The following is a 72,089-nucleotide window of genomic DNA, read 5'->3' on the forward strand; positions in this document are numbered from 1 at the left end:
AAGCAAAATGTTCCCAAAGGGCTCATCAAAATATAGGGAGAAAATAATGTGTTTGCAAAACTACACATTGATGCAGAATATTGCTTTGACTGAGACTTCTTTGAGGGCAACAATATCACAAGAATGTGCTGCAGTGGAACTTTTGGAATATGTTAGTTACTTATTTTACTGAAAGGCCAAAAAGCCCACCTCAATAGAACTGCACAGGCTTGCTGCATTTCAATAACTGTTACCCAAGATAGAAATCTGCTCTGAAAAATCCTAGATCCAAACCAGCAAAAGCAGAGTGAGCGGAGATTGTGAATTCCTTAATACTTAATTGAATTTAAAATACTAATGTAGAAGATACATAATGAATGTTGAAGTATAAAACCAACATAGACTTTACAACATAATTTAAAAGTCCTGTCAATTGCCACAGCACTAAAGCAAGGTAAATGTCAGATAATTCATCTGTATATTTTTTTATGTAACAATACTGTCATTGAAAAAAAGTACTAAAAAAAGCTTCTATCCATCTATAGTATGCACTAGATTAAAAGGTCTCTGCCTCATACCCTGCATTACAATAACAACTTAATTATAAAATCACCTGTATTTTTATCTTTTGATATTACAGGATCAATTCCAGAGCTCTTCTCACAAATTGAATTCTTGTGTTGAAACACAAGCATGACAGTACCAATAGGGCCCAATTGGCATGTGATGTTTTGTATCCAACCTAAGGAGAAGTCTTACATCTTTGAGATTTTGCCACCACTGTTCATGTCTTTATGGATATTTTGGTACAGGTTTCTTTTTTTCTAATTTTTTTTTTCTTAGTTTAGTGAAGGTAAGAAAATAGAGATCCTTATGTAATAACAGAAGTCCCAGTTGATTTGAGAAGACTCAAAATATTATGGAAGAGACTGTAGAATTGAAAGATCTAGCAACAATGTTGGGGTAGTTCCTCCTGCAATGTGTGAAATGTGGTCACCGAGTGGTCTTTGGAAAATTTTACAGCTTCAGCTTCAATTCAGTTCCATTTTTCTCATCAGTCCTGAGCCTGCTCAGCTTCCTGTCAAAACCAGCACTCCAGACTGTTGTCAATTTAGATTTTCAACTCACTGTTTAATATAGGTGTGATTCTGAGTAGCTATTTTTGTCCAAAATATGGTGTCATAAATGGAAGACTTGTAAATATAAGTCTTCCCTACAGTGGTGACAAGCCTTGTTTTCTTGCTAGCAGGATATTTAAATTGTGCTGCTTGGCTGCAGAATCTCACGCTGTGCTGTTGCATTCAGAAACCATTATCACTGTAGGAAATAATAGCAAGTAGATATATTAATTAGGAGTTTTGAAAAGTAATGATGAAGATAAGATCTATCCACATCTCTGTGATTCACAGCTATGTGAAACAGAATAGCTAAGAAATGACATAGTAATTCAAGCCATTGCATTTTATTGTAAATAAATTCATCTAGTAATAATATGGGCTAGGAAGAAATACCTAGAAAGATAAACAAGGTTATTTGACAATGAAGTTCATATTAGAGGCTTACCATAGGCCTTGGATAAATCACTGGACTTTGTTTCTGCATCTCCAAAGCAATATTGGGGTCAACAGTTAATAACTTCTCAGAGGATAATGATTAGGGAAGGCAAAGCTGTTGTGATGTCTAACCATCAGCATTGTTACCACTAAAGTTTGAAGAATTAATTAAAACCATAAAGAGTTTAGATTGCATATTAGCAAAAATTTCTTCAACCAAGAGATTGTCAAACACTTCAACAGGCTTCCCAGGGAAGGGGTAGAGTTATGACCCCTATAGGTATTTAAAAGATGCATAAATGTGTGTGCCACTTAGTGACATGGTTTAGTGATGGACTTGGCAGTGTTAGGCTTACACTTGGACTTGATGATTTTAAAGGTCTTTTTCAACCTAAATTATTTTAAGATTCCACTTAAAACATAATGATCTAAGGCTATTAAACATTAACAGTTGAAAGAAATCTTTACTATTTCTATCAATTTTTAAAATCTATTGCTAAAGAAATGCAAAGATAGAAGAAAAGGAGAGTTAAGTAAATTTTCAGCATTGCTAAACTAAGGTGGATATAATTCAGAAAGCCTTTTTTATTTCCCAACCCTCAAAGTTCCATGCAGCTTCCTGAAATACCTACCTCATCCTTGTTATTGGATGACTTGTACAATGGAGACAACAAACAACACAATTAGCAAGATAAATCCTTCCACCTTTGGTAATAAGTATTGTTGCAATGGGAATTGAAAACCAAAATCTTTCCTCATATGTAAAGTGTAAATAAAGTCAATATAACTGTGCTTATAGTGCATTTGAATTATTATTGAAAATACAAAAGAAAAGGTCTCTTTAAGGGACTAGTTATTGAAACATTGCTTCAAATTGAAAGAGACTAGGTTTAGATTAGCTATTAGAAAAAACTTCTTTACTGTGAGGGTGGTGGGGCCCTGGCACAGGTTACCTGGAGAAGTTGTGGAAGTGTTAAAGGCCAGTTTGGATGGGGACCTGAACAACCTGATCCAATGTAAATGTCCCTGCTCATGGCAAGGGGTTGGAAAGAGATGATCTTTAAATCCAATCTTTCAAATCCAAAGCATTTTAAGATTATGTTATTGTTGGATATAAATTCAATTTGAAATGCTGCCATAGTTTCATTGTCCTTTCTAAATACATACACACGTAAATACACACAAACATAAATACACCTCTGTGGGTTTTGGTTTGGTTTGGTTTTTGTTTTTTTTCTTTTTTTGTTTTTTTTTTTGGGGAGGGTTTTGTTTTTGTTTTGTTTGTTTTTTTTTGTTTTTTTTTTGTTTTTTTTTTTTTTTTTTTTTTTTTTTTTTTTTTTTTTTTTGTTTTTGTTTTGGTTTTGGTTTTTTTGTGTGTATGTGTGTAGGAATTTTCCTCAGTTATGTCACCTCTGTATATGTGGCAAAATCCAGGCATAGCTTTCCCTCCTGGCTCACCCTATGTTTAGTATAGGAAATAAGGTGTGATTACTGTGAGAGACAGACAATGCCTGGCATATTGACACTGGATAGTCAAGAGATTAGCATGACTGGAGCTCTGCTGTTCCTCAGCAGCTTTTGTAAAAGTCTGGTGATGAACAAGGAAGGAAATTGTAGATGGCTGTGATTGACTGTGATTGGAACAAGTATTGCAGAAGAAAGGCAAGAAAGTCTAAAGATGAGCTCAAACACAAGGCTGGAGCACAAGAGTGGAGTGAGATACTCAACAGAAATGGCCTTTGTGAATACCACTTCTTAACAGCACACATACAGCTCCTAGTGCCTATCCCTGAATTTAGGAACACCTGATTTATCTGATTCCTTTCCTTTAAGAAATGTTATAAAATAAAAGAATTGACATGCTTTTCCTATACCTGTAATGAAAAATATTTTTTCCTAGGAATACTAGGCTTTAGGACATAAAATTAATTCTTATTTGGTGATTATGCTGAGTCAATATTTATGCTCCACAAAGTATAGTATGTAATTCTGTGAGTTCTAAGTAAATAGCATAATGAGTTTAAATGTCAATTGTCTCTTTCAGACCTCACCTATTATCCTGACAAATATATCCTGATAAATTAGACAACAAACTTTGCTCAGAAAAACAATTGATTTTTTTAAAATGCTAAAGAAAATTATGAAACTTAAATTACTTTCCTTTAGAAGAGTTTCTGAACCAATCTCCATAATTTGCACTTAACAATGTTTTTATACTGAGTCTCAATCTTACAAACTCTTATGCAGGTGCTTAACTTCATTCATTAGAGTCAAACTGTTGATTTCACTTCAAGGTGGGCTATGTTGCTACTCCTTGCAGTTTAATTTATTGCTACTCCTTGCCAGACATTCAGTTCAGCTTATACAAATATCCATATGAACAAAAATGCAATGTGTTTGCAACATTATCTAACACAAGGAATAAAAGAGGGTGAAGTCATCTCAGAGGTTGCTTGCTTCCTGATTTACATAAACATTGCAATGTATAAATGTTGGCTCAAGAGAATTGAAAAGTCTCTGAAAATATTTTGAATCCTTCTGTGAATGCAAAAAAAAAAAAAATAAAAGACCAATGAAAATCCAAAGCGTTGGTGCTAGCTAAGGTATTTTAGACAATGCATTGGATAGGAAGAATATTATACAGAAAATCCAAGAGCACATCTATAATTTCCTGTCCTTTACTATGAGGCCAGTAATTCTCTGCTGTTGCCTCTACTGTACATTTCCCAGTAATTCCACAGTGAAAAATTTATCATAGAGTTCTTCATGAAGACACTTCCAGGCTGGTGCTTGACATTATATAGTTATGAAAATCTGAGATGTTTAAAATGTGCAGGAGAGGCAGTTAGGAATGCACTGTAGGAACATTTAATTAAGGGTCTATACAGAAAGGTTTATCCTGCTGCTCTGATGTTTTCCCCTTTTTGTTAATCCTTCAGTGTAGTAGAGGCTGAACTAAAGTGTCTTCTGTCCTAGCAGATAATCTGGATGCATTTCATCTGGCCAGATGTTCAAACGATCTTCCCCTGTCTTTTTATTATTCCAGGCAAATTGTTCCATTTCTGCTTTATCATTCCTGGAACTCACCATCAATTGATCTTTACAGCTTGCTCCTACACGAAATGGAGGTCAAATCCCCACAATCATTTGTGTAAATGGGGATAAACTTCAAGCCATTCATGACAGTCTGAATCCTCCCCAGCTCTGACGGAGATTAAAAGACAGTAAGAATTATAGAGGCAAGAGCAAAAGCAGAACTTTGGGTGCCAGTTTCAGCATCAATAAAGTATCATTAGTCTCTGAATTTAGAGTTCAGCACAGATTGACTTGTGTGCAGATATAATTCTAATAGTATTGAACTTTGTGATATTATTGAAATCTGATGGGAGAAATGAAAAGGTGACTTTTTCTCATATGTGATATTCTTTCTGTCTTATATTAAGTTAGGCTTCACACATTCAGCAAAGAGAAGTTTTCTTGTGTATTCAGATGTTCATGCTGAAGCCCATATTTACACCATCAGTCAGGAAATTAGAATTTCAGGAGGATATAAATATAAAATAGAGTTTCAAACATCCAGCTTCTACTGCAGCTCTTTCATTGTGTCACTGATAAATCTGTTTAATTGTAAGCTCCTGACTTCATTTTAACAATGAAAAGAATTATTATTCAGGACTGCCACTGTCAAGTTATATGTATAATTGAATCTCTGTATGGTTTTGTGCAAAAAAATTTATTGTCACTCTGTTTTCTTTGTTTTGTTGGGGTTTTATATTTGTTTGTTTTGTTTTGTTTAATGAAATAAAAACAGTTCTATAGTAACTTAGCTACTTATAGTAATTTAAATTTTATTCTAATTATTTTTGTGCTACATTAATTTTGCAATTAAGAGTGAGAATGGAGATCATGGCTGACAACATTCACAAGCCAGGCTTCTAATTTCTTGATTAGCTCCTGGCAGCAGAATTGAAACAGACAATTTGATTTGTTTTCCCTGTGGGAATGAAACAAGCATTAAGAGAAGTTAGCAGAAAAAAATGAAAAACTAAATCCTAAATGTCCATCTGTGGCCCAAAATATTAAAGAAGTTAAATCTAGTTTCTAATATAATAGACCTTGATGTGAATTCTTGAGTATTATTTACTAAATATTGCAAGAAAAATGCAAGATTTCTTCATGCATTACATTATTTTATGGGAAAAATTGTATTGGAAAAAAGAATTATGCATATTCTGAATATTTTCAGTAATATTTTCTAGGTAAGGACAATATACCTGCACCAGTTTCCACAGAAATCAGTGCTCATCTCTTTTGAATTTATGGGACTCAACTTCAGATGCAGTACAAGATTTAATTTTGTTATGTCACTCCAGAGTTAAATAGATTCTTCACAGTGAAAAGGCTCATTTAGCCTTAGATGATATGAGAGGAGGGACATTGAAATGGAAAAAAAAAATTAAAATTATATTATTTCTTTTAGCTCATAAAATTTTTTGTTTGGAAAATAAATAGATCTCTGTGGTTCATGGGATCCACACTAAATAGCAAGACAGAGAGTTGCTTTCTCAGATTTTGAAGATATGACCTTTATAGTTTTTCCACAAAAGTCCTCAATAGAATTTCTTCCTGATTTTATTGAATCAGGTTTCTGTCTGTGCTCAAATGAGATTTCTTGAACCTTGCAACTCCAGGAGTCAGAACTGAGCATTTCACACATTAATAAATGATAGTTTGTCTTCTTTAATATGGAGAAAAGTCAGGTAGTCATAAATTCCCAAACTAAGTATGGTATGTATTCTACCACATTAAAGTCTAGGATAACATGAAATTCAATATTCATTCAGAAAAGACAGCAGTGTTCATAAAATATTGAGTTATGTAGTTTTAAATGTTTTCATTTCTGTGAGCCAGAAAGAGAAATTATTCATTTTTCTGTGCATACATTTGAAAACTTCATTATTCTTTGTAAACAGAAAGGGAGAAAGGTATATGACTGTTTGGAGGTATAAATTTTACAATCATGTTGCACAAATTGTAAATTGCTCACACTGGTGGTTGCTGCAGGTCTGCACTTACATTACTTAGAATGATGACAATTCAGTCAGTGCTTTGGCACTTCTGTAGTAAATATGGTTTAATTATAGTAACAGGAGTGTATAGAGATAGAGACATAAAAATATGCTCTGACTGCTCACAAAAAAATCCCTTGGACAAGGATTTTGCAAAGCAGCCCTTGGGTAAAATCAGCATTATGGCTGAGAGGCAAAGGATACCATCAGGTACCTGCTTCCAGATGTTAATCTTCATCTGCAGGGACAGCAGACTCAAAAACTACCTGAGTAATTTCTTCAGTGTCCCATTTCTCCATCCTGTGAGGAAAGGCAACACATGGCTTTTATCCTGCCTAATGACACTCAAGGGAGGTGCTGATTTTCCTCACACTGTGATTATTTGCATGTCACTTACAGAATCACAAAATGGTTGAAGTGTACAGAAAGCTCTGGAGATCATCTGGTCCAACCCTCTTGCTTTACAAGTTTCACCCAGAGCAGGTTGTCCAGAACTACATCCAAATACCTTTTGAATATCTCCAATACTCATCAGTCTCCCTGAGAAATCATCTCCAATGCTCAATCTCACAGTAAAAAAAAATTACTATTTCTACAGTTCCTGTGTTTCAGTTTCTGTTAATTGCCTTTTATCCTTTCACTAGACACTACTGTAAAGAGTCTTGGTGCATCTAGACCCACTTTTCATATATTTAAATTAATTGATAAGATCTACTCTGAGATTGTCCAGTTCTCAGACTTTATGCATAGGAGAGATGCTTCAGTTTCTTAGTTATTTTACTGGCCCTTCACTGAGATCTGTGCAGAAGCTCCATGGATTTCTTGTGGTGGGGAACCCAGAACTCACTAGCACAGCAACATTTGGAATACACACAGTACTTTAAATATGAACTGAGGACATCAGTCCTGAGTACAGGAGAAGGATCGCCTCCCTCCACCTGCACTGTTCCTACTATTCCAAATGCAGCCCAGGATACCTTCTGCCTTCTTTGTCTTGGGGGAAGGTTCATGGCTCATGTCCATCCTGGTGTCCATCAGCCCCCATGGGCCTTTTCTGTAGATCTGTTTCCTGCCTGGTTGGCCCCCACCATATATTACTGCAAAGGGTTTGTAATGTCCCTGCTTGAGTTTCATGAGGTTCCTCTCCCAATTTCTCCAGTTTCTCAAGGTCCCTCTCAGTGGCAGCATGAGTTTCTGGTGTATCAGCCACTCCTCTCAGCTTTGCCTTATCAGCAAAGTTGTTGAGGGTAAATGCTGCCACATCATCCAGATCATTACAGAAAATGTTAAACAGGATCTGACCTAGCATGGACAGCTGGGACACACCTCTGTTTAGTGCCTTCTGACTGGACTTCATGTCACTGACCACCACCCTCTGGATCTGACCATTCAGACATTTTCAATGGACCTCCACTATCTGCTCATCCTGCTTATACTTGTCTAACTTCTCTGTGAGGATCTTAATGGGGAAAATATAAAACTCTTGCCAAAGCCATCCACAGCCCTCTCTTCATCTAATGACACAGTTAATTTATTGTTGAAGGTTGTAAGATTGGTAAAGAATGACTTCTGGGTGAATTTCATTTGACTACTCCTGTTGGACTTGTATTTCACATGTCTAGAAATGGTTCTCAGGATTAGTGGGTCCATTACCTTCCCAGGCTTTGAGGTTAGGCTGAATTCTCAACAGTTCCAAGTTCTCCTTTCTGCCTTTTCAGAAGTTAGGAATAACACTTCCTTTCCTCTGTTCTTCAGGCACCTCTCTCAATTGCCATGATCATTCCAAGATTTCCAAAAATTGCCTCTCAAGGACATTAACCAGCTCCCTCAGGACTCATCCCATCAGGTCCCCATCAGGATCAATATATGGATAATTTGATTAAGCACTTGTAACCTGATCCTCTTTCCCCAAGGGCATGCCTTTCTTGCTCCAGACTTTCTCTGTGGTTTCTGAGCTCTGGATCCCTGAAGACTGGTCTTGCTGATGTGAAGGAGATATTCAATACCTCAGCCTTTACCATGTTACCATGTGTAACCAAGTCACCTGCCTCATTCAGCTGTGCACTGACATGTTCTCTGGTCTTCTTTTTATCACCTGGTGACTTATAAAACCTATTCTTCTTGTCTTAGGCATCCTTTGCCAGATTCAATTCCATCTGGGTTTTGTCCTTCCTAATTCCCTGCCTGCATGCTCAGTCTCAGCATTCCTCCAGGGTTACCTGTCCATACTTCCACCTTTAATATACTTTCATCCTGATTCCACCTTCTGTTTGTATCAAAAGATTAATTTCAACCCATTTTTCTGTGTATCACTTCTGCTTTGAGCTTGGAGCTGTACAGAAACTTAGAAAGTTAAGCTAAGTCAGGAAGATTAATTTTAAAGGAAGAGCATTACTCTAAAATCAATGAGAAGAGGAGGAGAATATCAGTTTCATCACTTTTTTCTCAAAAAGAATTAAAAAGTCTTAAATAATTTTTCTAGCTCCATCCAAACATCTTATAAATCCAAATTGGGCAAATGACACAAAAATTTTACAAAATGTTTATTCATCAGTACCAGTGATCTAAGTTTTTTTTAGAAGAAAAACATATCAATTATTTTTTATGGTTATCATTTTCTTTTTATATAATCAACATCTCTTAATTGATAACTAGGTGTTCTAGTTATTTGATTGCACAAAAAAAAACTACTCAGAGACATTTCTAGTCCTCAAGGTTAGAGAGAAAAATACTTTAAAAATTAATTTTGACTCTTCCAATGAATATGAAAAGCAGAAAAAATTCAAGGCTTTGTTCTGTTTTGCTTTGTTTTATTAATTGCTCTAAGCTAATGCTATTTTTTAAATTAATATTAGTTTTATTCAAGGGCCCTGATTTGTATTACTGGAATGCTTTGTGTTTACAACAGTGTCTATGTCTGTTGGGTCTTTATGTTTTATTGGCTGAATATTATGCCTAAAAATAGCCAGCATCAGACTGGAAAGATAGAAGATTGATTTCATTGGCATTTACCTGACACTAAAATGTCATGTATCCATGTCTAAAAGTTCTAAAGATGACATCAGATTGGATTTTAAAAGAAGAGAATGTAATCAACGAGAATTGAATTTTAAAAACTTTATTAATAGCTTAGATGAAAATAAAATTTGAGTATTTATACTGCAATTATATTGTTCTCACATTCTAGCCACTGTTAGCTTAAAGTTGACCTTTTAAAATTATATAACTGATTCTTCCAGAACTAATTGCCCTTAATCAATACCAACTGCTTGATTTTGTCACATTGCTTCCCAAATGTACAATAAGCAAAAATACACTGTGTAATCTGTTTTTAAAAAAAAACCCTGTAGTCATATAGTGCATTCTGATAAAAAAAAAACCTCTCCTTTTATTTGTATGTGCTGTTGGAGGAAAGTGTAGGTTGTTAATGGCAAAGTCACTGTGAAAAACAAAATTCTGTGTTATAAGCTTTTGTTAAATGTTAACAGGCTTTTCATGCCTCGACTTCTTCTCAGAAGATCATCAGCTGGGAACATCTGTTGTAACTCCACTGAAGCACTTTGCTACATTAAGTAGCCTCAAAAATGACAGAGAAAAAAGGCTACTAAACACTGCAGGGCAGCCAATGTCTTCCAATACTGCAAACATTTTAATAATGATGATTGAAATATGTTTTCATATTTAGCCCACAGTTTGTCAAAATTATCTCAAAGGTGGCTTGATAATGTGATTTGAAATTTGTCTTACCTTCCTAGCTTTTTGTCAATTGCTTGGTCATTCTTGAAGAGCTGAATTGCTCAAATCACTTCTGGTAGAAAAAAAAACAAAACAGAGATTAAAGCATAGGGAGACTGAAATGATTAACACTAGGATGTTATCTGAACATTAAGAGTTTATCTGCAAAAGGAGTATCAAGGGCTAGGTGAGCACCAGTCACACTTCCTGATGAACTAAGATGCAAGCTGTAAAAAATATGGTTTACTACAATTTATTGTAATTCCAGCACCCCAGATTTGCAATTCTATCAGTGACTAGAAATCCTGGAAGAGAACTTTCCTGCAGGCAGCCTTCAGACAGGGAGATAAATCTGTGAGTCCAAAATCCATCTTAGGCACTATTAACAAGTGAGATGATATCATGTGAAAAAGTGGGGTTACAAAGTAGTTGTAAAACTGATCAATGGAATTAATACTGCTCATGTAAGGGTAAGGGCAAAAATTATATATAAGGCCAGGGTTGTTCCTTTGCCTTCATCAGAACTTCTCTAAGTGACTATGAATCAAGGGCCATGCTTTGTGATAACTTTGGGCAGAGAGAAGGGTAAACCTTTGAGTGATAAATAATTTGAAGTTAAAGGAGTTTTTGGGGAAGTGTCACCACATGCTTGTTTTTCCACTCTTCCCTAGGCCTCTAATCTTGACCACTATCAGTAGGAGAACATAAAATCAGAAGAATTTTTGGGCTATTATTATGTTCCCATCACATAGTCAAGGGCAGCATGAACAAAGTGACATGTAAAAAATAAGTCACTTGCCAAATCTTAGACAATCAATAGGCACAGTAAGAACAGGGGTGACTGACTTGATGAACTGGTTCACACTCCATAGCAGAGTCCACCTGACTGCTTCATCTAAACACACTCACAGATGGCCAAGGCTTCTCTTTAAGGACAATCTTCTCACATTCCTGGAATACACAGGTAAAATTTCAGTAAATAGTAAATACTCAGGTAAATTTGCTGTAAAACTAGAAAATTACTGCCACAGATGTTTAACAAAGGACAAGAGAAATGCCCCATAGCACATAATTTCATTTTATGGTAGTTTATTTCAGAATGGCTTGCTGCAAACTGTAACTAAAATTAATCTCAGACACCTTGTTCTCAGGGCTTTTCTTCCCTCTGATTATTGAATACTATGGATTTATTTTTCCATGAGACATTGAGTTTGCCCAGGGTGAGTTGTATCATTACAGAGTGTGTGGTACACTGACCTTCCCCTAAGCAGAAGGCTATAATAACATGTGGATATTCAGTGTAGCATGAACAAAAAGAAAAACACATTTTACTTTCTTTCCATAAATAAAGATTAGTCATCTTTATTTTATAAATAAAGACCATTTATCAATGAAATGGTCATGTTTTTCAGCAGCATTTTCAAAAAAGTATCTCAAAAGTAGATAACTGTTTATTGAATTAGAATGGGCAATCGTTTATAATTTCTTTTTAGCCTTTTATTATGACTTCTTTTTAATTAAATCATCACTATTTCTTTACTTGGGAACTAAACAAAATTATAACACCTATGGAAAATGTGTGGGCTTGCCCTAGGACCCAAATTCACTGAAATAAAAATTGTTCATGTCAAAACATCCCATACTATAATCACATATTTAGAGATATGTTACACACACTGATAATATTAAATGTAAAAAAGCAATAAAACAGTAAAAAACACATCTAAATATTTTGTTTTAAAGTTCATCTGTACATTGCAGACAGTAATCAAAAAAATCACTAGCAGATATAAGCTGAAGCTCTGCTTACATAGTCTTTTTCTAACTGCTAAAAAGCCTAGAAAAAAAATATCAATATAAATTTACTTTTAAAAATAAGCACTCCAGAAATTTCTGTCCCCAAAGCTTTGTGGTAATTAGAAAACAACTGAGGTCTCAGGACAATTTCATTTCCAGTTAAGAAAAATTGAATGACAAAATGCAAAAAATGTCTTTTAAGATGTATGGAGAAGTTAATGTATATTTGTCAAGAAAAAAGCTCTGTCAGACCAATTTAATTTCCTTCTCCAATATGGCAATAAGATTCAGGAATAGAAAAGAAGTTTCAAATGTCATTTTTACATGCTAGTAAGGCTTTTGACACAACTTTCTTATGTGCAAATGAGGAAGCACAGTCTAGCTGAAAATAATACACTGGGCTGTGAACTCATTGCAAATCTGAGCACCTCTCAGTGCTTTGCTGTTCACAATGAAAGGTTATCAAGCAGGATCAGACTTTTGTTGTTTTCAACATTTTCATTAACAATCAGAATGAAGAAATCTGCTTATTCAAATCACAGATTACATCACTTTGAAAGAGATTTCTCATACAGAGGAGATGGAATTTGGGACTCAAAAGGCTCTTGAAAAATGGATGATATGTGATATGAAAGATGCATGATGCTGTCTGACAGAGCTGCTGCCACTCAGGAAAATTCATGTGGCAATGCAGAACTTTGTAGGCAGCAGCTATTCAGTAAAGACATCAAGATGCATCATTGAATCCCAAGCTGAAAGTGAATCAAGAATACTTCAATGTTCTGAAAGAGAGCAATGTAATCTATTTGGTGACCATTAGAGGACCAAAATGGTCAAACACTGAGGAGAGGAACAATAATTGGAATGGCTGTGAATAAACAAATGTGTCCCACACTTTTCTGGAATTCTTGACTACATGTCAAACTCCCAACAAAAGTGAGAAAAAAGAGTGGTTAGTCACCAACTAAATACATCCTTCTTTAGATGTTCTAGTCAAAAGAAAAGACTACTGGGAATGAACACAATGTCTATGTGTTACAGCTGTCCAAACTTTTAACTTTTTACAGGACTTAAACTTTTTCTGAAAGAAAGAACTATAAAGGTAGTATTTGCATGTCCTTACACATAGGAAACTTAAGAACAGAGTAGAAAATGACCCTGGCAATAAGACTATCATCTAAGTTATCATGTCCTAGGACAGGGGAACAGATTTGGTGATCTCTCACAGGTCAATGATTCTGTAACTTCAAAATCTTTCTCTTATATTTGCTTTACTGAGTGAAAATTACATTTTGTAACTAAATGTAGTCTTTTTACTTCAATTAATTTTTCTCAGTATATCTTTGTCATTGCCAGTGGAAGTAATTTAGTTTCTAGTCACCTAAAATAGATATGTTGAGACCAGATTACCTATTTAGACTCTATTTACCCAAGGTACAGTAGGGACCTTTACTGGAAAATTGCTTCACCTCTCTTTGACAAAGGATTCAGGAAGAAATTTATTTTTCCACTGGCTGTAAGAGAAACCAGGACTAGTTTAAACTAGATATCGAATTTTGATAGCAAAGATTTATTGAAAAGTTGTTGTTATTCCTCATCATATATTAATTATTCTTTCAAATTATAATGGAAAGAGATAAGTAGTAATATTAATCTCTCTATATATAAATCAGTTCTGTGAATTAGTTAATTAAATCTAGGGAAAGGCATGAAAATACTTCGATTTTTAAAGGAACATGGTCTCTCATGGTATCTTTCTGTATCATTTGAACTATCTGCACAGTCAGATGAAATCATTAACATTTTCTCACCTAGAACTTGTATCTTTTATACAAACAGGCAAAAAACCTGAAACAGGACAATAAATATAGCTGTGTTTTCCTTTCAGAGTTCTGGTATGATTGAAAAAATGGGTTTTAGTTACTATCTAACTTTATCTAAAACAAGTGATAAAATGTGATTCTCTTTATTTACACCATGTTCTCTTCAAAATCCATTCTTGCTCAGAAAATCTATAAGAAAAAAATCCTAATGTTCAAATCTCAGTTCTTTTAGAAAATGGCAGGTTGTTCTTTGTAAGCAAAAGTGATAGAATCTCCAATAAAGAAAACACTCCTTGACAAATTCACAGAACCTATTATTGGCAGAGGAAAAAAACAAAGAGCTGTAATAGACATAAGAGATAAAACTTGAACATTCTTGTGTCAGCTTTTTGGGACAATACTTTACAGTCTCTATTTGGAGGTAATTAGGTGTTGATAATATGATGGCATGAGAGAAGAGAGAGAAGGGAATTCAGCCATGCTATTTTTTGTTCATAGCTTTGAATGGCATGTTTCATTCATTCATTTAATAAGCAGTAGATCACATTTCTTCTTATGGCAGGTGCTATTTTGCAATCCCAGTGATTCTGGCCAGAAGCACCAGAATTACCAGCTCCAAAATCAGCTCATGTAGAAGTTCTTCAAGTCAATTTCTCCCAAATCCACACCCAAGGCACAGTCCACAGTTATAAAATTAGCTTAGTTTGTTCAAACTTAAACTTCAAATGAGCCTGAAATGGTGAAACCTCCTAACAGGATATTACCTTTCATCTTTCATCATTACCAGGACCCTTACCATGGTTAATCCTCTTAGCAGATCTTCACTTCAAAGAAATGACATGATTTGCATATAAAAATACAAAATTACACATCCCTCCTCACCGTTTAAAGGAACCAATTTAATTTTTATTTATGCCTCAACATTGTCCAGGTTTTATGTTATAAACCCATTTTCTGACATGGGATGAAGAATTACCATAGGGGTTGTATATGTCCAGGGATCCTTGACATGTACAGAGGACAGCTCAGACATTTGAGGGGGGCAGAGACCATGGACAGAACAGGCTCTAAGCAGACAACACCTTTGGAAAACCCAGGGAAATTCTGTCTCTGCAGGAACTTCACCTGGCAGGCAGTCAGGGCAGAGAAAACTTCCACCATTGGGCTGCAAGTGGCAAACACCTTGCCAGTGGGGTAGACCCTGGATACCCAGGAAAGAATGCCTGAGAAATCAGGCTATGAGCACATAAAATTCAGGACCATACTCTTTCTTTATCAGTAAACAGTTCTCAGATGTAATATCTTCCATGTTTGCATTTTATTTTTGTCCAAGAAAATAAACTCCCCTTATAGCTGAACAGGGCACTGTCATCAACGTTTCCATTGAGGTGGAAGGAATTTTAAAAAGCTTGTAATAATCTTATCAAGTGATCAAGGTATCTGCTCTGTAGGAAGATTCTTTTTTGGAGCTGAGATTGATGTCTTGGGGTAGACAAAGGTTATTTCTAGCCTTTTCACAATTTTGCAAAGGTACAGCAATACAAGTGAACATTCAGGAATGAAGTGGTTCCCTAAAGTTGTCCAAACATAAAAATTTGGAAGAGATGAAGACTTTTACTAAAAATACCTTTTGCCTTCTAAATCTAGAAACCCTTTTCCCCCTAATAACAAACTGCATGAAAGAAAAAAGCTCTGTATTTCATGGACATGAAAGTCCATGCTTTAATGGATAAAAAATCCTAAAAGCTTACTGTCAGAGAATCTGCAGAATGAGTAACTCTGGAAGTCCTTTGACTACCAGAATTTATACAAAAATGTGTTTACCTCTGAGAGCCTTTGTTTTATCACACATAAGTAGGTGTTCACTTGCTCTTAAACAGGTTGGCATTATGAGTTTCTCTTTCCTTTTGTTCTGATTATTTTATGCTTTAAACCCCATGGAGAAGAGATTCTGCAGGACCAACAGTACAAAAAATCCTGCAAAAGGTTTCAGAAATTTGGGAGTTTGAAGTAATGGGCAAATCCAGATTAACACATTCCAGTTAATATTTGAATTTTCAGGAATTAAAACCAAAGTAATCATTGTTTTACTCCAGGAGTAAAACTAATAAACATTAGATGAGCATTTAATTTATATAATTTGTTTTAAAAATCTGTTTTATGAATTATTAATTGAAAAAATTAAGAAGAAATACAAGTTACATAACTTATACTTTCTTTCATTTTTTTACTAAAAAAACTCAACCACAGTTTTATAATCTCCTTCATAACTGGAATTTTGCTTCACTTAAAATATCCTTTATAAAATATTAATTTGCAAGGTGAACATTGAGCTGTGTCCCATCCTCATGTCAGCTGGGGATTCACATATTCTCCAAGTGTTTTATGAGCATTATTAGAACTCATTTTCAGGAGTACAGTTTCTCCCACATGGCCATTTAATCTGATCAAAGACAAGAAGTGAGGAAAGATTGGGAAGGCAAGATCACAAGAAAAGGAGACCATGTTATTTTCTATTGACAGATATCCTGTGCAGAAACACCTGGTACAGGCAGGACCCTGACCTCCAGCCCTGGACATGTGCTTGATACAAAATCCTTTGTTATCCTTTAGACCTGTTACCATCCAAATAAACACAGAAGATCAAGGAAAACTAAATCTCTGTGAATAAAACAGACTGAACCCAGAAAAGTTCGAAATATGGATTCAAAACTGGACTAAAACCAGACAAGGTTAGATGCTGATGCCATAAAAGTTGTTTCATTTCATTTAATAGTAAAAGAAGCAAAAAGAAAGATAAAAGAAAGTTGGGAAGGAGGGAGGGAGGAAGGAAGGAAGGAAGGAAGGAAGGAAGGAAGGAAGGAAGGAAGGAAGGAAGGAAGGAAGGAAGGAAGGAAGGAAGGAAGGAAGGAAGGAAATAGAAATAATAGAAATAATAGAAATAGTAAGATAAATAATAGAAATAGAATTAGAAATAGAGGCAGAGTGACAGGGGTTAGGTAGAACCTATCAGGGGTTAGGTAGAACCTATCACCCTTCCGGGGTCCCAACAACATCTCTTTGTTCTCTTCCATCCAGTCTTCTTAGTGGTGAGGGTCCCCACAGTCAAAAGTTTAGAATCCCACGGATTAACACTGTAGATTTGTTGCATCATGTTGCAGTGCTCTGGTGCAAGGTCTGGGGACCCTTTTTGGGGGCTTTGATGGGCCATGACACCCCTCAGCTGTCCTCACATGGATGCAGCTTTTCCTGGGCTGCAGGGGCCCAGAGCTGAGCTGCTCTGCACAGCAGAGGATGGGTTCACTGCTTTGGACCAGAGGCTGTTCCACCAAACACCCCAAACCTCTCCTCCCTGCTCTGGTCTGAAGGGGCTCTGTGAGAGCCTGGCAGCTGATACCCTGGGGCTGCAGTCTCCACCCTCAAGGTCCTCAGCTTGGTCCTCCTGTGAGTGTATTCCTCTCCCCTAGTCCAGACCTGAGTCACTTCATCTTTCTTGTCTGACTTTGTTGTCAAACACCCCCCTGCAGTGCTACAGACTGGGGACAGAGGGGTTGGAAAGCTGCCCAGAGGAAAAGGACCTGGGGATTCTGGTGGACAGCAGGTCCATGAGCCCAGGGTGCCCAGGTGGCCAAGAAGGCCAAGGGCACCTGGCCTGTATCAGCAATAGTGAGGCAGCAGGACCAGGGCAGGGATTGTCCCTCTGTGCTGGGCACCACTGAGGCCACACCTCAAATCCTGTGTCCAGTTCTGGGCTCCTCCCTTAAACAAAGACATTGAGGGGCTGGAGCTTGTCCAGAGGAGGAATTGGAGCTGGGGAAAGGTTTGGAGCACAAGTCCTGTGAGGAGAAGCTGAAGGAGATGAGGATGTTTGTTCTGGAGAAAAAGAGGCTTAGGGGGAATGCCAGAAGGGAAAGGAAGTTGTACCAGGTGGCAGTCGGTGTCTTCTCCCAATTAACAAGTGATGGGATGAGAGGAAATGGTCTTGAGTGGTGCCAGGGGAGATGTAGGTTTGGCATTTGGAAAAAGCTCTTCAAGGAAAGCATTTTCAAGGAAAGGGCTGCCCAGGGAGTGATGGACTCACCATCTCAGAAGAGATTTTAAAAATATGTAGATGTGGCAGTGAAGGATGTGGTTTAATGCTGGACTTGGCAGTGCTGGGTTAGTGGTCGTAAAGTTCTCAGAGTTCTTTTCAAACCCAAAGGATTCTATGGTTCTGTGATTTCATGGACAGTTAACTTGATCTGCCTTGAAAATCAGTAAGTCAAGAAAATGCATAGGTAGGAATTATACTATATTTTTGTGAAATAACACTTCAGGATGAATTTTTGATGACTTGATGGAACAGGAATGAAAAGCTGCACTGACACCTCCAGAAGTGTAAACATCTGCCAACAAAAAAAAAAAACAAAAAAAAAACAAAAAAAAAAACAAAAAAAAAAAAACAAAAAAAAAAAAAAACAGGACTAATCAAAGATGTATAGTAGGAAATTTTTTATCCTGAAGATCAGAAAAAATAACACAATGAAGTGAGACTAGAATAAATTCATGAGGCAAGAGAAGAAGACAAAAAAAATGCAAAAAGTAAAAATCTGTGGAAAATACGACTTACAACCTGAAAGAGAGTGATACTAATGTTGTACCAAAGACTTACCAAATACAGACATTGCTCACATCTAAAGAAGCAGGAGATGGGTGATTTGCAGGCTTTTAAGGAGGATGGAAGACCTTGAGACCATTAGAAATACTAGAATTAAATAGTTTGATGGTTAGGAATATTTTGACAGGATAGGTAGAGAAGCCAGACACTCAGGGAGAAGATAAAACACTCTCAGGATCAAATAATCTCCATATATAACTCAAATTTGGTCTGGAAATGTTGCCTTTTTTAAGTGTTTTCCCCACTTGAGCAAAACATCAGATCAATAAAAAATTTGCTTGCTGACATAGTCCTGAGGTTATTTATCTTCTAAAGAAAGAATTCTGCTTCATTAAATGCGCTGCCTTCAGTCCAGCAAAGCACTAATTCTTGTTCTGGTAATACCAGGAATTCCTACAAGCAAGCCAATTCTTCATAATTATTATGCTCAAAATCTTGTTTATATACAAAGAGAAAGGCATACATTATTTATCTAAAAATATGTGTATCAGGCCAAGAATTCATTGTTAGTATGACAGAAATATTATTAGTATAAATCAAGGATTATGAGTCTAATGCTATTTGCTACAACAAAGAAAAAAAAAATAAAAGTAAGCAAATCAATGCAGTTAAAACTGTTATACACATCTTGGTTTTCACTCCTGCTGGACCTATGCTCCCTCTGCCACTGCTTCTATATGTCCTAGGGTCAGAAGGGCTCATGCTATGATGAGAGATGGCATGTGCAGAGTTTTCAGCATCCTTTGCTGGCAAGATTATGATGTTCAAGTTGATCACTTTGTCTAGGTTTCACTTTAGGTTATTTTTCATGTGTTTGATAACACACTTTATAGCTTTCTTCTCCTGCACTGGTCTGCAGTTCCATAGGTTAAATTCTATTTCTCTGTTGCCCTTGCCACTTCTAAACTACATTTTATGCAGGTCTGCTTTTCAGTGAGGGATCTGGATGAGCTGTGCTCAGCTTCCAGGACCACCCTCCATCCCATTTCCCACGGCTGTACTCCTCTAAGATACATCCTGACAAAGCCTCAGCTCTTACACCAGGGCTGTCCCTCCCTACACTGTGTCTTCCTGTTCATCATAAATATCTCCTGTGCAGAGCAGCTGCTTCTTGCTGCTCTCTGTTCTGAACTGTGCTTGTACCACACAAATGCAAACAATAGCAATGCATATAGCCATGGACACCTGGTCAGGTAAAGAAACTGCTGTCACAGCCAAGCCAGGAAAAAGGAAGCTTCAGGCAGGTCAAGAAAAGTTGATACAGAAGATGATGGATAAAACCCAGACCTGAGGCTCTGGAAACTCAGTGCAGTGCTCTGGCCCATTGCCAGCAGTGGCAATGCTCTGCTAGAGAGCTCCAGGTTTATTTTGTGCAGGCAGCAAGTACAGGGACCTAATGATGATCCCCAGGTGCTGGGCTTCCTGACTAAATCATGCTCTTAAATTTAAGTGCATAAAGGAGTGTTGCTTATTTCAACTCTGGCAGTGAAGTCTTTGCTGTCATCATGCCATTTGTGAGCAGCAGTAAACCCTGATATTACAGCAATGAGTTCCACTGCATTACTGGAATTGAAACCAGAAACTTATATTTAAGCATATGCTTTAAAGACTTTTTGAAGTAAAAATAAAGTGTTCAGTATAATGCAGCACTGAAAATGATGAAAAATAATGTCCTCAGAGCTTCTCACCACAACAGGATTACAGTACTGATTTTTGTGAACATGTTAAGTACTGCTGGTTGAGGATGAAAAAAGAGTTTTGAGGTTGCAAAAGTGAAAAAACACCTTTTTTTCAAAGAGGATTTATTTTTGAAGTGCAATTTTGCAACAATACTTCCCCAAAAGACTGGTGTAAATCTTTCTTCCCCTCTACTTTCTATCTGCATTCTTTGAAGATCCTTTTGTCTAAGAGTTGTGGGTTTGAGATTTTTTTTATTATTCTCCTGCAAATTAGAAAGCAATAGGTAAAGCACAAGTAAGTAAAAAGTTAGAAAAGTAAAAATAGTAAGAATCATTATGTCTTTTTTTTTTATTAAATAAAAAACAACTGAAAAAGAAAATATATTTAAGATACTGTAAAAAACATTTAGTCTGCTAGAAAAATTTAGAACTGCTCTTATGCAGTTTTGAGAAATCTGATTTCTCTTTTATTAAAAATTCATAGTTTTAGACTACTTCAGACAGTGTAAAACATAAAGGTAGTTATAACCATTGGACTTCAGTTATAAAAAATAAATATGGTATAAATTTGAATAAATTTATAGTATTTAAGGACTAGCCTATATTATCTGAACATTTACTTTTTGATGGACATATAAAATAAACTGCAGTGTCTACATACACATATATGAATAATATATGCCTGAGTAAGGTGGGAGAGAAGATGGGGGAGAGAGTTTCAGTTGTTTTCCTCTTATTCTATACATATGGGAAAAATTAAGATGAGTGATTACAATCAGCATGAGCTATTTAGGAAAATGAGCCAATGAAACTACAAGGCAGCAAAAGTATTCACAGTTAAACAGAAGGTAAACCAAGGTATTTTATTTTCTTTTTTAAAACTGCCTGGTAGCTTGCTCTTAAATTTTAACCAGCTGACATTAGAACTGCTTATATAGAGTCAACTGCTGTTCAGCAGGAAGCTTAAAAAAATTCAGATGATTAACAATTGGTAGCAAACATTCACTGCTGTCCATGGCAAGTCTAATGCAAATGCAGAAAGAGGAAGTTCTCTGAAGAATGCCAAGGAGTTCTGTTGCATTCACTTAGGAAGAGTAATTAGACAGTTCCACTTAGCTCACAAAAAATTCTGGTTTACTCTGCAATTTGTGATTTAAATAAGCTCATAACAGAGCCTACTAAACAGTTGTTGACATTAACCAGAATGTGTTTTTCAGTGAGTTATACTTCATTTATCTGTTCATACATTCCATGAAAGACTGAAGTTTATTATGGCACTTATTAAGCACAACTCTACAATTTGACTAAAACAAAAATGCTGAAAAATATTTGCAGGCTAAGAAAATTTGCCACTAAAATTACTGGAGCCTATCTTAAACTAGACTGACATTAGAAAATATAAAATTATGTAAAACCTGGATTCTCTAGAGAAAAATAATAAATTCTGCAGTTTAAAACAGAATCTGATAACTGTCAATTTCTGTCAATCAATATATCATTTATCCTGCATGCTGTTTTATCACAACATTTTAAAGAAAAATCCCACCCAGAATCTTGTGAGGTGTTTTAGTAGTGAATCTGTTGGTGTTTTTTTTGCTCAGAATCTAATCCAGAGTCTGTAATTCTTGGTGAGTATGGTAATACTAAGGGAAAACAGGTGAAAGTCCTTAGCAGTGACATGGTTGAAAAGGTGTCTCAAGGTAAAGGGACTGGATTGAGTTATTGGAATAAAATTATGATTCATAATTAGATCTATATCCAGATATGTTGAGTGTTTAGGTGCTCACATCCTATCCTAATGATCTCAGTGGTGTAAGAATGATACAGGAGTCATAAAAGGCAAGAGGAAAGGATAATTTGTCTCCTAAAAACTGTAGGTCCCTACTCTCTTTCTCAAAATCTGACACTTCAAGACTAATGACAAATTTCTGAAGTGGTTTGGACCTTGACTGTTGCTAAAGTCTGCTCCCTTCTTACTTTTCAGGTTCTGCCATGGACAATGGAGTCTACAAGGTTTTTGCAACACATCACATATGACTGCTCAGATTGCCACCAAAATACCTCATTAATACAATACAGCTTGATGTCAAATCCTCAGACTCAGCCCACAGACATGTGCCACCTCCTATGAACACATTTGTCTATTTTCTTTCCTCAAGTATAAACACATTGCCAGTGAAGTTTGTGAAATCACATAATTGTTCAAATCAACTGTTTTGATAGTGTGTTCCAGCCAGTTACTGCTGTAACTCAACCCACACTGGCTGCATTGTGGACAATTTAAAAGACCACACAGCAAAGAACATGGTGACACTTCACTATTTCTTTTCTCAGTTTTTTTACCAGACACTTTTCCAGCGTTGATCTCCTGCATTTGAGCAAAAAAGATAGTGGCTGCTGTTTCTTGATTAACAAGAAATATTTATAACTGAATGAGGGGAATCCCAGAAAACACATGAAAATACTGTTGGACCAACCACTCACTGTCTTGTACATGTAAGTACAGAACTTACATCAGAAAAGAGATGCACGAACCAATGAGACATTATAAACAATACTGAGACCTTGCTAATGAGCTGGTGTTTGCAACTTCCTCATCTGACTAGCAATGGATGCAAGGAATCTGTACTCTGAATTACAAAATGTCCATAAATTTGGATATAAAATTTTTATGAACATTGAACACTTTGTTTGTTATACATGCAGTCAATTTAATTAACACTGTGAGCTAGTAATCAAAATAATCTATTCCCCTATTTTTAAATTCTCTGTACCAGATGAGTAAAAATTACCCAGAGCATTATATACTGAATAATATCAGTGCTCAGGCTTCTTGGTCATCTTTCAGGACAGTACCAAACTTTTAATTTACATCTCAAATTCCAGCTCTACTGCATTCCCTCCTAAATTTATAATATTACAGTGCAAGCACACAGTGTCTGAAGAAGCAAACCCAGATTTCCAAGTCATATCTCACATGTTTTTTGCTCTTTCATTTCTGTGCCCTGTCTTCAGTCACAGAAACAGCCACACTTCCTGGTTCAAAATAGTCATTCTGGTGATTTTTTCTATAAAACATGCATGCCTAAGTAGCACTCAAAAAAAAAATACATTAAAAGTTTCTCCCTTATCTAGTTGCTCAAAGACTGGAAAAAGTAATCTTCACTTTCTTTGGAAGATGCAGTTGAAATTTGCTGTTCTACTTTTGTCTGAACTTCAACATTTTATCCTCTAGAGATTCTCTCTCTATGTCTGTATTAATGCCCCTGAGGAGATACAAAGCATTCTAGATTATGGATTTCTATTGATATGACTGAAAGGGCAGCAGACATTTATTGACTGGAGAAGGGGAACTGTATAAATTGCTTATTGTGATTTAGTGCTGTTTGAAAATATCATTAAACAATTAAATCAGTAAGAAACATTCTGTAAGGAAGGAGGGAAACTAAAATAATTTTTTTAAACATTGCTTTAAAGGATAGAAGGGAGATGTTAGTCATTAAGAAATGTATACTAAATATAACATTCTATCTAATATACCTACTCTGAAAACAAGGAGCTTCACATTAGCCCAAATGTGTTCTGTTCATGAATCTCAATTAATTTTTTGCCAGTGAAAATTAAATTATGGATTACATATGGAGAATTCATCAAAGCAACATCCCAAATAGAAAATTACAGGAATAAATAATCTTTTCAGATACAAGGAGGACATATGCTGGATTATATCTTTTGTTTCAATAACAGCCAGGTCTGTAAAGTGAAACACTTTTTAGTAGGGGAATTCTGTTATAGAAAATGGGGTAACATCTCCTAAAGGTGAGGCTTTTCAAACCTTGCTGGAGGGAAGAAAGCTTGAGAAGAGAAAATACTCCTGATAATTGCCCCCAGAAATAAAAACAAGCACTTCCAGAAAATTAACACCATTTCTAAATCAGTTCATGAAGACTCTCCAATCTCTTTTTCAGTGTGGCAGACTGATGTTACTGTCACTGTCAGTGGAAGGGACATACCTGTTACTAAATGCTGACAAGAAGGTTAAGCATCACTCTTGTCTTCATGAGCTGTGTTTTGCAGAGCTGTTCAGCTGCTAGTCTGGCTTTAGACATTTCAAATGTAGGGCTGGTGGACACTATAAAAGACAGTATAAATCACCTGAAAGGGATCTAGCTTTTCTGCTTGACCAGGGTAGCAATTTTTCTTTCAGTACCTGCAACCATAATAAGTGCAGCATCCTAAAACTTTCTTAGTAGTGCCATCTTCCTTCACAATAAATTTACCTGGTGCAGACCAAGTGATGTGGGCAAGGTAAGGACACAAGCTCTGTGCAGAGGCAGTGGAGCCAAAGCAGGTGCTGGTTTCAGTACAGCTGCAGGCTTGTACCATGAGATGTTTCTGAGGAATGCATATTTTAACAAATGCATTATCTTGGGCCTTGTATGATGTGATGCCAAGTCTGAGGAAGGACTTTCCCTCTGGCAGGCAGCAGATACATCCCTGGTACAAGGGAAAAAAAAACAGCTGAAAGATAATTTCCACCTTCAGGCAGAGGTTGAACAGAGCAGTACCAGGGGGATCCCTCCACTCTGGATGAAATAATCATGCCTTACAAAAATTCCATATGGGTATTTTGTCTTCCTCACTTTAAGTCTGGTTGGTTGACAAACATTTTAACTAACAGAATGAGGAAGATTGACATAATTATGCTGTAATTTTAAGAACTATACGAGAAATATGCAAATTCTGGGTTGGCTTCTACTACTATAACTTTGCTTTTATAGGCTCATCTTTTTATATCTCCAAGGCTGTTGCTCAGCAACAAAAATGACACAGAAGTTATTCACATCCATCTAGTGAAAAAGTCTGTCCAAAAAGAGACAAAAATAAGTCATCCAAAAAAATCTGAAAAATCCCATTCTAAAGAAACTGTCCATCTATCTTCTGCTGTTACCATATTTTTTCTTTTCTCACATCAGCTGTGCTCACTGTTTTTTTACTTCAGTGATTGGATACACTTACAGGAGAGGAAGATCTCTCTGCCCAGGAGGAAAATAATGTTCTTAATTTTATTTGTTGTGTTATTTCATAAAAGTAGATTGAAAGACAAAAAGGAAAGAGGTTTGGATCTGTTCTATGCCTAAGACTGTAATGAAAGAAAGCTTTTCCATTTCATGTCCAATCCAGACAATTTTCATACATGAAAATTTGAACTTCAGTGTCACATACAAAGTCTCATTGGGAAATGTCAGTAATTTCAGTTACTGTTTTTTATTGGTGGCTTCACATCAGAAAAGAATGAAAACCACTGGACCTAATATCTCCTTTAATAAACAAGTACATACATTAAAGAAACCCACAACAAAACTTTCATTTACCACCAAGGCAGAAAGCATGACAAGAAAACCCTAAAATCTTCTAACAATCAAGATTTCATTCTACATTTTCAAAAAATGTGTCATAATAAACCCTGTTTAAGTTCAAAAATTATGCAGCAAAACATTTTTCACTGTAAATTTTATGTGTTCCTTCAAATAAGATAGTCATAACATCTTTAGCATTTTTTTAGCATAAAACCTTTTTTTGCTGTAGATCCTTCTGTTCTCTGTTCATATAAGAAATAAATTAGGAAACTTTCCTTAAATGTATAGAGTGAAATTATTGCAAATTGCAAGGTCCAGAGGTCACCTACTCCAAACCCATGCTCAGAGCACGTTGGTGGGTTTTTAAATCTCAAACTTATGTCTAAGCAGCACGTAGTTAACTGAAAATTAAAAAAATGAGTCAAAATTAGGAACCAAAGAATAGTATGAGACTTCAAATTTTTTGTATTCATTTAACATTTTCTTTTATTTATTTCATATTTTATATTTCATTTTGTTTTCTTTTTTTAATTTTAAATAACCAATCTCATGGATAGAGGAGATGAAGCAGACTACATTTGGCTTCCCACTTAAAATGAATGATGTTCCAATGACCAGGAGACCTTCAAACTGCACTGATTGCACTGGCATGATAAAAGCCTTGACCCAGGCAGAACCCTGGGGCATTTGCATCATTACAAATAATTCAATCATTTAAACCTTCCCTATCTTGTGCAGAAGATAAGAGAACTTGCCCTCCAAAGATTCTTTCCAAAATAAAATACACTGTGACTCTTAAAATGTAGTGGTTTTCACCAAAAAAAGCGATTTTATCCTCTTTCATAGCTGTAATTTCTCCAGCAGCTGAGATTTTTAAGATATGATTGAGATTAATTTAAGGTGCAAGAAAAATGCTGCAGTCTATTAAACATGGTACCAATGATAGTGCCAAATAATTATATTAGCCTCTGGAGTCATGGCATCAATAATGTTTTACTCAAAAAAATTAAGCTGGTAAGATATTTATATTTGATATTTTGCAAATATTTGACATAACAGAAAACTGAAACTTACAGGTCAGCTCTAATTACATACATACATACAGCTATATATGAATAAGTTCTACACTAAAAATAAAATTGATTGCTTGTTCTCTTAATTCTGTGTGTCATATGAATGTTCAAGGTTTCATCTCAGTTGAAGTGCCACAAAGGACAGGGACACATACCACTGCTGTCAAACATCTAATGTGGGGAAGTGATGTTCATGTTATTAAAAACAGCAATAAATAAAAAATCTCTCTACATAAATTAAGAGGGTCTTAGGTTTCCTAGAGCATTGCCACATGCTGCTCAATGACCTATGAGTTCTCTTTGGTCACAGGTAGTTTGCTAACTTCATTTATTGTTTGAGGTTTTGGTTCAGCTGGCAAAAACCAAGTTTAACACAAAAAGTCTGGCAAAAAGTGATTAGTAGGAAAGACTGAGGCACCTAAAGACTGGAATCTTTTATTGTATCTCATATAATGATATGATTTGACCCCTGCCACCCCTCACAGGCACTTGCTCATTCCCCCACAGTGAAGAGTAAAATTGAGAAAACTCATGACTTGAGATAAAGACAGTTTAATAGAGAAAGCAGAAGTTGTGCATGAAACAAAGCAAAACAAGGAATTCAGTCAGCACTTCCCATGGGCAGGCAGGTGCTCAGCCATTCCCAGGAGAGCAGCTTCTTCTCCCCCCAGCTTTGTAAGCATGATGCCACATGTGGGATATTCCTAGGGTCAGTTGGAGTCCTGGCTGAGTCCCCTCCCAGCTTCTCATTCTCCCCCAGCCCACTGCTTAGTGGGGTGGTGTGAGGAGAAGCAAAGGTCTTGACCATGTGCAAGCCCTGCTCAGGAGCAGCTAAAAAACCCCTGTGGTATCACAGCATGAACCCAAAACACAGCCCCACAGCAGGGGAAGAACCCTTGCTCATTCCTCTCCTGTGTGCATACACAAAATTTACTTTTTAAACCTGACTGATCAGCACCACACACTGAAATATCTGATAGAGCCCTTTGCCAGAGCAACCTGGTGTTTCTGCATTTGTATGGCATTTTCAAGCCGGAAAACAATTTGCTGTGAAAAGGAAATGCTTAGGCATGAAATGTGTGAATTTGCAATTTATCTGATTGCATCCTTCAGAATACCTATTTCCAGTTTTCCATTGAAATGTAAATGGACTGCACAAAATTGTAGCACAGTATATCAGTGCTAATTTGATTCTATTTCCTCTTGTGTTTGATACTGGAAGTCAATTTATAAAGACTTTAATATTAGTCCTAGATAAATTATGGTCACTGCTTCACCTATGTCCTTTACTTTCCAAAATTACTTATAGGTTCTTTGCAATGCTTTAAAAAGGATACATGGTAGTGCTCTTATGAGGTTGTGATTATCTGAGTGGTCTTCTTAAATTACACCCTAGAAGAAACAGAAGACAGCAACCATCATCTGATCTCTCCTGCAGGATCTTTTCTTGGACAGAAGAAGGAGCAAAAGACAATGGAGTGAAAACAAGAAGGGGAAGGATGAAGCAGAACAAAAAAAGTTGATTTTTAAAGCAGAACTATGTGTAAAGCCAGTACTAACTAGAAGTTTTTCAAAGCTGTGGTTTAATATACTTAATGATTTTTCCAGTAGACTTAACTGACAATTGTGTCCCTGCCTTGACACATGAATATGAATATTTATATGCATAGTTACAACCTGTCATCAGCAGTTCTTCCTACCCCACAGACATTTTGTACCACATGGTATTCCGTAGAGTAGGTATAAAAAGAAGTTACATTTAACAGGAAGTACTTGTTCCTGGTTCTCCCTTTCCCTGCTGTCTGTTTCAGCTCCCCTAATTTCATCACACTTTCCTGCAATAATGTTGGCAACACCTACAAACTTCTGAGGTGCCAGCACAAGGTAGCAATTCCCTGGAACATCCTGCTCTTGCAGGGAAGCAGCTCTTGTGTTCACCTGAGCCATGATGCCAGGCTTCTGGAGTGTCAAAATTCCATTCTGTATCTTGATATCCACTAAGGATGCTGTAACTTAAATTGCGAGGAAAAAAAATAAATGAAATTGCAACAGTGGAGTATCTCTCTCCTGGGTTTTTTGTGGTTGCTTATTAGTTTGTTTCCCTTTTTTTTTTTTTTTTTTTTTTTTCCCTAAATCAAGGAAATGTACAGCAGTATTGTTCAGCTCAAATGCTAGTCCTTCTTGATTGTTTCAGTATGAGGCCTCACAGTCTTAAGTAAACTTTTCACCTTAGTACACCCGCAAAGACATCAAATAACTCTAAAAAATTAAATTGAAAACTGCATGGTTCAATGCAGATGTAAATTTGTGAAGTTCAGGATTATTTTAGAGGTAACATAATGGTGATAGTCTGTCTTACTTAGTGATGTCAAATACTAAGCTGATATGGTTCTTTTCCAAACTTTAAAGTTGGAGATCTCTTTGTATTCAATTACAACTTCTGTCTTAGCAGAGCTACTGCCATTTTTAAATCTATTAAATTTCATCTTAGCACAAATATCCATTTGTATTCATTGGCATTTTAGTCAGCTGTCTGGTACAAATTTGCAGCTCTTATCCAGCTGTGTATTTAAAATAAAATAGCTTAAAATATTTTTCAGTGTGATTCACCAATTTAAAAAAAACAACAATTCCTTTTTTAAAACATTGTCTCAATATTTATAACTTATGCTATCTGAAATCTGGATATTGGGTTATGGATGCATATATAAAATCTTAAATCTTGTTTTTTTCTGAGTGTTTTCACAGAACCACAGAATGCTTGGGATTGGAAGGGATCTCTGGAGACCATCCATTCCAATTCCTCTTGCAGGAGACTGAATGTTATGGTTTATGGCTTGAACATCTTTATGAAGGATTTTTGCCTATATAGCAAAGGTGTAGAACAGCACTGCACCACTGAAGCCCACCCTGGATGGGTCTCCTGCCTGAAATCTGAACTGTGAGTTAAACCACCTGAGGCAAATTGGGATAAAATGACATTATTGTTTGAAACATCTAGAAGAGCATCCACAGCAGGGCCCAGACCAGCTCCTTTGGGGTGGAAGCCACAGCCTCAGGTGTTTCTGCTGCCAGGCTTTTACAGATCCCTGCACCAAACAGGGGAAGGAGGAGAGGTTTTGGGTGTGTGGCACAGCCTCTGATGCAGTGAACACCCATCCTCCACTGGGCAGACTGGCCCAGCTGTGGGGCCTCCCACCCCTGCAAGGCCACATCTGTGTGAGGGACAACAGAGGGGGTGTCATGGCTCACCAAAGGCCCCCCAAAGGGGTCCCCAGACCTTGCACCAGAGCACTGCAGTGATACCACATGATGTAACAGACCCACGGTCTTACAAGGGACAGTGTCTAACTGCCCCCCCCAGGGAGGTACCTGTGTGTTCCCACCTGCCAAATACATATTAATCCATGGGATTCTGTACTTTCAGCAGGGAACCTCACCACCAAGATCAGATGGAAACAAAGAAATGTCATTGAGACCCATGGAGGGGTGATATGCTTCTACTTCATCTCTGTCACCCTCCTTGTCCATCCCTTCTACTTTCTTTCTTTCTCTTTCTTTCTTTCTTTCTTTCTTTCTTTCTTTCTTTCTTTCTTTCTTTCTTTCTTTCTTTCTTTCTTTCTTTCTTTCTTTCTTTCTTCAGCACTTCAGGAATTTTCTACAGCTTAAATGAAGGACTCATTTTCTAGTCATTACATCACTACAATAAAAGTGAGTGTCTGACATTGATAACCACTGTGCTCAATTTCCATCCTCTCCATGACTTTCAGGGGCCCCTGAAAGTGTTCAACAAATTTCAGCAGCCTAGGTTATAGTCCAACTTGTTGGCCTAAGCAAGGCCCTTAGGAATATTCACTTCATCTTGAACTATCTAATGCAACCAAGGGACCACTTGACAAGGATGTCCAACTTTGTCTCCATAGTATTAATAAATTATGCTATCATAAACTAAACTTTTAAAATGTACATGACTATAAGAAGTAGGACTCCTTTTGAATGGAGTGGTAAAGTGATTCAAAGGAGAATTTTTGATGCACTTTTTTTCCCTTAAGTGTTCTCACAGAACCACTGAACCTTCCCTTGCACATTCAGCTACATATCATTGTCACTGTCATTCCTAAGAGAAGGTTATAAAGAAATCCTCTTAGGAAAGCTTCTGATACAAAAAAATTTGAACAGTTTATAAAATGATATTGAAACTAAGTGATAAATATGCAAATTAAACTTGCCAGGTGGCAGGAACTTTTTCAATGTTCTTTTTCACCTTTAGATAGAGTCTGAAAGTCTTCTGCCTGTCTCCCAGTCTCAAAGTGATTTTGAGGAATACTTGATGAGCAAATTGAAAATTGAAAATTTAATTTCCAAGGTCATTCTTATACATTAAATGAAATACTTCAAGGAAAAAGTAAAAATCAGGTATGAACACTGGTAATGAAGGGAATGCAAAGAGCAAAGGGAGAAAAAACTCTATGCAAGGCTAGAAGTAAAGGCCAGAAGCCAAAAAAAAAAAAGAAAAAAAAAAAAAAAAAGAAAAAAATGAATTACAATAATTACATCTATACAAAATCTTAAGAGTGTTCATAACAAGTCAGAAGGGTTGTTGTTGACCTGTTTCAGCATATATCCTTCACTGGGTATGCCCAAGAGCAAGACAGAGAATTCAGAATAAACCTTCAACTACTCAACAGCTTCTTTGTATAGGCTGAGATTAAAGTTTTTAACAGCTTACAGTGCAAAGTGGAACACTTTACAGGCAAGTTAACTTTTTAAAATAATGTGAAATGATGTTTGAAATAGTTTCAACACCTGTGGCAGTTGACAATGTAGTGGTAGCTTACATGAAGTTCTGAGAAAATAAATGCAATGTTTAAAGAACACTGTGACTTACATTTTGCCTGATGAAGTTAAAGATGAATTGAATAAACTAAGCTGAGAAGTGTTTTACTGGTATTCTCATTAGTATTATTGTTACTGCTTTGCTTCTAAAAACATAATTTAGATTGACTCTATATAATGTAAAAGATTATGTGACTTTAAAGTGTGTTATTAAGGCCTATTCGATTTGTTCAGTGCTAGACAATACAGAAATAAAAGCACAGCAACATTAGTAAAAATTATTTATTTTCCTTTTTGGTCAACATGGGAAAGTAAAACAGAAACATACATATGTCTTAAGTGAAGAAAAAATTGAATTAATTCTGTATCACATTTAAACATCTAAGACTTGAAGAAAGTTGTAATACATGGTTTCAATATGTCTTTCTTCTAAAGCTGAAATTTTGCTAAATTAATACTCTAGACGTGATCTAAAAAATATTTTGAGTGTGTTGCACTGGTTTCTTTTCCTGGTCTTCTTAACTGTCATCTTAAATGAAAAGAATGTCTTCAGATGTAACTGAGTGATAAGGATCCATGATGAGAAAAAACCCAATATATTTATACTTTTAATAAGGGCTTATCTGTTTTCAGGGGTCAGGATTAATTTCCTGTCAAATATATCATACTGGCATTATCTACAGTGTCTATCTAGTCCTGTTTCTTGTTTTGTCTTGGAACAGGATTTTTCAATATTAGACACCAGCTGATGCATCTAACTACAACTTTGAGAAATGTTTGTATTTCTCAATTAATAAAACTTATTTTTCCAAGGATATGGCCTCTTCGAATTGTGATTTAGATAAATGTTTCCAATTGTTTTCTTGCCTAACTCATGGTTTGGTTCAGCACTTGGCAACTTTTTCATGCTTTTCATGAAGTTACTTTTACTTCTTTACAATCAGGTTTCACATAACTTTTCACATAACTCTAGGAAACTGGAAAATGACTAGTTTGTTTCCTGAAGAAAATGTGAAAGTTTGCCAAGGATATATAATTTTTTTTTAGCTCATTTCAGGTTTCAGAACCTAAATGCTGCTGTTTCCTGTCAACCTCATTTCATCAGGACATGCTTTATATCCTTTGACTAAATCTGGGTTATCTAAAGTTTAACAATTTTTGGTTTTCCCCATGAAATGAGATTATAAACACTTATATGTTTCTCTACTATATAGTGTGTACCTCTGCTTCTTATACATAAATGTTCATGTGCATATGGAATATAAGTCCTGTTGTTTGACTTTTTTGCATAAAACTTCTACTTGCCAACTATTCATCTCTTTTACTCCTTATCACATTTCTAGCACTTCTTTGGCTGTACTAAATGACTGGACATATTTATTTGGACATCCAGACATGCTGTAGTGGTAGATTCCTCCTAGTTCTGTGAACTGAACAGTTTTTCATTCCAGTGGAACACATTTTACTGTGGACACCTCTTAACTCCAAGAGAATCCACAGAGGGACATAAATTGGGCCTTTAAGGAAATTAAATTATTTGATGTCAAAATAATAATTTTATTGGAAAACTTATTTTACTACAGTATTATTGAACTTGTAGGAAAAAAACAGAAAGAAACTCAAAGAAAATAGGTGTCCCCAGCAGAGCAAGGACAGGGACCTGCTGGAGCCAGCCCAGAGCAGGCACCGAGGGGAGCAGAGGGATGGAGCAGCTCTGCTGGGAAGAAAGGCTGGAGAGCTGGGATTGCTCAGCCTGGAACAGAGAAGGCTCTGGGGTGACCTAATTGTGTCCTTCCACTGTCTGAAGGAAGCCCACAAGAAAGATGCAGAGAAACTGTTTACAAAGGTCTGGAGTGACAGGACAAGGGGGAATGGCTTCAAACTGAAGGAGAGCAGGATTTAGATTGGATATTAGGAAGAAATTCTTGATTGTGAGGGTGATGAGGCCCTGGGATATATTTCTCAGGGAAGTTGTGGCTCCCTCATCTCTGGAAATGTTCAAGGCTGGGATGAATGGAGCTCTGAGCAACCTGGTCTAATGGAAAGATGTCCCTGCCCATGGCACAGGGTTTGGATCTAGATGGTATTAAACATTTCTTCTAACCCAGGTAATTCTGTGATTTTCTGATTCATTGTATGATTTCAAAGAAAGGCTTTGCAAAAAGGTGTGGTCTAAATTAGCTATATAAGCAATTATGAAGTAAAAACTGGTAAATGTAATAGGAACATAAGAACTGAATAATAATAAAAATAGATAATCTATAAGGATTAGAGAAAAACTACATTCATAAAAGAGAAATTTCACTAATCAATATATGCTGGTAGGTGACAATCTGTAGTATTCTCAGTTCACTTTTAAGTCTTTTCTGAAAAGAAGTAGGGAGCTGGAACTTTGCTGTCATGCAAAAAAAAAAAGGGTAGAGCAGAACTCATGTCTGTCAGGAGCCATGTCTGTCAAACACTGCATCTCTAGCAATGCTGTCTGACTTAATAAATGTGATAAATAGTGCAGAGGCCTCACTAAGAGCTTAGAATTTACTACACTAACTCTCAGATCATCACTGTTCTAAGAAATTATTTATCTTGTAAAAAGAAAAATTGGGTTTGGGGTTTACTCTGTATATCTTTCATGGAGTAACTTATGGACTTTTAGAGGGTAACTTCTGAACCTTTTGATTATAACAGTTCCCTTCTGTTATACTTTAGATTGAAAATCCATCTCTCTGTAAATGTTGACCCCTAAGTGCTCTAAAAGCCATTTAGACTTTGAATAGTGATGTAGAATATCATTGTTGCCCCAAAATGGTGAACATTTCCTGAAGCACAGTCCATTCCACTGACCCCAAAAATTCCATTTGAAGAGAAAATCATACCTTGAAGTTGTGTCAAAAACAGAATTACTGGATGTTTTCTATTTTAGACATAAAATATATTCTATCTTTTGTGTTATATAAAATATAACCATACCTGCAAGTACTTGAATCTCATGTGTGGAACAGATAATACTGAATCAATTTCTCCTAAATTTATGATCTCTATAGACTGCAGGAATAAATGTATTTTTGTGGCTTGGGTAAAAAATTAGCTTAATTTTGCTACAGACATGACAGATGCAGTTTCCTCTGTTTGTTGTGGCTGTTTCCTGTTGCTGGAGTTTTGCTCAGTGGTTCTGACAACACTACTGTAACCACATCTCTGGGAACACCAACACATGGGCCAGAACAGCAATTTCCCATGTTGTGGAACTAACATCATGTGGAACTAACATGTTTCCCTGAACACGGTTTTTAAGCATTCATTGGCCTGCCTCCTAGAAATCCAACTCAATTTTTCCACCTCTTGAAACAACTTCAGGCATTCTACTTGGACACATGTCAGAAACCACTCCAGTATAACTGATCCTCTAGGAATTGTCTTTGAATGATGAATATTTGACTGTGACTATATTGTTTTTTTCCTGAAAGACTATCCCTCATGGGCATGGAGTGTGTGTCTGTGTGTTATAGTCCAAAATGCTTACCAGAACACCTCTGAATTGTCTACATGTTTCAGCCACTCAGGAGAACAGCAATTACAGCTGCATCATGCACATTTACTTTTGTTTGGATTCAGATGCTGATTTCCTTCTTGAAAGACTGTTTTAATCTCCTCCAAAGCTGTTCAGGCTTTTCCTCAGCTCGGTGGGACTCCATCATCAATCATGACACTCGGGGATGGCAGCCTGCCACGAGGGCAGAGTAGCCTGTGCTGTACTGACAACAGAAACAAGTGGCTTTCCATCAGCATGTGGCTGGACCCAGACCTCTGCTTATTAATCTGATGTTTGGGCCAAACCACTTAGCAGCAGGATCAAGCTAGTAATGAATGCACTGCAAATCATGGAGTGTGTGTACACTCTATGCAATCATCAGCAAAAGTAGGTCACAGGCCAGCAGCTCTGCAGTGTTTGACTCAGCACAGGCTCTGTACGGAGAAAATGTCATCATTACTAAAACACAAATACAGAATTCCTTTGTTATGTACTCAAATTTGAGAGCTGTGGTAGAAAAGAATGTTAAAGCAGCACAGGAAGGACCTTTTTGAAAAACAAGACAAAAAAGCCACAGCAACACGTGCAAAATGAAACCAAACACCAAATTTCCTCTTGTCTTTTTCATCCATGAAAGCTCTAACAATCTGATTCTGCTCAGGACCCTTCTCAATATGACATCAACAAACATCACAAGAAGATTCACACAGAATCCTCTAGGGAACTTCATGTGTCAACACTTCTAAGCCAGAAGCATCATTATTTTCTGATGCTTTCTTTAAACAGCTTGGCTGCAAAAATTGTAACAAACTTTTGTTTAGACTGAGGACTTCCATGAAACTTTATTTTAAATAATACTTTTTTAAATATTATGAAAAATATTTGAGATTAAGATGCCTTCAGATTATTTTTAGTGGCAAAGTATTTTACACATGGAAATCATTCTAGGGAGAGAGGAGAGATGGGTAGAAGAAAGTGGGAGGAAAATAAGTGTTAATAGTTAAGACAGCAATCAACCTCCTTCTTGTTTATTTTTCAGACAGCAAGGTGTGCTTTCAAATGGCTTAATTTGATTTCTGATAAACTTTTTTTTGTCTTTGAAATTAGAAGTGCAAGCTGCTTTTTTATTGACTTCCTCATTCTGGAAGTTCTTTCTAAGTTAATATCCAATATTTTATATAGGTCATCATTAATCTTTTACATATTTCATTGTCATTATTTACCCTTCCTTATTACTGCCCCCTCATTTTTTAATGAAAAGAGGACATTCTAGCAGATTATTGTTTATCATAAAAGTCTTATTGTTTTGCAGTGTGCAAGAAGTGATTTCTAGGGAAATAGTGAATCCATCCATACAGCTGACCTAGCAATTCCCATTTAAATTAAACTTTTTCTTTTTATGATGCAATTTAATTGTCTCACAACCTGTCTCTTTTCTATTTATTCCATTGTGCTGAATGTCTTTTCTTTAAATGCAGAGATCACTGAAACTATATTTTAAAAGGAATGTAGACAGAGTCAAACCAGAGGCAGAACAGCAGAAAAAGCTTCAGTTTGGGTGACATTAGCAGTAAAAAAATTTGATATTAGTTAATGGACTCATTAAATGAGACAAAAATTAATTGTGTTCAAACCTAATACAGTTCTGGTTTGCTCATAATGGAAAAAGTGCCAAAAAATGACCGGGGGGAAGGGGAATGACAGTATTTACTATCTTTTGCTTTATTTTTATTCAAAAAGGGTTTTTACAACTTCAGATTAAGCAAAGCCCACACCCTCATTTTTCAGACAAAGTGATAACATTTCTCTTCAGGAAGTTGCAAAGTGAAAGTGTTAAAACAGAACTTCCTTCCCCTCCCCACATCCACTCTACCCTGAAACAGGCTCTTGCTAAATGAAACAAATTTCCTGAAGAATTTCCATGGAAAAAACTTCATAGTTTGACAGCATACTGTTTCACTGGATTTTACTGAGTCAGCTATTGTCAGACTTCAGGGAAGGGAACCAGCTAGAACAAATTAAAATAACTTCTTGAAGAGCTGGCTTCAAGCAAGTGAGAGTTGAGAATTAAGAAGCATTAACTAATTTGCTTTCTTGTTTGTGTTTTTTTGGCTAGAACTGACTTTGAAGACCAGAATTCTACCTGGACAGGATGAAAAACCACTCAGTTGTTCTTTCTTGGGAGTTGTAACCTTCCACATCAACCTTCAAGATACCCAGCAGCTCTATTCAGGAACTTCCTCACTCTTGGTGAACTTTCACCATGTTCAGCTGTTTCCTGCAGCTGAGCAGCAGCAGCAGCCCACAGAGAACAGATGGATCTCTGAGTTTTGCCCATTGCAAATTCAAGGCTTGCTTTCAGGTACCTTTCAGGTAGCACCTCTGATTTTGACTCTCTCTACTCCACCCTCCTTGCAATTTATGGGGTGAAGATTTTCATGCCATTATGAGATATTTGGTTAAATAATTTATTAATTACTAACTATTGATAATTTGTTACACAGGAGTACTTAAGCTATTCATCCTACAGACTAAGCAAAAGCTTGTTACCAAATGCCAGATTAGAAACACATATCCAGTCACAGATACCTGGAACAAATATATTTTCCTGATTTATTTTAGGACAGCAGCTGTCCTGGACAATATTTTTGGCTAACAGTTGAATTTTCTTTACCAACTGAATATTTCCAGCTATATTTAAATATCTCTGCTCCCTCCTTGCTTTCTGCAAGCATCACAAATAACTTACAAATAACTTCATTAGTGCTTTTCTGTTTATCCACCTCTCATAAAAAGAATGATACAGAAAGAAGACTGCTTAACACCATATAAAGTGATCATTTTTTTAGTCACTACTGTGATAACTTCTGTATTTTTCTTAGTCATTACTGTGACAGCTTCTTTATTTTCATCTCAAACTAGGAAGATTCCCCAGTCATTCAATTCAATAATCAAGACAGGCTCAGAATTCAGATGAAATTTTTTGCACCAAAGGCAATCCCCTTAAAATACACATGTGCACACAGATACACTGTACTGGTTACAGCAAAGAATGACCTTTGTTATGCTTTGATTAAAGGCTTCAAGACAAAATGATCTTTTAAAACCAGATCTAATCATAAAGAACAACACAAATAGCTTTTGCTCATACTTGTAGGTCCTAAATAGCAAGATGAACAAGCTTCTGAGTAACAATTATATTTCAAATGACCATACCAAGGATTATTTTTCAAGCCTTGACATATTTATCTCCAAGTTTAGAAAATGAGATTTTAAAAACATTTTACCTCGGAGTTTTTTATTTAATACTGTTTTTGGGTTTATAATATCTGAGCTTCATTCTTGGACAAAACTCACTAAATCTTTCTTTAAATAAATTAGAGTTTTCATTTAATAATTCAGTTCTGAAGCCAGAGTTTTCAGGAAATTCAACAATAAAACAGGATTGCAAAATATGAGATACAATCAATTTCTTTTCTTATGACTTTATATCTTGCTTCTTTTTTTTCTTTTTTTCAGCATGGCACAGCATGACAGGCTGCTCTGTAAACCTACCATACATTTTATGTACACAGTGATCACTTGTTTCCTTCTGTAACTCTTACCCAAAACAGAAGTTGTGTGTTAGCAAATTCAGTTCTGCTTATATGCTTCCTGTAAATAAACACTTTCCTTCACTCATGAATTTCATGAAATAGACTCAAACAAATTTGAGTATCCAGTTCAAATCTGAGCCATTGCCTTGTCCTCTAACAAACAATGTGCACAAACCCCAATCAGCAACTTTTAAAGCACAGCTTTAAACATTTGTATTTTGTAAGTCCAGCTGATTTGATTAAACACAGTGAGAAACTCTATTTATTTTATTTAATGAACCAAAATCTTATAATGAGATTGCATCTGTGAATAATGTTGTATATGAGTTATAGTTTATCCCTGCAAATATTTGGCAATACACAGGTAAAATAAATTTTACATTAGCATTCATGCCAGCTAACTAATTTTCTCATTATTTGCAGCAAGCAGAGAGAAAGAGGTAAACACAGTCAAAACAAATGCAATTAAATTGAAAAATTGCTGGAAGATAGGTTATCAGTACAAGTGCACTTAGAAAAAGCCTTCAGAAGTTATTTATTAAAAATTTTATTTTATTGACTGCATTATATTCCCCTTGAAAAATCAAAGCATATTTATCTGCTGCCATGTCATTATTTAATCTTTGATTTGAGGAGTAATGGTAAAGAGATACATAAACAAAAAACCCCTTCACCACCATTGTTATAAAAATTGAAACTAGTGGAGAATGTTTCTTTCAAAAAGGAAGAGTTGTTGATCAGTAACTAAAAAAAAAAAAAATCACATGGCAAACCAAACTGGTAAAATCACTTTATTTGTGGATTACTATTATGAAATGACCCGTTTTATTTACTAAAAACTGTAATTAGAAACTTTATCAGAATATTTGTATTTATCCAAAATCCATTAATTTGAACAACTCTCTTACAAAAATGACATTATTAGACTAACAACTGGGATGAAACTTAGAAAGAAGTTCTGTGTTTGTTTAATGATTAAGAAAGGAAGCTGAAAGTGTTTCATCATGAAAATTGAACTCTGTTTAAAAATTCTTTAAGCAAAATTAAATACTTGGTGCACTCTAATTAAGCAAAAGTATGAATAAATATGATCCTTGTGGAAATTTTTTTAATTTATATAAATATATATTTTTCAAAGTCTTCTTCTTTTAAACTCGGGTTAATTAAAACATGTCTTGAGAGCGACCACGTGAAGTAACCTTTTTATTTCCTCCACTTGAAGTAGAAAAGTTAAAGTGTATCAGGGAGTCTGAGAAAAAGAGAAAAAGAGAAAAAGAGAAAAAGAGAAAAAAAAGAGAAAAAGGAGGAAATGGAGAAAAAGAGAAAAAGAGAAAAAGGAACAGCCCCCAGAAGAAAGCAAAAGACCAAGAGATTCCTCTATCCTGCCTCAGCAGGGAGGTGGAAGTAGATTAGAGGAAACTACACCACTAGGAAATTCCCTATTCCTTCCATGATATAACTAGCCCTTGGAAAAAGAAGAGTTCAGAGACACACCAGCATATTCAGCAGTTAGACAGGACTGCTTCTTTGGGGGAAGGAACTGTGCTTCCAAAAGGCTAGATATGAGGCAGAGTTAAATCTGAAGTCAAGTATTAGATAATTTATGCCTTAAAGTCATCACCTTTTCTGCAAGGCAGCACATAAAGACAATTGGGTTATTTCTGGGTACTGCAGCACAAAATTCCAGGCAGGATGACCACCAATAAGTAAAGCAGGAATTCACTGTGTGCCTGCAGCTTCTTGTGAGGGAGCAGAGTCACCATTCCACAGGGAAAATCACAACTCATTGGCAGATTTCTACTACTGATAAAGTAATGTAAAAATATTTTTGAGACATCACACCCTTTTCACTCTCAAAAAATTACATATATCCTCAAAGTTCAGAATAGTGCTGCACACTATGCAAATGGCATGTGAGGGGAAAGCTAATTAAGTGGATGAACATTTGTTAATTATATATCACCAGACTTCCTGTACACTTGTTAACTGTTATCAGAACCATAATAATGTACCTGTACTAGCAGCTTTGGATATTACTAACTGTGGTAGAAAGAATGTGATTAATGTGCCACAGAATCAGGATGGTAAATTACTTACCTGCCAGGCATGGTGTCATATGCTGACTAGAGTAGCATGCTGATGAAATCTGACTGGATATTTCTTCTGACAAAAGAAGTCTTTCTTGAGTATAATCTGAGTTCTATAAATTCACATACATAAAGTGTGTGCACCCAATACGTGAGTCTACTCTCCTTAACCAAAAGTATACAGATTTTCACTAAATTTATGCTTTAAAGTGAACTGGAGGGTAATACAAAGAGGAGATTACAGTCATACTGCTGGTAAATTAGCTTCATTTTTGTTGTCCTCATTATAGAAATATGTCTAAAATGAGCACTTGAGTTTTCTTTTCCCACAATCATGATAGATTTTTTCATATTTTTAAAAATTTTTCTAGCACTTAGAAAATAGAAAGGTTATAATGTCTTTGAAATCCTAATGATACAGTCCAGAAAACACTGACTTGCACTTCAGTTAGAAGGTACAGAAAGATACTCTCATATCTGAGCACCTCTAGGTCTCATATATATTTATAACTAATGGGTATTCAATTAATTTTACTATTTTATAATTGGGAAATTAAGTTCTAAGAAAAAAATTTCTGTACAAACCGTGTCTGACAGGGAAGGTATGTGCCTCCTTATCTCAACCTTTTAAAGTAATTAAATGCTTTAATAAATTGTACACTAAAAAGCATTATTTGCTAGACACCATTTCTTTCATTAGCTGTTCCTATAGAACTATTTACAATTAAGGTATAAATCTAAGAGTAGGTTATACAAGATCTTCTCCAAAAGTGCAGTTTATCTTTGCTTGGAGAAGGAGGGAAGGCATACTCTGAAAGAAAAATGAACACATTCATGAATGTGTCAGCAAAATGCCAATTATGATAACACTTCTCAAAAGTCATAGGGAAAGAATCAGAGAATATTACAGTGTATGCTGATATTAACACCCATTTAGCAAAATCCATGAATAGACAGTGGCAAATATTATGACTGAAAGCTCTCTAGGTGTTAACTGGTTGTTGTAAGGGTATTAGAACTGGGGTCCACCCTCACAGCTGTGCATCTTCAAATAATATGTTTAAGTGGAAGGGGAAGCACAGAATTTGATGCCACAGTGGTAGCCAAGTACAAACATGGTAAAGAAGAGAAATGAAGCCAAGTACAAGAACTGTGCAATGACAGCCCAGACAAGTGTGTCCTCAAAAAAATGACAAGAACAAGGATCATGTCTGGAAAATTGAAGATTTCCTGTATGAGGGAAATAAAAGATGGATGGGTCCTACTGAGGCTTCAGTTCTTGTGGATCATTTTCAATTTTATTTTTGTTCTCCCACCCCTTCAGGAAGAAGCAAAATACAGTTTCAAAAGATGATCCTCCAGATGCTTTCTTTCTGGTTGAAGTCCTATTTCAGTCAAACCCTTTTTGCTTCATGTGGATCAAAAAAATAACAGCCATTCAAGCAAAGGAGTAAAATATAAAATGAATAGAATTCTCTGTCCCAGCAATTTCTTTTTTTTTCTTTAAAGATTATTTTTAATCTGAGAATGTGCATGTTCATGCACATATATGTATCTTGGAAGACAACTGAGTGTGTCTGTGATGAAGAAGAACAGACATAACAAAGAATTTAGTTTTGATTGAGGATGGTTTTGTTATTTTCATATTTTTATTCCAAACTATAAGTTCAGAGCATCCTCTACCTTTTGCTTGGCAATAGTTAGTCCTCAGACTGAAATCTGAATCAGAGAGCTGAAGGCAGTAGGACTAATAAAAAATATTCCTAGGAAGCTCAGAAAATTTTATCTGAGTTTCAATGAAGAACAAACCCTTTAATATAGTCAGACCAAAGAACTATTATGACCAAAAGACTCATGGCACTGACTGGAAACTAACAGACTGCTTAGTGCTCATAAGCACTAGCAAACCTATACAATACATAAAATTTATACTTTTAATTACACTTTTTCTTCACAATTTTTACACTTCCAAATGTTATTTGAAGTATTAAAACCTAATGAAAGTCTGAAATTCTTTAATAGGTGAAATGATCAGAGAGCTGGAGCACCTCTCCTACACGGACAGACTGAAAGAGACAAGGCTTTGAGAAGACCGTAGAGCATCTTCCAGTGCCTCTGCAGAGAGCTGGAGATGGAACTCACACAGGGATATGTAGTGGTAATGGAAGGGGAATGGTTTTAAACTAAAAGAGATCTATATAGACTAAATATTAAGAAGAAATTCTTTGCTGTGAGGATGGTGGGACATTAGCACAGGTTCCCCAGAGAAGCTGTGGCTGCTCAGGACCAGGCTGGATGGGGATCTGAGCAACCTGGTCTGGTGGAAGGTGTCCCTGCCTATGGCAGGGGTGTAAAACAAGATGATCCTTAAGATATCTTCCAGTCCAAATCATTGTATGATTTCATGATTCATGGTTTGGCATCTTGCAATGGCACAAGGAGGAAATATACTAGCTCCATACAAAGTTTTGAGAGGCTCAGATGAAAAGGTAGTATCCATTCATTATTAAAGTCATGTTAATACACAGGAATATCAAAGATTTTTAGACTCTTTTGTAGTGATGATAACTCAACTTGGAAAAAAACCAACCCTGTACTATGGTATTTAAAGGCTTATAAAAGACTAAAGCTGATAGTGAGAGAAAGAGAGAGATTGTTTAATGCATTTTTTCCTGGAATTTTTAGTCTGCAGAATTTTTAGTCTTTTGTAAATACTTGACAATGTTGAGAATTAAGCTAGAGATGTCAGTGGGCCTGAAGAGTTAATGGGATTCCACAAGCCTGTCAGCAGCTATGAGAGGTGCAGTCTAGACAGATGTCTAACAGAAAGGTATGTGGGATAGATTATAAAGGGGGCTTACTTGACATTCTGAGCCAGAGTTCACCAAATTTCTCCAGCTCTTTTTCTTCTCTTTTTTCTGTATTTTCTTTACCTACACTACCTCCCACCAAAGTGAATAAAGTTTTGAAACTATTTCCCAATTGCAATACTGCCCAGAACTGGCATAGTGTATGATAATGCTGTAGAATGACAAGATCCATCACAGTGTATTCATGCCAGACATTTTATTTCCCTTTTACTGTTAATTGTCAGGCATATATAATGTCAGTGTTTTGACCTCTTGGAAATTTACTTTTTCCTCTTACCAAAATTATTTTTTACCTGATTTCATGGATGAAGAAACAACTCATATATTTGTGTCTGTGTGTCTGTGCATGTGTGCATGTGTGCCTGTGTCTGTGTCTGTGTTGTGTCTGTGTCTGTGTCAATATCTCTGCGTGTGTGTGAATGCCCCAAACTGAATTATTTAATTCTCAAGTAGTCCACTACAATATTGCTGGCAGCAATAGATATAAGCTCATTAAAAAATTTGTTAGCATCTGGACTAAACAAAACTGGCCTCCCAAATCCTCAGATTAATAAAGAAATGTGAAATAAAATCACTAATTAAGAGGCTGATCAAGTGTTGTGTTTCAGCATAAAGACTCTTAAAATGGGGAAAATGGGAGAACTGAGGATTTGGAAAAGACTTTTACTGAAAAGGATTCCTATATAAACTGGTCTTGAAAAGATGATGTTCCTGAAACAGTGAAGATCTTTACTGGAGGAGAGATCCTGGAAGTGAGGGAAGATCCTGGAAATCAGGGGGCTGTAAGAAGACCAAAGAAGAGGGATGCCTTGGGACCTTGAGAGGAAGTAGATGAGATGGGTAAAGATGAGCAACAGCTCAGAGGGAACCAACCCAGTTTTCTAGAGACCTTCCTGGGCCAGGAGAGACCTCCTGCAGGAAGGGATGGTGAGCACAAGGAGCTGCAGGGGAGGGTGTGACTGAATGTGTGAGGTAATCATGCAGGGTAAAAAACCCTCCCTGCCCTTTTCTTAAATCAGCTCCAGTATCCAGATCCACCCTGGTCTGTAATTTACTGTGTCCCACCTGCAACACTTGGCACTGTCTCTTCCCTGCTCTCTTCTCCCACTTCTGCTCTGGCTTTCCCTATTTTCCTACTGCCTGCAGTGACTTTTTAATCTTTTCTATTTCCCCCCACTGGAAACAATAGCAGCTGTGGCAGAAACCACATCTATTTGACCCTGGCATAGAGCAGTTCCTAGGATAGTTATCCTTTTCCTCTTTCTCAGGTCTTCTTTAAAGGAGTGCTTATATTCTTTGTTGCAATCACATCCTGTCCATTCACCTGCATCATTATCAGCTGCTCTGTGATCATGCCATGTAACTTTACCATGAAGAAAGAGAGTGAAACATGCAAAAGTATTTTTACATATGATGTTAAAAATTTGGCTAGGTGTTCTTTTTACTCTGAAGTGAAATATGTAACCCAGAGAATTGTTCCCAAGTGAAGACCACATGGACACAAATGATAAAACCTTTTGTGGCAAATAACAAGCCCCAATGTTTTAACAGACCATTCATCTGAGCAATTTTTTGAGCAAATCAGAGTTAGTTTTGCTTTGATGGTGTCCTGGTGCACTTGATTAAACAACATCTACAGTATCTATATTATGCAGATAGTTTAACTGGCTAACAGTCTGTGCTTTCAGTGACCCAGCAGTGACCTTTCTTGCTAATGCATACACTTAAAGCGAGCATGGAAGGTACACATAGGGAAAAATAGTTTAAAAATTCAAATTAATCTACTTAACTTTTTTTAGAGTCTATATGCATAGAAGGCCAAATCAACAGCTATGACCTTGTGAGCATCTAAATTTTTCTTTTTTCATAGTACAATTAAATAAAACCAGTACTTATATTCCATAGCACTTCACATTGAGCATAAAGTATATTAGCAAAAACATATAAAATTGAGTACCTCTGTTTTTCTATTTTTAAAAAAAACTCAATACTGTAATAATTACAGGCTGGCTTTCTGCAGATATTTCAGGGCTTTGCACCATGGAGCCATAAATCTGCAACAAAAACCCAAAAAAGAAAGTGCAAACTTTTGGTTGCACTTTTTTTATACAGGTCAATTCCATTTCCTCATCCAGGGTTAACACCTGAGACATTCACAGTGGGGAAAAGAAGAGTGTGGATACATCTGCACTGCAGACCACAAAGCCTGATGAGGCAGAGTAAGCTCTGGTTACTCTCACCTCCAGATGTTTTGTTTCTGAGACCTGAGCTTGCTGGGCTGGAACAGGTCATGTATAGCTGCTACTGTGAGGTCTGCACAATACTCACACCCATACTTTGGTATTTTCACTTTAACATTGTGCCTAGGAAAAAAATGAAGCTCATTCCTTTTGACTCAAACCTAACAGAAAACAAAAATAACAGACAAATAGTTATTCTCACTTGGTACAGTCCTGGTTTTAAAGGTATTAGAAATACCGCTGGCCCAATTAAGGTGCAAGTGAGACAATATGCCAAAGTCAATTTTATTTGCTGGTAAATATGAGAGAGAGGAATAGAGAGAAAAAAGGAAGAGAAAAAAAAAAAAAAAAAAAAGAAAATGATGAGGTGACAGAAAGCTAGGCAGCTCATCTGGGGGGAGGCTGTGCAAACCTGGCTTCTGTGGGCTGTGGTCTCCCCCACCCCAAGCCCAGACAGGGATGCTGCACCCAGTTTGCTGCATGCTGCAGCTGGGTTTGGCTTTGTTGCAGATATATTCTTCTCCCTCAGCCTGAGATGATTTAACAAGTGTGTCCCCTTTATCTTACCTAGGCAACAGGAGTCTTCAAGGAGGAGTTCTGTGGTTGTAGCTTCTTTGTACAGTTTTTGCCATAATGGAAAAACTCCTTCATAACAATTTTGAAAGCATGAACTGTTCCAGTCTTTGACATCACTGGAAAATGAAACATGAAAACTCACTATGAGTTTTGAGTCCCAGAAGACTGTTCATTCCAAAAATACCTGTTATTTCAGATAGCCTGATAGCCTGTCCATAATAAACTGTAGCTCATGTAATAAATAGCTCCAGGAGCCTGCAAGCATGACCCAAACCATTCTGTTTCACAAGCTGTATAAAGCAATGACCACAATGATCATTCCATGTCATGAGACACAGAGACTCTGGCATCAGATAATTTCATTTAAAGTAGATAGATAATCCAGCATCAATTTAAAGTGAAGTACCATCACACTCACCAAGCTCATTTTGTCCAGAAAAGTAGTGTCCATTATCTGGAGAGATCGATGTCAGAAGGTGACTTTGACCCTCGAGCTGCCTGTAGTCGTGATGTCCACACTGACTGTAATCAATTATCAGCACTTTGTAGAATCCAACAGCAGCCTAAGCTCAAGGGGAGAGTAAAATACAAAAATTGAAATATTTTATTATAACTCATCCTTTAATGACATAAATGAGGGCTCTATGCCCACACAACTTCTGAAATGATGAGCTATTGCATGAATAGCCAATATCTGAATGATTTTTGAGATTCTTATAAATCTGAACAAAAAGCTACAGAGAGGAAACTCTCTTACTTGCAAAACAGTATCTAGACAGAAGCTGGGTACAACTAAGCAAAAACGAATATATTTGCAGGATGTTGTTAAAAATTTGAAAAATTTCACTCCTTCAGAGTAAACTTTGAAAGATAAATATACAAACGTTCAACTAATTGGTTTTTATTCCTTCACTAAAGACTATAAAAAACCCCTTGAACTATAAATTTACTGAAAAAAAAGAGGATGGTTAAAACTCCACATGCATTTTTCAAGACTGTGAGATAAGCATTAAGATGTATGTTTGGATTCTACATAGAATTAGGAATGAGAAAGAAAGTGATGGTATATGTATGCATCAGAAGTTCAAACAAAAGCTCATTAATGTTTTGTTGATTTTGAAAAGGCTGTTGATGAAACCCAATATGTCAGATTATTACATATTTTTGAATGCTTAATGGTGACATGAAATATGCAGCTAATGAAAAAATTGAATACTTGGGGAGAAAGTAGCAATACAAACAGATTGTGAAGCTGCTAAAGAGTGAAGAATCAAGAGAGATGTATGCCAAGGTTGCATACTTTAACTGCTCAGCACAGATGCAGAAAATATAACAACCTGCAGAAAAATCAGAAGCATTGTAAATGAGATATTTGAATGAAGGAAGTGAATATTTACAGCACAGTGGGTGCTGGTGACTGTGTCTGAACATCATTGACTAGAGCAGAATTCAGGGATTCCCTGTGAATGGCATCTCAAAGAGTTTCAGAAAAGGGAAAAACGTTAAGAAAACAATAGCAACAACATGAAAAAATGTCAACTGAATAAAATCAGCAAAAGAAATTCCCAGATCTTGCTGGACTGACTGAATAGGTCTCTCTATTAATAACAAAATGGTAAAAACATAAGGAAACTAAATTGACAAATCTCAAAAGGTTCCACAGAGAAAAAAAAATATTTCCACTTCTCCATAGGATTACCATTGACCTTCATGTATGCTTCTGAAGATCCTTGTGAAATAAAATATTTGAAGGTTTTTCTAACAGGTGCTTTCCAGGTACTGATGTTAAAAATTGTACTTCTTTGTAATGTGACTGTTCTCATAACTTCTGCCCTCTCTCCTACTAAGAGAGAACTTACCAGAATCCTTTCTTAGAACCCATATCTTAACTGAGAGTTCTATGTCTTCAAAATATTGTGTTAAAAATGGAATATTCTCTTCTTACACTGATTCAGAAAGTTATTACTTTGGTTGAGGGAGGAAGTGGGGGTTTTTTTTGTTTTGTTTTTTTGTTTTGTTTTGTTTTTATTTTGATAGTTTTGCTTTTTTGTTTACTTACTGGTATTAACTATAAGTTAATACCAGTTTTCTCATCAGAACTCTTCAGAGGAGAGTGTTCAACCTGCCTGCACAGTCCTAAAAATGTTATTCAATGCTCTCCTTTCCATTTGGTATTTATTTAGCCCTATTTATCAATACTACATAGTAAGAAAAAAGACCCTTTGAAAATCCTCATATTCACCAGTTCTGTGTAGCTGCATTCATCAGTAGGAAACTCATGTCTAAATAATCAGGATTCTCTTCAAATTGAAGACTAAAATCTTCAGATAATCTAAATGTTATAAATACTTTTCACACAGAATGAAAGGCCACAGTTGCTACACAGACTTTTTTACTTAAATGTCCTTCAGGTTTCCAAACAATTTCAGTTACTACATCCTGATTGTAGTCATCCCTTTTGTAATTTGCCATAACTACTGTGAACAGGAGTTTCAACAGACACAGAAGTCAATTAATTGAATTTATCAACTTGTTGAGCTTGGGAGCTGCAGTTTTCTTCTGTTCTCTCCCAATCAAGTTTTAAGCTCAGATGTTTACAGATGTGGTTTCATTTTTATCAGTCTGTTTGGCTGAAACTGCAAGAGATGAGAAAATAATGCTTCTCCACTTGCTAAAGACAGGTGAAAAAAAAACCTTGCAACAATAACAATTTTTAGTAATGATTCACATAAATATCTCCATCATTAAATCAAAAAGTACAGCTGGCTTCATCTTCCTGAAAAAAATAGAGGAAAATGGATAGTAAGGTTATTTTGGATGCAGTACATTGAAACAAAAACTATCCTATTGTAAAGTCAGATAAAAATCAGTGCTTTAATATGAAACAATTTTCAACTGAACATCTACAGTTAAACACAATTATTGCCTTATTATTCAGTATGTTCAACTTATGCAATGAATAGATTGATTTCGTGCAGAATGAATCAGGAAATGAAATTTGAGCATGGGAGGAAAAATCTTACTCCAAATAAAAACACATATTCAGGTACTTCATTGTGAACACATAGATATCTGGGGTGGGTGGTTTATTTGGTTGGTTTGAGCTTTTTTTTATTCTTTGCAGTTTAACAAATGAGATATTTAAAATAATCTTGCCAAAAAGAGGTGGACAAAACAAGGACGAATTTTGTAAAATCTGTTGCCAAAACTCATCCATGGTATAATACCCTCTTGTTCAGTTTCTAAAGGAGTAATTTGTGAGGCTCTGGTCATCTTGTCTTTTAATGTGCATATTTTAAGAAAATACTCTGTACTCTAAAGGTAAACCTAAAAATTAGAAAGGAGCAGTTCAGTGTTCTATATATAGGAAGTCAATAATTTTTTTTAATATAGCTTAATTTAAAACCTTCAAGGAGGATAAAATGTGATACCTGTATGCAAATAGTCTACTTCTATTCAAATGCATTGGTCCAGCTGATGCCTCCTTGATTTAAATATGGACAAAATTTATGTAATTAAAGCATTATTCTGGTCTGTTTCTAAATCTATCTCCTACATTTATTGTTACAAACTCTTAATGAGTATAAGGACAAAGAAATAGCAAAACACCCCTACCCACAACACCCCACTTGCTTAGTTTAGTTTTAAAAGCCTTGTAAGCCTTTTACTAATTTTGAATCTATTTTTCAGGTATGGAGTTACCAAGCATGAATTTTCTAAGTGATCAGTGGTGCATTATGTTCTGAAAATGGATATTTCTGCAGATTAATACACAGTTTCTGACTAAGAGGATGGCTTTTATTTAGTAAAAATCCCAAATTTAGAGCACAAAACACAAAGCTTGCACAGAATCTATATTCACTATGGGACTGAACTAAAATTCATGAAAAAATGAAAGTAATTTTACAGGCAGTGAGTCATTAAGCTATTTTAATTTTCACCCTCTAGTGTAGTAGAAAAACACCTGAAGCAGATGGATTTTGCAGGTAGTGAAACAGTTTAAAAGAACAAGGGAATTTAGGCATAAATGGTTTTGAGGGAGAAAAATAAGAAAATGGTAAAATTACTTGGAAGACCAGAGAGAGAAAAGAAATGAAGCAAACAAAACTGCTAGATTTCAAATGATGGCAAAAGTGTACCAATGAAGAAACTCGTTGCATTTTTAAGACATAGTACCAACCAAGAAAGACAAGTGTTTTGGGGAGGTGTCTCTCATGAAAACTTAGTTTGTTTTCTTTTTTTTCTATTCCCCATTGAAAGAATATTGAGAAAGTATTGAGATGCTTTTTGCAAATTTCTGCAAGCAATTATGTTACATGCATCAAAAGCTGATAAAATCCTTTCACATCTTTCTAATGAACACATTTCTCTTGTGGGTTTTTGTTTATGGAATTAAATTGAAATATTTTATTCCCTGATGCTCCCTTTATGTGTTTTGAATAATGCAGTAAATTCTCACACATTCTGCAGTGCCCCAAAGCAAGGTTAAATACACAATCCTTCAATTATGTTTTATAGCAAACTCAAAGGGAGAGGTCAGATGAGTGAAGCACCACGATCATGCAAAGAGAAATCTCCTGGTGATGCATTCATTAATCTCTCTCTTTTAAGGTCTGAATGGCTTTGAAGCTTTGGACATTTTTGTATTTTTTAGACATTTCCTTCTCTTCCTTGTTTTACCCAGCTGCTGCTAAAAATGTCTTCCATGATACCATTCACAGCTCCAGTATTGTTGACTGCTATTATTTAAACACTACATGAGAGATTTTCTGTGAAACTTCTTCTCAAAAATATAAGACATATGATTTAATCTGCTCCTTTATATTTTGATTTTCCCCTGCCCTGCAAATAAAGACCTTGTGAGAAGGCAGTCAAACCTCAATTATCTGGGGAAGATCAGGAAGATTCTGCTTGGAAGACACAGCTTCAAAATGAACTACTTTAAGCTTCACACTGCTTCTTTTCCTAAAATACAAAATCAAAAACAAAAACAAAAAAACGGAATGAAAAGGACTTTATAAGAGTTTGTATAAGAGCAGTGTAAGATATTTAGAGATGGGATTAAAATGCTGCCTTATGAGGTTTCACTGAGAAGCTCTGGGTGCCCCAAACCTGGCCAAGTTGGATGGAATTTGAACATCCTGGTCAAGGGGAAGGTGTCCCTGCCCATGGCACAGCAGTTGGAATTAGATGATCTTTAACACTCTTTCCAAGCCAGGCCATTCTATGGTCTGTTTCCTTTAACCATAGCAGATCTATTGTGGTTTTATTTTTTCATTATTTCTATAGTATAATGAAGTCACATTTCAAAACATAAATACATTCCAATACTTAAAATAAGCAGTACATTTTTTCTGAATTTCTTTATACTGTCATAAAATCCATACCAAATCCATCAAGCCCACAACTAGTATCCTTAGACATTTTCCTTCTTTTACAATTATTAAAATAAAATGTGAAAATCAGGTTAATATTAAGAGATATACGATGGTCAATGAAGTGCATTGCTTAGAATATTGGCTAGTGGTTATTTTTGTGTGTAACTTTTCAGAAGTAAGAGCTTTGATAAATTTATGGCAGCATTTGACTTGATCCATCTTCAACTAGATTAAAAATTACTATTTTTGGGACAGTTCATGCAAATCTCCTTTTTATTCTCCAGATTTAAAAAATCACATAGTACTCATAATTCAAGTGAAGGTCTTTCTCTGCAGGACATGGAATCTGGAGTGCTCTGTATACTAACTACAATAATAGCATCAAAGAAAAGAATGGACCTGTGTTTTAAAATTTCTATGTGAACATAAAATCTTTGCTGCCATAATTGCAGTATTAATACTTTGTGTAAGGTATTCCACAGGTAAAACAAGTCCTAAATACAAACATATATGAGTAAAAATCGCTAGGATATATAGATAGGCAAGGCTAAAGTTCTTGAAGCCAATGTTAACTGACTCAACACAAGATTTTTATATTAATTTTAAAATTTTGTGTGAAGGACTCTTGCATTTCATATTCTTTAAACCATTGAAAATTAATTTAGGCAATTTTTACTACTTAAATTATCTGTCATGTTAAGATTAACTATGTGAGTCTGCCCTGAAAACCAAGTAACCATTGACAAAAAGACTGGTTTTTTTTTTCATTCAAAACACAATTTCTTGTCACTGTTTTCGGGAGCAAGAAAGATAGAAAATTAGACTTAAAAACAGCTACAACTCTACCCTCTCTCTCTCTCTCCCTCCCTCTTTCTATATATATATATATCTCCAATCTAAAATTATATACATAATTGGATAATTAATTTAGATAGGATTTCACTTTAGCCAGGGTAAAATGCTGCAGTGTCAAATCTGAATATAAAATTATTGTATAATATGGATTATACATTCCTCTTTCCTTCTGTAAGGCAAAAACACTTTGCTATCAAAAGGATATATTCCAAATTATATGAGGAAACATGATGACTTTCGTCATAATTCTTTCCTGTTACAGAAAAGAAAACCAATAATTTGTCTTCTTGCATGACATTTTCTCAGAATTCTCTACAACTTTGGGATAGATATCATCTTGCAAAAAAAGGATGCATAGAGAAAGAAGGAATTGACAACTTTAGAAATCTTCAATACATCTGTTCCCATTTTCTATGTGACTTGATTCTGCCTCTTGAGATTTGGATAAACATTCTCCTTGTGATTCATTCCCACTGAGACAATTTAAGAGGAAAAAAAGGTGTTGTCAGATAAGGATATCAATACAGAGTTTAATTAAGCCATAAATTATAGCTACAGTTTGTGATTTTAACCTCAGTCTCCTTTTCCCCTCAGACTTCAAATACATTGTATCTCATTTTTTAATGACGCAATGATGACATTTGATTGATTTTTTCATTGTGACTTATTGAGTATATAAAAAGGGAATTAGCAGCTGCATTCAGGGTCAGTTCTATTTTGGAAGGACACATTTGTCAGAGTACATCTCTGCTGCTTGACAGTGTGTGGGCTGGACTATTAGCACAATGAAAAATAAGGTGCATTTCAGCCCAACCTCCAGCTCTGTGTTAAAAGGAGAGAAAACATGGGTTGAGCAGTAGAAAAGTAGAGAAGAAGGTGTGAAACATGAACTCTAGGCATTTCAGAAGCAGATGGGAAAGTATTTTATCTGTTTTCTGAAATCACTGGGAAGTTACAGAAAAGAAGGATGTTTGGATGGATGGAACATTAAATGAGTCGGCACTTATGATTTTGTTTTCCTTGGATTAGTGGGTTTTTTTATTTGTTAGGTTCTTTTCTTTGGTTCTTTGGGTTTGAGGCTTCTTGGTTTGGTTTTGGTTTTTTTGTTTGGTTTTTTTTTGGGTTTTTTTTGGTTGGTTGGTTGGTTTGTTTTGTTGGTTGTTGATGGTGGGTTTTTTTTGCTTGATTTTTTTTTTTTTTTTAATGAGTTTGACCATTTTTAATTATGTGGAAAATATCTGAATCATTCCATCTGCATTTTAGAGTAAACTCAGTACAGACATCAGCAAAACAGTAACAAGGAGCAGAACAGTAATAATTAACAGGCAGTGGAATCAGGAAACAGACAGCAGCTTAGGAAATCATAGCAGATATCAGTCCAAAATTCTGCATTTACTGGCTTGAAGTGGTTTAGGCAGAGACTGAGAGGAAGCAGCCCCTCATGGCTGAAATGTAGTGAGTTCCTGGATACCTTTTCAAGAATCTCCTTGATATTCTGAAAGCAGATAAGAAAAAAAATGGGAACTAGCAATCACATAAGTAATGAAGTGAAAGGTAGCCCATCATTATAGAATTGGTTTGGGTTGAAAGGGACTTTAAAGTTGATCTGGTTCCAATTCCTCCTTCTCTTTGACCAGGGTGCCCAAAACCCCATTCAAGCTGATCTTGAACACTTCCAGGAATGGGACTTCCACATCTCTGGGCAACCAGTGCTTCACCACCCTCACAGTAATGACAATCCTGTCGTGCATGATTTGCTTCCACCAATAACTGGTCAGGGTTGTGTATGTCCCAAGAAGCTGTTCAATCTTGTCTCTCCTTTGAAAAGAACCAAATATGAACAGGCTACTCTAGGAAAGGCTAGGAATGGCTAGGAAAGGCTTATTTTGCTTTTCAGAAGGAAGATGAACAAAGGACTTCTCCCTATACATGGCTTTTCTCTACATCACTCTACGCTCTTTACACATTTTTCAGGCTTGTGTAAAGTTGTGATACTCATCAGCAAGGTCTTCTACAATTGGGTGGCACTGTTTTAAGCTTTGGCTTATCTACATGACTTGGACATAGACACTTCTACTCTGGTCAGTAGAAGAGAGGAGAGCAAGGAGTTCAGTGCACTTCTGGTACACTCATCCCTGGAAGGGTTCAAGCCTAGCCTGGACAGGGCTTTCAGCCACCTGGTCCAGGGGAAGGTATTTCTCCCATTGCAGAGGGGTTAGAACCCAATGATCTTTATGGTCCCTTTCAACCCAAACAATTCCATAATTCTATGGTTGGGATTAAGTTGTAAAAATCAAATTATGCTGCATTGAATGAATCCAAAGAGGAAAAAACCACCATCTTCTGAGGTTATTTTTGAAAGAAAGGATAAAACAAAACTCTTACAAAATTTACAGAATACAATTTCAGATTGTTTTTTCCTAAAAGTGACAACACACAGATATCGGAATTAATATAATTATATTTCCAGATATAAGCAAGTATTGTGGTGAATACATAGTTTTGTTTTAACCAAGGCACAACATAAAAATAGTCTGTAGAGAAACATTTAAAAACTTGCAGACTATCTTTCTGCAGATCAAGACAGATGATGATTAAAAGTGTGTGATAGGTGCCTTAGCTTTTGGATGGCAAAAATCACTTCAGTAGCTGCACATTCCATTGCTCTGTGCAACTGTTCTGATTGCAGTGAGATCCCTGTCACTCATTTTAAATTAGTGTCATCAATAAAGGAATTAGGTCATAAGTATCAAGTAGGAGCCTAAAATCTGGAGACAATAGTTAATACCTCCCTTTCTGTTCAGCTTCCTTTTACCCAGTAGTGCAAACTAAACAGGACCCTGCCCATTCCATTCTCAAGTGACATGTACAGCTGTTACTATTTTAAATTATAAAGTAGCAAATAATAAAATAGGAAAAGAATTTTGGGGCTGATTCCATTGCAGGTTGACACAGCTCTAAGCAACCTTGGCAGAACAAAAGGGTCTATAATCATTTTATCTATGAAGCACTGAGATCATTAAATAGGTAGAAATAGGCAGCTTTATTGGAATGGAAATATCTTCACACAGGAGTTCAGGACTATTACATATCTGAAAGTATTTTAAGATGTGTGCCTTGAATCCTTATCTCTTTTTTACTGCTTTTCCCACTACATTCTCCTAGATAAACAGGCTATCCTTGGAGAGGTGCACTATTTGCTGGGTAAAAAACTGCCTGGATTGCCAGGCCACAAGGCTCAGTATTTGGGGCTGATCCTGTTTTGGTATCAACTATCACAAGAAAGGAATTGAGTGACCCCTCAGTCAGTTTGCAAGTTGGATAGGAATGTTGAGGTGTTGGAGGAAAAGAAGGCTCAACAGAGGGGCTGAACAGGCTGTGTCAATGGTTTAGGACAATTGTATGAGATCCAACAAAGCCCAGTGCTGGGTCCTGCACTTGGGTCACAACAAAAACCTTCCTACAGCCCAGGCAGCACCAAAGGCTGGGGCAGAGTGGCTGGAAAACTGCCATGGGGAAAAGGGCTTGGGAGAGCTGGTCAACAGCAGCTGAACAGGAGCCCAGGTGGCCAAGAAGGCCAAGGGCACCTGGCCTGGACCAGCAACAGTGTGGCAGCAGGACCAGGGCAGTGACCGTCCCCTTGTACTGGGCACCAGTGAGGCCACACCCCAAATCCTGTGTCCAGTTCTGGGCCCCTCACTGGAACAAAGGTATTGAGGGGCTGGAGTGTGTCCAGAGAAGGAAACAGAGCTGGGAAGGGACTGGAGCACAAGTCTGATGAGGAGCAGCTGAGGGAGTTGGGGAAGTGCATCCTGGGCAAACAGAGGTTTGGGGGAAGCTTCTTGTTCTGCAGAACACTCTGAAGGGAAGTTAAGCTGAGTTAAGGGATTTGTCCGTTCTCCCAAGTGAAAGCACAAGAAGAAATTCCTTCAAATTACACCAGGGGATTTAGACTGAATACTAAGAAAAAATTCTTCTCAGGAATTGTTATCAATCACTGGAACAGCATGCCCAGGAAAGAGATGGGGTTGCCATCCCTGGAGGGGTTTAAAATAGCTGTGGACATGATTCTTAGGGACAAGGTTTAGTGATAGACTTCACAGTGCTGGGCTTACAGTTCAACTCAGTGACCTCAAAGGCCTTTTCCAACCTAAATTATTCTATGACTGACTCATCCTTACTGATAGAACAACCTGGAGCTGTGTTTAATTTTCTTTCTCTATATAATAAGATATATATATTTATATAAATTAAAGCATTATCTCATTAGTTTTTCTTTGGGATATGGAAAAAACAAAAACAAAGAAAGCAAACACATCTAATTAGAAAGCTTTGAAATTGTTAATATTTAAAATAATATATTTTTAAATCTATTGAAAGCATATAATAACTTGGCCTGAAAAGCTTTCTATAATCTTGTTATGAATCCATCTGTATACTGGCATCTAAAGTTTTCACTGTTCTGTGTTTTATTCTCAACTTTCCTTTGAAGTATGCAAGTAATAAGACCATGCTTTACAGAGAGATACAGGCAGAGATCATCAAAAGATCTTGGGGTATGTTAATTAGTTCCCAAGTGGTTTATCATCCTCATTTTTCTGTTAAATAAATACTATAAATCCCCTTTTCCTTATGGTACAAGGTAACCACATCTATGGCTCTTACAATCAAGGGATGTCCCCTCTTACTGAACCCATTGCTGATATTAATAATAATAATAGATATAAATATATGCAAGGGAGGTGAACCTGCAGTCTCAACAGAATGAGAGTAGACTGTGGTTTGAGGACCTCACTAATCCAGCAGTGGGACAGAAGCACACCTGGAAATGGCACTGTTCAGCCTGCTTCCACAGGAAGCAGAAAGAGAAGGAAATACAATGCAAAGCAAAGCTGCTTGATTGATTAGACATGCCTTTGAAATATTTGTCAAAAGAAGTGAATGTTTAGGTTATCACTAGAGGTCAAAAGATTATACTTATGAGTATGTTTTCAGTCTTCTGTGATTCTTGATGTTTCAGACCTCACGCTAAGAGCCAGTAAAGAGCATTCTCCTAAATTGCTTCTGGAGGAGATGTGAAATGTTGTTTAAACATCAACCAGTTCTTTACCAGAAGCAGAGGGCTTCCCCTGAATTTCTTATCTCCTAGAGGCCTGAAGGCACTGGTTATTATTTTACAGGAAAAACTGAAGGAATTAAAGATGTTTAAACAAATTATGACTACTTCAGGTTTTGAAGGGAGCCAGTGCTCTGTCTGTAGCTGTAAGGGTCTGGATTTGTGAGAACTTTATCCCTTTATCTCTCTGGATGTATCAACTGCTGGATCAGAATGCAAACTGAGACACCATCAAGGCAAAAGGCTCCAGTCCATGAGTTCATGACACACAGGGACTCGTAGGCTAATGAGTCTAAATGTTAGCCTCTAATGAGCCTTAGTTTTACTATGGTTAAATCTCACAAAAAAAACCCTAATAATCAGTGAATGTCATCCAAAATATTTAATACTGGATAGTATTTTAAAAACCGAAGAAAAATAATGAAAGTTTGGGTTTTTTAAAATAAAAGAAATCTTAGCAGCAAAAAGATAAAAGGACAAGAAAAACACATAAAGAATTTTATTGTTAGCTTCTTTAGTGCTGAAAAAAAATGTTAGATAAGATGAAACAGCTTTCAAAAGCTACTAAAAATGGCATGTTTAAAAATTTCAGCACAAAAACTTCAAACAGAGCTCACTGAAATCTGTACTTTCACAAATGTCACTTAATTACCCATTGATAAGGTACAGTATTTGTCAGGAGTCTAAAAGACAAAACTGTTCTAGAAAGTCACAAGTACAAGATCCATACATGGGCACCTGTTTTCAGTAATTTCTGACCTTTCTATCTTATTTTAAAAATAGATATTTTTACAATAACTCTTCTGAGGTTCTTGCTTATAAAATTATTCATATTTCTAATTAAATTTAATTAAAACCTTAAGTGTAATATTTTAAATGAAAATAAATTGCAAATATTGATTTAAATGTATCTTAGGGTCAAGTTCCATAAGAAAATACTTGAATATTCTTGTTTTTGGTTTTTGGGGTTTTTTTTCTCATATAGTAGGTAGAGTTGTTAGCAATGAAGTTTTCTTTCAAGAAAGTATTTTCATACTTTCCAGCTTTGTATTTCCATACCAACCATCTTTTTACATGTTCTAAAGACCTTGTAGACAAATGAAGTCAGCTGAACACATTAGTAAGATTACAAATTTTATTGAGTGCAACATTACTTTTCTCTGTGTAAAGGAGGGATGGTCTCTTTATACAAGGACTTGAGAAACGTGTTGAATCATAACTATTCTAAAAACTAATCAACCAACCAAACAAAAGAATCCAACTGCCAGGTTTTTCAAATGAACCAGACATTCCCCACCAGACAAACATCCCCACCCACAACTGCTTGGTAGTTCTGCAGGTTAACAAGGAAACACCCAGCACACTGGAAAAACATCCAGAGCTAACTAGAGCAGCCCAATATGCTCTGTGAATAAAGAAATTAACAACTAGTTCAACCAAGGAAAGGTGGTGGGTGACAGTAGTTGGTGACTCTACTTTAAAAGGCACTAGGGCACTCACCTGTAAATCTGACTCATTTCTGAGGGCAGGTGTGTGGTTGCAAAGCTGTCAAGTCTACTTAAACCTACTGATTATTACCCAATATTAGGGTTCCGTGTGGCTGCCAGTGAAGGAAGAAAAGCAGAAAACCCATGGAACTACAAACCAGCCAGCTTCACCTCTGGGCCAGGCAAGATTCAAGGAACAGGTTCTCCTGGAAACTGTGCTAAGGCATATGGAAAAGCTGACTTGTAGCAGACAACATGGATTTACAGAGGGGAAATCATGCCTGACAAATTTGGTGACACTCTAAGATGGATCTATGATGGATGGGAGCAGAGCAGCTAACACCATCTACCTGGACTTCTGCAAAGCAAAATAAATTTTACACTCTCCTGCCCTGTTAGAGATATCTTTGTCTCTAACTTGAAAAGACATGGATTTGATGGATGGGCCACTCAGTGGATAAGAAACTGGCTGGATGACCTCACACAGAATTGTGGCCAGTGGCTCATTGTCCATGTAGGCACCAGTGATGAGTGGGGTCCCTCAGGTCAGTGCTGGGGCTGATTCTGTTCAACAGCTTTGTTGGTGCCATGGACAGTGAGTCCCTGGTGACACCAAGCTCTGTGGTTCAGTCATGCTGGAGAGAAAGGATGGGTCCAGAGGAAATGGGACAGGCTGGAGAGGTGAGAACTGCATGAAGTTCAACAAGGCCAAGTGCAAGGTGCTACACCTGGGCCAGGGCAATCCCAGACACACCAAGAGACTGGGGGGATGAGTGATTGGGAGCAGTATCAAGGAGAAGGGCTTGGGGGTGTTGGTGGATGAAAACCCAACAGGAGCCAGCAGTGAGAGCCCAGAAAGTGAAACAAATCCTGGGCTGCATCCTAAACCCTGTGGGCAGCAGGTCAAAAGAGGAGATCCTACCCCTCCATCTGCTCTGCTGAGACCCCACCTGCAGGGCTGCATCCAGCTCTGGGCTCAGCACAGCAAGGACAGGGACCTGCTGGAGCCAGCCCAGAGCAGGCCCTGGAGTTGATGAGGGAAATGGAGAACCTCCCATATGAAGACTGAGAGAGTTGGGGCTGTTCAGCCTGGAGAAGAGAAGGTTCTTTGGAGACCTCAAAGCACATTCTGGTATTGGAAGGCGCCTCCAGGATCTGTAGTGACAGGACAGGGAGTAATCCATACAAATTGAAAGAGAGGAAATTTATGTTAGCTATTAGGAACAAATTCTTTACAGTAAGGGTGGTGAGGCCCTGGCACAGGTTCCCCAGGGAGGTTGTGGATGCCTGAACCCTTGTAGTGCCCAAGTCCAGGTTGGGTGGGATTTGAGCAACCTGGTCTCTCACTCCTCAAGGTGGGGGACAGGGCAGTGACCCTGCAAGACACAAAAAAAAACCAAACCAAAAATGATATGTGATTTTTAAAAAAAACCAACCCAAAACAAAAACAAACCTGGAAAAAACTCCAAAACCACTCCATCCCCAAGACAAATAATTAGGACAAACTGGCAGTGTGAGGGAGAAAATTGTCTGTTTCTGATGGCAACACTCTCTGTAGAGCTGTTTATGTGCACTTTGAGGTCGGAGGGTGGTTTGAAATCTATTTATTATGTATTTTGAATATAAAATTATTCTCCATGCACAGATTCAGATCAGTATTAAGCACACTTTGAGTATTCCACTGAAAACTCTTACACATCACTTTTAGAGGCTGTTATTTGCTGTAATTCTGGGCTGCTCCTTGTGCTTTCAGGGGTATAAACAATATTTACGTTTAATGCTCAGTAAAAAGTTGAATGACATTTTACAAACAAAGGCATGAACATTGTGTAAGTCTTTCCTGTGTTAATTATAGCCCATACCTTGTCAGTCTCATCTGCAACTGAGACTAATTGTCTGCCATATAAAGAGACATACCTATTGATTTTGCAAAGGCTGAAACAGGCTAAACTGTACTCTCTTTCTATGGATATAAAAAGCATTGCCTGCTTATATTGATTGCTTACCCACAGAGCAATAGCAAATTGCTATTGTGGAAACATAATGATGCTGAACATTTGTTGCACTGATGATAGGGTAATGTTTAAATGCTGTGTGTCCTGTTCTTTGTAGATTTACTAACAATATCCTTAATCATTCCTCTTCAAAATACCATGAATCCTGGAGCAAACGCTAACCTAATGATACAACATCATTTATAGACCATAGGATTTCATAAATTCAAAATGAATTAAATGAGCTATTTTTTTCATCAGCAAGTAGACTGGATGCCAATTTTGCATAATATTTTGCAAGACTTGGGTAGGAGTGAAATAAATTAGCCACAGCAAGATTCTTTCATCTCTTTTTATATGTAGTACTTACTTGGCATATAGTCTACCAAAAGCAAAATAATTACTTGAGGAATTATTAATTAGATACCGTGAAAAAGACAGACTGATTCTGTTCCTTGAACCCTTCTAAGAGAAAGTTTTATAACATTTTTGTACTTCATTTGCCTGACATTGGCATTATGGTCTGATTAAACGAGGTTTGAAAATATGGATAAGTGGTGTGAATTTTATTTAGCTAGTTGTTAATTCTTAATATTGAAGTTATGCAGATTTGTATTGAACATCCAATTAAGATAAGAACTATCCATTTTCTAATGTTACTGCAGAATCAGAATGGTTGGGGTTGGAAAGGACCTGTGGATAGGGTCACATCAAGGACGCTGCAAAGGATCACATCCAGGCAGGTTTGGAATATCTCTAGTGAGGGAGACTCCACAACCTCACTGGAGAGCTTGTTTCCAGTGCTCTGCCACCTTCAGAGTAAAAAAGTTTTCCTTATATTCAGCTGGAAGTGTTAATGTAAGATATTTATATGCACTGATAAGAACCCCCCCCCACCTCCAGGTGTGTCTTCTCTAGGCTAAGCAGGCTCAGCTCCTGCAGTCTGCCCTCATAAGATCATCTTCTTCACGGCTTCCACTCAAGCCACTCCAGTATCTCCTTGTCTTTCTTGTCCTAAGGACTATGAGGACTCCAGATGTGCCTCACCAGGGCTGGGCAGAGGGGCAGCATCACCTCTCCCAACCTGCTGGCAATGCTCTTGCTAATGCCCACCAGGATCCCCTTGGCCTTCCTGGCTCACAGATAACTTCAGGTGCTTCCCCCCAGAGCTGCTCTCCAGCCTGTGCTGGTGCCTGGGATGGTTCCTCCCCTGGTGCAGGACCCTGCACTTGCCTTGTTGAATTCCATTTTGTTCCTCCCTGCTGCCTTCTCCAGCCTGAATGTGGCTCCAGTGTGGGTGATTCCTATGGGGATGTTATAGGAGACAGTGTCAAAGCACCAGAGGAAGCCAGGAGACAACATCCACTGTCCTCATCTCCTCTGCCCAGCCAGTCCTGCTCTTTGTAGAGAACCTAATTGACTTTCTCTTCCTGATCAGCTGGCCTGTAGCAACCACACACAACAGTGCCAAATTCAGAGTGTTCCTGCACTGTACTACTCTCTTCCCTTCTCCTGCTTAGGAACCCATTAAATTTCATGTCTACCTTTTCTTTTTGTTTTCTTGAAACACATTCCTAAAGAGAAAGATATGGATTTGATAAAAAAAATCCATCCCACTCTGAGGCAGGAAATTATTTGGAAAGTAGACCAGGATGTGGATTGGCAGAAACAACAAAAATTACATTTAGTTCTTCAGAGCACCAAATATTAATCTTTTCTACATTTTTTTCTGTGACAAACATATATCCTTAAAAAACTAAAGTAAATTTAAAGTCACTCCCAACATGGTCTTATAGAGCATGAGTTTTTTCACAGTGAACTATTTAAAAATGTAGCAAGGAAACAATTCTGGATTCTTAATACTCCCTGGATCAGACAGCAAAAAAGATTCTTCATTTCAATGGAGTGTCATATAAAAAGGCTTAAAAAAAAAGTGGAAGAGGGAAAGGGGATGACAAGACTGACAAGCATTGGGCAGAGAACCATGGAAAGATGTCCCATCACTGTTTGAATTCTAGGTGACCACACAGTATAGTTGGTTTATATGAGTCTTTAAGGATGATGACCCCTCATGAGACAAAAAAAAGAATCATATGCATCCATTCTAATGTGTTTTTTCTGGTTCTCATGTTGATATAGGATAGAGTCTACTTTTCAGATTTTCTGAGTAATCCACTACGTCAACATTTTTATATTCTGAGCATCTGATATAAAATACTTTATAAAAGTCTAAAAGTTATGAAGTGACAGATCCTTGAGATGCTTTGATAAATTCAGATAGATATTTAGAATATATTTATTATTATAGTATACTATGATAGTATATTTTATATTAGTATGTATTCAATATATTTTATATTTTTTTCTTATATATTGTTGCATATATTGTATTTACCAAAAACACATAGTGACAGGACAAGGGACAATGCCTTCAAACTAAAAGAGGTCAGGTTAGGACAAGGGGGAATGTCTTCTGAAAGAAGACATATTTAGATTAGATATTAAGAAAAAATTCTTTACTGGGAGGGTGGTGAGGCACTGGCACAGGCTGCCCTGAGAAGTTGTGGGTGTCCCCTCCCTGGAAGTGTTCCAGGCCAAGTTGATGAAGCTCTGAGCAATCTGTGGGAAGTGTCCCTGGCAGGGGTTTGGAACTAAATCATCTTTGAGGTTCCTTCCAACCCAGGCAGTTCTATGACTCTATGATATGTTTAGTTCATTCATGAAGTCAGCAAATAATGAGAACAATATTATCTTATTTTTCTACTTCCCTGCAAAACATCCTTCTACCACTATCACAATGCACACCTTTTTCTCTGAATTCAATAGATTTTAAAACAAACCAATACTTGTTGATTTTGTTTGCTTTTCAGACCTGCATTGGCTCATACCTGTTTTCAGAAGTATTTCAGTAAGGAAATCCTGTGACATCTATGCAACCTTGCACTAAGTAGCATAGCTGTGTAAAGGAAAAAAGATTTACAGTTTATTGGATGCTTGCATCCAATCTGCTGCTTCTTGCATTAGCAGCTATCTAAGGCATGGGTGCTCTTAAACAAACTACAAGCTTTTTTATTTCCAAGTCAATGAAAGGCATGAGGTAGTTGTGATTGAATTTTCTTTTCATTATGAAGAAGGAGGTCAAGCCAAATAAAATATAAATTGACAAGAATGTCAAAACCTTTGTAACATTTGGATCTCTTTGTAGTAAAATTCAATAACCATATCCAGTGAAGAATTCCAATTTACTCTCCTTCATCTTTTAGCCACATATATATGCATATGTTTTGAAAAATTAATAGCCTGTGTCAGAATGATTATAGACTATATTCAGGTATAGATCTGGTCATATAAACAATGCTACAAATACTCTTTTCAGACATAAATTTCACCTGTTGATGCAAGCTCTACCAAGGTTTTTTAAGAACTTGTGCATATATAAAAATTCAGGTTTAACATACTCTCTATGCCAAATCTGTGCACAGGATGAATTTTACCCTTTAAGTTAATCAACTTCCTCTGTTCTCTCTGTCTTACTTTTTAAAGTATGAGTATTCACAAATACTTGAAAATTAGAAATTAAGCTACTTCTTCATGAAACAAGTTGAGAAACCTGGCAGTTTTTAAATTCAATTTTTAACTTTTTAATATTTTTAACAAAATCTTCTTCCTTCAAAAAAATTACCTTAGCAGATGTTTTAAAAATTGGTTTCTAAGCCATTTTCCTAAATTGCTTTGCTGCTAAGTTTCTAGTTAGTTCAACATTGTCTGAAACCTTGAGATTAAATTTATTGTACTCTCTGGAAGTTAAACTTGAAAAAATATCCTGAAGCTCTACTCTAATTTTCCTTTAAATTACAAGGTATTTCACCTTATATTCATTGCCTTTTTTTTTCCTCCTTGTATTTTTGTTTTTATTCAAATATGTCTTTAGTTAAGAAAGTAATTCTCTCTCCATCTCCATGATTATTTGGTTATTTTTCATTTGGTATAAAATTGGTTTGTTTGCTTTAGATTTTCCTCACCACAAAAGGGCAGTAAATTAAATTAAACAAATCATACACCCTAGTACTTTTAAATCTACACTTAAGACCTGAATCTCATAGAAAACAAAAATATAGGAAAAGCACAGATGCCAAATTTGTTTTGGGTTTCCTTCAGCTGTTAGGGCTGACCATTAGAAAATTTGTTATTATTTTCCTGTATGCTTTAAATGACACTTCCATTCAGGCAGTGTCTCTCTTGCCATAGAGATCAGCTAGAAGGTTTGTCATAAAAAAATTGTATTAATCTTTGATGAAAATATACACCAATGGCAATTACCAGATGGAGAGCATGGAAAGTTTTTCCCAAATTTTCTCTTACCATGACTTCAGTTTTGTACTGAAAAATAATAATAAAAAAATACATTGTCATATGATAATTTTTATGCTTAATTATCTCAGAAAAAGGATCAAAGAAACTAGAATGTTGTAGGTAATTAATCATAGTAAATCATCATTGCCTCAATGGAAGTTTAAAGGTTATGCTTTTTCCTTATATGAGGATCTAGGTCAGTAGATGTAATACTTCTGAAGATATTAATAATCCTTCATTTAATATTCCAGAGAGTTTATTCTTCATCAAGAAATTTTTCTTCATTTTGGGTCCTTACACAGAATATTTTGGACATCTTAAAAAATAAATAGATTCATTGTGAATGCTTTCAACTGGATTACCATGAAAACCAAACTGTCCTCTCTGCAAGGTATTTGATCTCCAGACAAAGCAGGAAAGTATTTATGAAATATTAGCCTCCAGCTAGGATGAAATAATTATTAATTATTTAGGTGGTGGGGTGAACAGGGATGATGACTCTGATATGTGGGGTGCTGACTTGAAACCTTTTCCTTCGTGATTTCTGACTCCCTACAAGTTAAGATATAAAATCTTTTATTCATAGAGAGTGAAGATTTACCCATTCTGGGTACATGTGAGACCATCAGTAATTTTGTCTGTATTCTCCAGGGTTCCTAAAATGTATTGATTAATATCATGTAGCAGGATAGGAAGAGTTTTTGAAGAACAAAATTAATTGATATTTTATGGCACGACTTCTATATTATTACTGTTCAATGATTATGTGTTTTTTTGTCTGAATTTTGAGAGGCTGGTAGAGAGGAAGAGAGGCAAAATTAGTACCCAGATGGATATTCCTATTGGGAGTGACAGTTACTTTAAAGTATTTTTAAAAAATTATAAATGCAAGACTTATTCATGATGATTCCCTTGAAAAATGAGATTAAAGATAATTCATTCACTCTTTACCACTTTTTCATTATCCCTGAATGGCCCAATTTTTCTTTCACTAGGACCTAATTAATATGTTTACTTTGGGGTTAATTAAATCAGTTAAATTATTTGAAATAAACTTCTGAGAAATGAATCATGTTTATTTTAGGACTTAAAAAGAACAATTTTCTTTATTACCTGGCTAAGTTGCCATTGCTCTCATTTGAGATATTATAGTGATGTGATAGACACATATAGAAACCCAAATGCAATTAATAATTTATTAATGTTTTACACTCTATTTAAATATAATAATGGAATGCAATTCCAGAATAGTTTGAATAAGATCACACATCCAATCATTTAATTTAGTACCTTTGAGTTGAGGGTGGAGTACTTGCTACTTAAAATCAGGAAAAGAGCTACAGTAGCCTTGCTGGGTATAATAATATGCCTGATCATTTTTTGAAAGGAAGTTAGAACCACTTAGCATTAAAACAATGTTCATACTATATGTCTTCAGTGCACTGGAAAAATTCTATACTATGAGCTGGGGTCAAAGTATAAAAATTAATTGAAGTTTCAAAATATTATCTTTAAGACAACTTTTAAAACTGATTGCCTTATAAATATTGAAGTTAACTTTTTTCAGACTGCTTGACTAGTGAACCTGAAGGAAAAACTTCCATGAAAGGATCAGGTTTAAAAATAGTGATATAATGTGGTTTATGCTTAATTAACCAACTTGAGCAAAATAGGTACTAGTAACATTAGGAACTTTAAAATAGTTTCTCATTTCATGCAAACTATTTTTCTGTATTTTGAACTTCTACAGAAGCTGGGAGAAAGTTTTCCTAACCTGAAAGGGAAAAAGAAACTCCATACAAACCTGCATGCAGTTCTATGATTTCCAGATTATAAGAAAAGCAAAATCTCATTCTCCAGGCCTGTTCAAGAAATAAAGAATCATTTTCAAATTTGTCTTTCCAGAATAGACAAATTTAGGAATTATTTGAGTATTTTACTAGTAAGTTGGAAATATGCTTGGAGGAGAAGAATTTTATTCTTGAGTGTTTTAGATAAACAGGAAATGTCAAGGAAACCCCAGGGTAAGCAGAAGATATTCTTAATTTAAAACACCAGGTGTGTTTAACCATTAAATGACACATTTGACCTATGAGAAAGGGGACAAGGTGGCAAACAACCACATTATATACTGTTGATTTTCCTTACATTTATTAAATTCATATTTTGTCTTTCTTTCATGACATATTTGTAACTTACCCAAATGTTTTTCAAATATCTCCTGATAATATATAATTTTTCTTAATGAACACTGAGTGTCATTCCAAAATGACACTTGATTCTTGCTATTGTCTTGCACTGCAATATTGGAAGGAAAATTTTCTCTCTAAAACCATTAACAAAACACTAGATATGTACTGCTCCTCCCACTTTATCTAGGAATTTTTCTTTTCAGTTGAAATTTCTTTGATGTTTTCATAGCAACCCATACGAAATAGAACCTAGATATATAAATGTCCAACAAAAATCAAAAAGGAAAAAAAAACATACATAAAATGCTCTAGCAAATCTCATGAGTTTCCTTATAATTACATTTTGAAAATACTCTAAGAAATGAAATTGAAACAAATCCAGTTTGTACTTCTATGTTTAAATAAAAAAAAAAATTCTTGCACAATATCATCAATATAACACTTTCACAAAACAGAATAGTTAGTTCATTATTAACAGCATAATAATTTGGTGCTCCAAAGATCATTTCCTGGAGAATTGTGAGAATACCTCAAAAACCATAGTCACAGTAACAAATGATCAACGTTCCAGAACTGTATTGAATTATACAGAAATCACCTATGTACTCTAAATTATTATTTGATTTGAAGTCTAATGTCATTGCAATTCCACTGTTTCTAGGCTGTATTATTAATTTGTTATATTTATTTGAAACTAAATTTAAAAGAATAGGCATATATTCTCCCCTCTCTATCTCTGAGTGTCATTTCATAGAGGCAAAGAAGTGCAATTTCTAAAAACTAGACCAAGGGAAGAATGAAAAATATTGCACAACATAATCACAGACACCTTGATTGACAGAGTCAGTACGAATATGGAAGGATGCCAGAAGAAATGAGCCTTTTTTAAATTTCTCTCAGGAGAGAAAGAAGAATCCAAAGTGCACAGTTTCCTTGCATTCTATCTTAATTTCAATTCAATATGTTAAACAAAGTGTAATGTAGTAACTTTTTATTTGCAACTTTTTCAGTTACTGACTTTTATCAAAGACTTCCCAAACTGAATAATGTTTATTTTCTTCTAGTTTTGTATTTTTTTCTATGATATGTTTTTTGGTATATTTAATTTAAGATGATGTACATGATAAGTTTTTTTTTTTCTCACTGGTGTGCCGTTTATTTCAATTTGTTTTTTCAGAAAGTTTACGTTGGCACCTCTAACCTGTAAAGCTAGCATTGATTACCCTTTATGTAAAACCAAAATTTACCTTCTATTCAAATCTAAATTTATTTTCACCTTCATCATTGTGAACTAAATGTAATCAAAACACTGAAATATGAAACTGATCACATGCTGCAGACCAGTAGTATGAAAAATTAGTCTTTTTTATATAAGAAAGTGTTTGTCACTGTGAATTTATGTTGCATAGTCTTGATGTAAAACCAATATGCAATTTTTTCTATACTGTGTTGTATATTAAAAATTTCTGAGTTACATAGCATGAAAAAATTATGAATGGCTAATTTTCATTTTTCAGGCAAAACACTATAAGACATATTTTCAAAACACAGGTATATAGATAATATTTCATATTCATAACATGGGAGTTCTAAATCATAATATGATAAACATAACTATTTCTTCCATGTTAACTATATGAGAAACAATTTCAGCAGCAATGAATATGGGAAAATAAAACTCTTAATAGTACTTCCATTATATCTATAAAATTAGCTCTCAACAAAAGACTCAAAAACTTTATTGTCAGATATTTCATTTTTTACAGTATATTTGATTTTAAAAGGTGCACCTAAAGTAGCATTATTGCCTCCCCACTACAAAATGAGTGATAATTAATTTCTCACTACAGTCTCTTTGTTTATATTCACCCCTACTTTTCTGCAGCAAGTCATTCTTTCTTTCCATGAAAAATGTCAAAAAACATTGTCCTGTTTTCTCCTTAGTTCCCATATGAAACGTTTGAATAACAAAAGAGGAAAAGAAAACAAAAAGAAAATGGAAATGTCAAATGTTCCTTAGATGTTACACCAAGCACAACTTTTCAGAAGCAAACATCTGTAGGAAATGAAAAAGAGGAACAGTGATGGATTACATGAATAATATTATTTGCATTTATCAGTCTCTGTTCTGCTCTTCCCATCTGCAAGTATTTAAGAATGAAGCATCTCAGATACAGAAATATTGCCTTATATTTTCTGCCTGCATTTATCATCAGGGGTTAGACTAGATAATCTTTGAGGTGTCTTCCAACCCTAACCACTCTCTATGATCTCCCCCCTAAATCAGAAGAGATATGAAAAATTCAGTTGCATCAACACTAAAATCTACTACTACAGAGCCCATGCCCTGCCAAAATTACTCAATAGTTGCATTACCTGCCCGGTGTGCAGTCACAGAGGGGTACAATGGTGAATAATAGGATTTAGTCACAAAGAACCTTGTGACAGTTCCTGTAAAAATATTTTTAACTCCTCTCCCTTCCTCACTCACACATGACCACCGTGGCAATCAATGGCATTTCTAGTTGTGCTTTCTCAGTCTGAATGGTAGTTCTTTCACCAACAGACTTACAGGATTAAGTGAAATTTGCAGAAGAGAAAGGGAGATTTTTACTGCCTTTCACAATAATTTGATCCTGCTCAATGAAAATAGCATGTTGGAGAGAATGAAGGATGTGGCAGGTGAAAGAGATTTGCAGGAGTGAGCTGGAAAACTGTAGCTCCTCTGAGGATAGAAGGATTTTTGAAAGGAGCAGAGAAGGAGATTCACAATGAGGAATCTGGAACTACAGAAACAAAAGCTTCACATCAACCAGAGGAAAAGAAAAGAAAAGAATAGCTCTCAGAGGCACTGAGGTGAGTGAAACAAAGTTTGGAAAACAGGATTTTTCCACAAGGAATGAATAGGATGAGAATCTTGTATAAACCTCTTTTTAATTTCTTTTCTTTTCTAGTCAAAATCAACTGACCTAGTTTAGTACTTTCTCTCTTTTACCTCCATAAATAGCTAAATATTATAGCCAATATTCTACAAAAAAATTGTCTTTGTCTTATATAATTGTATGTCTGTTATTAGAAACAAAATATTCACAACTCCAAAAATAGAGCAAATGTTTGACAGAAAGATTGATCCATCAGATTAAGAAAAGGAAAGCTTCAAGAAAACTTGCAATGCAGTCACATGCATCAAACTCTAAAAGAGCTTTAAATATTTAAAGCAGTTCTTATAATAAAAACCTTCATATATGATGTATCTAACACATATTGGTACATAACTTTATCATTGCCATTATTTTCAGACTACACTAACATTATTCACATTTCCAAAAGCTCAATTGAGAAACTGTACATTCATCGACTTGCAGATCACATTCAAGAGAGACTTCTCAGTATTATCAGTGTTCCACACATAAGTGGAAAGCTACTGGAGAAAAGGAGAATTGGCTGTTAAAAGGCAAGAAGCCTTTACTGAGGTTTCCTCTAAAATCCCTGTAATAGGAACATAATAATAAAATATCTAAACATAATATTTCATGTGTATCTTCTATGTTTTCAGTATTTGCATGGTTACAATAGTAGGTTTGCTCTCACAAAATTTGTGACATAATGTTCTGTCTGTCATTTTCATGATGCATGAGAATTCCTTTACCATCTAATAACTTCACCTTGTTCAGAACTCAATTCACAATGACAATTTTATATGCTATATTGCAGAAGCAGCATTAGAAACATATATTTTTTTCATGTATTTTCATATATTAGGTGTTGTTGGGATTGTTCTGGTTGCAGAGAGGGAGAGGAGAGTATGGGCATTGCCAGGTTGCTATTCCTTACCACTCACATCATCTTGGGGAGCATAGTTTTTGGGGGGAAGAAAAGGTGAGCAAACCCTAGGAGACAATTTGTATGACTTGGGTAAATATGTGGTTTGCCATTTAAATTCTTTGTGCTTTTCCAGTCTATATCTGTGACTAGATAAAGCTGCTAGATATCTACAAATTTCAGTGCTGGACTAATGGTGTTTTTACATCTGAAATCTCACAGTCTGTTAGGGATATTATACAGGTATTAGACCAGATTTTCAGGTTTATGTCAGCATATGGTTATTAATTTCTTTTTAGCTTTACAACTGAGGAGCTGTCATGTCTTTCCTTAATGAGACAGATGGAATCTCAAGTTTCCTTGTGGTTTAAAGTACTACACAAGAAAACTAGCTTTTTGCTTTAATCTTGTCAAAAATATGCATTCTAGTTTG

Source organism: Oenanthe melanoleuca, chromosome 1, assembly GCF_029582105.1.
Source record: "Oenanthe melanoleuca isolate GR-GAL-2019-014 chromosome 1, OMel1.0, whole genome shotgun sequence".
In the NCBI taxonomy this organism is placed as follows: domain Eukaryota; kingdom Metazoa; phylum Chordata; class Aves; order Passeriformes; family Muscicapidae; genus Oenanthe; species Oenanthe melanoleuca.